This window comes from Gossypium hirsutum, chromosome D13, assembly GCF_007990345.1.
Source record: "Gossypium hirsutum isolate 1008001.06 chromosome D13, Gossypium_hirsutum_v2.1, whole genome shotgun sequence".
Lineage (NCBI taxonomy): Eukaryota > Viridiplantae > Streptophyta > Magnoliopsida > Malvales > Malvaceae > Gossypium > Gossypium hirsutum.
This window is the reverse complement of record NC_053449.1, coordinates 19,212,018-19,284,106: the sequence shown is the minus strand read 5'-3', so window position 1 is coordinate 19,284,106 and position 72,089 is coordinate 19,212,018. Positions and strand designations below refer to the sequence as shown.

General features: G+C 32.6%; 4 protein-coding genes, 2 long non-coding RNA genes and 2 other non-coding genes across 11 annotated transcripts; 3 read left to right on the top strand and 5 right to left on the bottom strand.

Annotated features, from left to right (window-relative positions):
* Positions 1–5,467: 5,467 nt before the first annotated feature.
* On the top strand, positions 5,468–5,576 carry LOC121225884 (small nucleolar RNA R71). The gene has a single exon (XR_005923787.1). It is a non-coding gene; the product is annotated as a small nucleolar RNA R71 (small nucleolar RNA).
* An 11,841-nt stretch (positions 5,577–17,417) lies between these two features.
* Positions 17,418–17,524, top strand: LOC121225864 (small nucleolar RNA R71). Its single transcript, XR_005923768.1, has one exon. It is a non-coding gene; the product is annotated as a small nucleolar RNA R71 (small nucleolar RNA).
* Positions 17,525–26,751: 9,227 nt separating this feature from the next.
* On the bottom strand, positions 26,752–28,337 carry LOC107918292 (peroxidase 3). Its single transcript, XM_016847818.2, has 4 exons — positions 28,062–28,337; positions 27,753–27,941; positions 27,501–27,663; positions 26,752–27,433 (listed from the first exon to the last, which is right to left on the bottom strand). Exons 1-4 carry the CDS (start codon positions 28,278–28,280, stop codon positions 27,018–27,020), a joined length of 987 nt encoding a protein of 328 aa, XP_016703307.2. The 5' UTR covers positions 28,281–28,337; the 3' UTR covers positions 26,752–27,017.
* Positions 28,338–31,690: 3,353 nt separating this feature from the next.
* Positions 31,691–33,846, bottom strand: LOC107918295 (uncharacterized). Of its 2 annotated transcripts, XR_005922810.1 has the most exons (4): positions 33,650–33,846; positions 32,503–32,971; positions 31,955–32,062; positions 31,691–31,877 (listed from the first exon to the last, which is right to left on the bottom strand). It is a non-coding gene; the product is annotated as an uncharacterized lncRNA (long non-coding RNA). The 2 variants fall into 2 exon arrangements; XR_001690016.2 differs by having other exon boundaries at positions 32,503–33,841.
* Positions 33,847–34,627: 781 nt separating this feature from the next.
* On the bottom strand, positions 34,628–38,351 carry LOC107918294 (MADS-box transcription factor 50). Of its 3 annotated transcripts, XM_041108815.1 has the most exons (6): positions 38,054–38,351; positions 37,368–37,420; positions 37,233–37,268; positions 36,403–36,601; positions 35,793–35,859; positions 34,628–35,168 (listed from the first exon to the last, which is right to left on the bottom strand). In XM_041108815.1, the coding sequence occupies exons 2-6, from the start codon at positions 37,393–37,395 to the stop codon at positions 35,085–35,087; spliced, it is 414 nt and encodes a 137-aa protein (XP_040964749.1). In that variant the 5' UTR covers positions 37,396–37,420; positions 38,054–38,351; the 3' UTR covers positions 34,628–35,084. The 3 variants fall into 3 exon arrangements, with proteins under 3 accessions (XP_040964749.1, XP_016703310.1, XP_040964750.1); XM_016847821.2 differs by lacking the exons at positions 37,233–37,268; positions 37,368–37,420; XM_041108816.1 differs by lacking the exons at positions 37,233–37,268; positions 37,368–37,420; positions 38,054–38,351 and adding an exon at positions 36,872–37,184.
* Positions 38,352–42,519: 4,168 nt separating this feature from the next.
* On the top strand, positions 42,520–44,060 carry LOC107918293 (peroxidase 3). Its single transcript, XM_016847819.2, has 4 exons — positions 42,520–42,811; positions 42,932–43,120; positions 43,210–43,372; positions 43,440–44,060. Exons 1-4 carry the CDS (start codon positions 42,593–42,595, stop codon positions 43,853–43,855), a joined length of 987 nt encoding a protein of 328 aa, XP_016703308.2. The 5' UTR covers positions 42,520–42,592; the 3' UTR covers positions 43,856–44,060.
* Positions 44,061–53,460: 9,400 nt separating this feature from the next.
* LOC107919566 (uncharacterized) lies at positions 53,461–54,901 on the bottom strand. Its single transcript, XR_001690387.2, has 4 exons — positions 54,841–54,901; positions 53,897–54,000; positions 53,685–53,783; positions 53,461–53,574 (listed from the first exon to the last, which is right to left on the bottom strand). It is a non-coding gene; the product is annotated as an uncharacterized lncRNA (long non-coding RNA).
* A 5,935-nt stretch (positions 54,902–60,836) lies between these two features.
* Positions 60,837–62,682, bottom strand: LOC107918973 (peroxidase 3). The gene is made up of 4 exons (XM_016848528.2): positions 62,397–62,682; positions 61,832–62,020; positions 61,581–61,743; positions 60,837–61,493 (listed from the first exon to the last, which is right to left on the bottom strand). Exons 1-4 carry the CDS (start codon positions 62,604–62,606, stop codon positions 61,078–61,080), a joined length of 978 nt encoding a protein of 325 aa, XP_016704017.1. The 5' UTR covers positions 62,607–62,682; the 3' UTR covers positions 60,837–61,077.
* Positions 62,683–72,089: the final 9,407 nt, after the last annotated feature.

The following is a 72,089-nucleotide window of genomic DNA, read 5'->3' as shown; positions in this document are numbered from 1 at the left end:
TTATGGATTTGACTTACCTAAAATATATGTTCATCTAGAAAATTTTCATTAATAAGAACATGTGAGTGAGTTACCTCATTTTGTTCCAACCTCAACAAAAGGTCGACTACTTGATTTTAAACTCCCTTTTTGTCTTGGATCTTAAGGTCAAATTCTTGGAGTAAGAGTACCCACTGACTTAACCTCGGTTTAGCATCTTTCTTTGTGAGTAAGTATTTTATGGTTGCATAATCAATAAAGATTGTGACTTTTGTACCTATAAGATATGAATGGAACTTGTAAAAAGCAAAAACTATAGCGAAGAGTTCTTTTTCAGTTACCGTGTACTTAAGTTGGGCTCCTGTCAAACTTTTGATTACATAGTAAATCAGATGAAACACTTTGTTTCTTCTTTAACCCATCATAGCTCTCACAGAAAAATCACTAACGTCTCACATCAACTCAAAATGAGAGTTCCAGTCTAGTGTAATGATTATTAGGGCTGAGATTAACCAAATTTTCAATTCTTCAAAGGCTTTCAAGCATGCTTTGTTAAATTCAAAAGTGGTGTCTTTCTCTAATAAAGTACACAAAGGCTTAAAATTTTTTGAAAAATCTTTGATAAACCTTCGATAAAAACTGACATGGCCTAAGAAACATCTTACTCCTTTCATATTGCTGGAGGTGGTAACTTTTTAATTACATCCACCTTTGCTTTATCAATTTCGATCCCGTTTCTAGATATTTTTTGTCCTAAGACAATTCCCTCATTAACCATAAAATAACATTTCTCCCAGTTAAGGACAATATTTGTCTCCTCACGTCTCTTCAGTACCTTTGCCAAATTACTCAAACACACATCATATGAATTACCAAAAATAGAAAAATCACCTATGAATACCTCAACAAAATTTTTAACCATATCTGTAAATATTGCCATCATGCATTGTTGAAATGTTGCAGGTGCATTACATAAATCGAAAGGCATTCGGCTAAAATCAAATGTACCGTACGGGCAAATAAATTTTGTTTTGTGTTGGTTTTCAAGTGCTACAACTATTTGATTATATCCCGAACATCCATCTAAGAAACATTAATATTTGTTACCTGCCAACCGATCCAACATCTAGTCCATAAAAGGCAACAAAAAATTATCATTTCGAGTTGCATTATTTAATTTTCTATAGTCAATATAGATTCTCTTGCCCATAACTGTTCTCATAGGGATTAACTCATTATGTTCATTCTCCACAATCTTGATTCCAACTTTCTTTGGTATACACTATACCGGACTTACCCATGAACTATCTAAGATGGGGTAGATAATTCCCACATCTAACCATTTAATGACTTCTTTTCAAACTAACTCTTTCATAATAGGACTGAATCTCCTTTGCCCATCAATTCTAGCTCTTTTGCCCTCCTCTAAAATAATCTTGTACATACAATAGGAATGGCTTATTCCTCAATTATCAGCTATGGTCGAACTGATCGCCTTTTTAAATTTCTTTAAGACTTCGATCAGCTACTCCTCTTGGCGTTCTGTTAGTTCTATTGAAATAATCATAGGCAAAGTAGAACAGTTACCTAAATAAGTTTATTTCAAATAAGAGGGAAGTACCGTAAGTTCGAGTTTGGGTGATTCCTCGATTGACAACTTCGGTTGTGTGTATTCTTAAGCTTCCAACTCCGATGGTTCAAATTGTGCTAGTTGAACACAGTCCATCGGATTGGCTTCCATCAAATCCATATTTTCCTTGCCTTGTTCATGGCTCAGACCCTATGGTGTTTTCCAATGGGTCTTTTACATAATTGCTTTCCACTTTTGTAAAAACTAAGGCATCTAATTCCTCTATCATTGAACATTCCTCCACCGGATTAGGAAATTTCATGGCTTTAAGAACATTAAATGTTACCTGACCATCTTGAGCTCTCATTGTGAGTTCACATTTCTACATGTCTATTAGTGTTCTTCTTGTTGCTAGGAAAGGTATCCTCAGGATGATTGGTACTTCCTTATTTGCTTCAAAATCTAAGACAATAAAATCAATAGAAAAAATAAACTTATCTACATGTACCAGAACATCCTCGATCTTTCCTTCTAGGTATGTCAAATATCGATCCGCCAGTTGGAATGTCATAGTCACGGGTCTTCACCTATGCCCAACATCTTAAAAATTGAGTTTTGCATCAAGTTGATGCTCACTCCTAAATTGCATAAAGCTTTACCATAGTAAGATTCTCCAATATTATAGGGAATAGTAAAGCTTCCAGGGTCCTTCATTTTTGGAGGTAGCTTATTCTGTAGGAATGCACTACACTCCTTTGTTAGTGCTACAGTCTCGAACTCGCTAAGTCTTTTCTTCTTAGACAGAATGTCCTTCATGAACTTGACATAGTTAGAAATTTGTTCTAAGGCTTCTACCAATGGGATATTGATGTGAAACTGCTTTAGAACATCCAAAAACTTCTGGAATTGTACCTCCTGTTTTTGTTGCTTGAGTCTTTATGGATACAGAGGTGCTGGAACCTTAACTTGGATCGAACAACTTTTCTGAGGTATTGTATATGCATCTGAAGAAGGTGATAACTTATCAAAATTCACTAGTTGAGATTTTACCCCTTCAGACTTTGTCGAATCTGGCTCTTTTGGTGTAGGAATTTCAAATGTTGGTTGATCTTCCTTTTCCTTGGCAAGTTCATCTTCAACCTCAACTACGTTGGGTTTCAAAGTCTTTCCACTTTGTAAAGCAACTACTTTTTAATGTTCCATACCCAAATTCCTTGGGTTTTGTGTCACTTGGCAAGGCTCCTTGCGGTCCATTATGAAGCTTCGTTGTAACACCCCTAATCTATCTTCGCCGTCAGATTAGGGTTACTGACCATTACAGTACAAGTCGGAACATTTAACTTACAATATAAACAATCATGCAAATTAATTGATAACATTAAATAACTCAATTTAGGTATAGTAAAAATACACTCACGGGCCATAAATCGATCCTACGGGGCCCCAAAAATAGTTTGGAAACATTTAAGGGTCATTTTGAAACAAAACAGAAAAGTTTGAAAAAATTGGAACATAGGGGTCACATGGCGGTGTGACATAGCCCAGACCGTGTGAGAATTCAAAGTATGGACATACAGCCGTGTCCCAGCCCGTGTGTTCACTACCATATGTATACATTTCTTTCCTATTCTAACTACTACACAAAGTTACTAGGTCTATAAGAACATACTAACCATTGAAACATATAACATATCATGATAATGATCTCAATGTATAAACCATTCCTCACATTTTCAATTAACTCTCTTATCAATTTCAAATGCACATCTCACATATTCCATTTCATATTTCCATGACATAGTCCATTGTATATACTTACCTATTCAATTTAAAATTTAATCACCCGTTGAACCAATAGAATAGCATCGGATACTTGAGAATGCTCACACAAAGTGTGCTTGTACATGTAATTGTAACCATATTTGTAATGTTCACACGAGCTGTGAAATAGGCTTGCTCATACGAGCTGTGGGTCGAGATGTTAAGCTAAACGATGCTGCTCGTAGGAGCTGTAGAGAATCCGCAACAAATGCAGTACCTCATCCATCGATAAAACATCCAAGACCAACACCCGAAACCGTATAATCCCTAATAACATGTCATTTGTATCCTAAGTATTCACGAGGTTCAAACAAGACATACTCCTTGTCAATTCCTTAACTTCTTTCCATTACACCATTTCATATATAAATCCAAAAAGTTCACATGTAACCATCAATTATACTAACATTACGATTTACTCCAAAAATACTAATTAACAACTTATAATCAATTAAAGATATACAAAACATAACCTTACTCAATTATTCATCCAAAATACAAATTGACATGTTTAAACATTGAACGAACTTACCTTGACTAACACGGTTGTAAAAGTAAGGCCAATGACTAATACGACACCTTAGCTTTTCCTCGATTCAAGTTTGGTTGATTCGTTTCTTGATCTAAATAATAATAATTTCATTTAAATCATTCTAATAGTTTTAAAAAAAATTAGTTCAAGCTTATAACCGATTTTAATGAGAATTTACAAAATTACCTCTAATATTTTAACTTTTATGCAATTTAGTCCCTAAATCCAAAACTTGCAATTTCATCATTTTTAAAGAAAAACATTACGAATTTCCTAGGGGTTCATAACAACCCATAATTTATACCATTTCACATTATTATCATTGAATTTAACTATTTTCTCAAATAGACCATTAAACCTTAAAATAATAAAAAATCACTTAACAAAATATGGCTATTTAACAATCAAGCTTAATAATCTATCAATTAAATTCACAAACACTACAAACTCATTCATGGCAAGTCCCTATACTTTTAACAAATTTACAAATTGACCCCAAAGCTAGCTAGATTAGGCTAATATGAGCTCAAAAACATAAAAATAGCTAAAAACAAACATCAAACACATACCATGCATGAGATATTCAACTTGGCTGAATGTTCACCTTCAAAATTGGTGTTCTTTGCTCCAAAACTCGATGAAAGGAAAACAAAAAAGGAAGATAACACCATTTCATTTTTTTGTTTATGTTATTTTCTTATCTATTTACCACTTTACCCTTAGGTTTTTAACTTATAAAATAACAAAATCATACCCATAATTGTCCACTATTAATGTATATGACGTAATTACCATCTAAGTCCATTGATATACTTTTTCAAAGCTATTTAAATATTAAAATTTCTAAACTAAATTTAATACGAATCTAATCAAGGCTCATAAATATTAAATAAATGTTAAAATACTAACTCGCATATCAGAATCGGGGTTTCGAAACCACTATTTTTGACAACACTAAAAACGAGTTGTTACATCCATAGCTAACTGACCCATTTGGTTTTCCAAATTTTTCAGTGTTGCTGCTTGGCTTTGGATTAAGGTGTCATTCTTCGCCATGTACGCCTTCAATAAATTCTCCAAACTATTAGATGATTCAACTTGTGGTGGTTAATTCAAGAAAATTTTGGATGGTTAAACCATGAAGGATTATAGAATTTGGACTATGGTCATTGTCCGCTTCTATTATGGTTTTGATTTCCTACATAGTAAACAAACCCAGGATTTGATGGACAATTCTCAAACGAATGACCATCCTCACAATAAACATAGGAAACGTTGTCGAATTGACATGGTGGTTGAGTTGCAACACCATTAAAACAACCAGTAGTAAACTATTTCAACATTGAGGAGATAGAAGATACCTGAGTTGAGAGTGAAGTCATGCACTTTGACTACTCGTATTTTTGAAGCTGCTCGATTTGTCGACCACTAGTAGTTGTTATTGGCTAGTCTCTCGATGATTTCATAAGCCTGATTATAAAACTTAGAAAGGATAGCACCATCTACCACCATCCTAGTGTGTGCATTGAGACCATTATAAAACATCTTCAGCTGAATGCAATACGAAATCTTGTGGTGAGGGCATTTGTGTAGTACCTCTTTGAATCTTTCCCATGCCTTGTATAGGGATTCGTCATCCATTTGCTGAAAAGTGGTGACCTCATTCCGCAATTTAGCATTTTTACTAGGTGGGAAATACTTGCCAAATAGAAATTGAGCTTGGTGGTTGATCTGCAAAAATTTGGTGTAGCAAATTAAACTAGTTTTCATTATGTTTTAGTTAAGTTTCTTTAGTTTTACTTACGTTCAATAAAATGTGTAAATTGAGTCTTTTATTGACCCTAAGGGCCAAATGAGGTCTAAGAGAGAGCTAACGTACTTTGTGAGTGTGCAGGAGATCATCAGAAGGCATTTTAGGATGATATTGGACACTATGTCGCAACATGGGAGGACTGATGTAGCAACATAGTGAATAAAATAAAGAAAACCCAAGTCTGCCTTCGATGTTGCGACACAGATTGGCCTAAGGTTTTGGTCTGTAAAATCAAACTTTTAAGCTCGGGAACGTTAGCTAACCTAGGGTTAAGGACAATGACCACCTGAAGACTATAAATAGGCTTATTCGCCACTTGTTATGGACACATTTTTCATTAACCTAGTTTTTTTTAAGATTTAGCTTCATTTTTTTAGGGTTCTAGTTTTTGTTTATTTTTTTTGTTATTTTCTTTCAAGAGATTTAGATTGTGAAATCATTCAACTTTGTGGATTTGCGCTTAATACCAATACAATCAGGCTCTTTCATTTACTCTAGCTCATCGATTTAATTAGTATGCTTTCTCTTTACCTCAACTATATATTGTTTATGAACGCCATGAGGAACTAATCCTTCTATGGGGGATTAGCGAGTGGAGGTATGATCTATTAACTATTTTGTAGGGTTACTCAATGGATCAGCTGTTTGGGACAGGAACAACATGAAAGAAACCCTAGGCTTGACAACCCCGATAAGTCATCAAGGTGGGAATTAACACAAAATTGTTATTAACCATTTGTGAACACCTTAACCTCAAACTAGTCTAGACTGTGAGGTCGAAAGATAAGTAGTTCTTGCTGACTCATTATGTTAGTGAAAGATCGGAAGATCCAACTAAGGTAGCGGCTAGTTGATTGACGAGGAACTCAAAGTGACAATTGATGGAAATTACTAAAGGGAGCTAATCAGCCATAATCAGATTTGATTTATTCTTCCATTTTAATCTCTTGAATTTTATCTTTTTATGTTGTTTTATTTTTATTATAAAAAAAACCCCCAAAATTTTTTATTTTATATTATTCGTACTATAACTAAATTTAAAAGTATTAATTATATTCTTTAGTGTTTAGGTTAGAATTGATCTAGCACTCGCCTCCCTTGGGTATGATCCTTAGAGTACTTACCCACTCTACTGTAAACTTAAATTACAACTAGACTCGTATACTTGTGGATACCACCTTGTAATTCTATATTTTATTGTAGTATTCACACTTTGGATGTTAGTACATTCAGAGGCAGTCAGTGGTAATGAATTAAGCCATGTCCGTGCTCTATCACAAAACGAGTATGGAAAAAACTTCAACCTCAATGCATCTTCAGTTACATTGGTTATTTTGAAGGAATTGCTAACCTTCATGAACAATCAAAGGTGAAGGTGTGGATCTTTTGTGGGCAGTCCATTAAACTGGCTCACTTTTTGAAGCATCTGAAACATCACATGCTTCAATTTGAATTGTGGTGCCTCAATCTCTAGTATCCTAATTCCCGAATTTAGCTCATTAAAAAGTGGCACAACATACTGCCTTATAGCTTGATCCCTATCATCAGCAATAAGGAATAGAATACGAGTATTAATGGCTCCATTTTTCAATGTACATTTCTTTGGCTTGTCTCTGGGCTAGTCTTTCTCGTCTTCTTTGTCTAAATGTTCACTCAATTTCAGGGTCTACATGGAGTAAATCGATGATTTGATCTATGCTCATAAACACTTGAAAATAAAGTCACAAAAAATAAAAAATAATTACATAAAAATAATAAAACCAAATTGCAAGAAATAATTTCACAAATAATGATTAAATTAACAGTCCCCAGCAACGACGCCTAAAACTTGGTTCATGACGGAATGTGCAAGTGTACATAGTCATTATTAAGTAATAAGTAAGTAAAATAGTTATCGTATCCACAAGGACTATATTTAAATCGATAATTTTAATATTACTATTCATAAGTTGGTAAAGAAACACAATAATTTGGAGTGATATGTTAAATTAAATTAATTAACTAAATGCAAATTAACCTAAATGCAAATGAGTTGAAAAATGAAATGAATGGTTTAGCAACAATTTCACAAGTTTAACAATAATAACAAAAATAAGCTAGAATAATTACAACACTTGACTCAATTCACTCTTCATCATGTTTAACAATGTTTCGAAAAAGAATTCCATGGCAACTCGATTATTCATTAACTTGGATTCTAATATAAGTTCTTTTGAAATCTTATACTTAGAAAAAATAACATGTCTATTTTTATGTTCATATTTAACTAAGGATTCCTTAAAAATTATGTGACGTAACAGGGACGAATTAGGTTTGAAACAATTTAATCACAAAACCCTAAAGTTATGCAAGATAATAGAGCTTTCTCGAGTTATTACAAACCTTTAATTTAATTAGATTAGGATCTAAATTAAGCATGGAGATCCCTTGGATTTCTAAAAATAGCATAGAGATCCCTTGGATTTCTCCCTTGCTTGGTCGGCCATAAATTGTTGAGAGAGGGTGAGTGGATGCTTGATTCATGCTTGATTTTATGCATGAATCATGCAAAGGGTTCAATGGTTTTCAAAGGTTTAGTTGGGGTTGATTTCTAATATTTTTCACACGTGTAAGGATGTTCAATTCAAATATCCCAAAGCTAATTTGGGCTGATTTTCATGCCTTAGCTGATTTGGGCTCTTCTCCCCCTTGTTGGACAATTTAATAATGCAACTAGCTAGCAGACTAGCCCTTCTCAACAACCAAATTTCAACCGAGTTTAATCAATCTTTTCTAGGTCAACTTTGTTGTCTTTTTCGTCCACATGAAGTGGATTTTAGCTCATGTCCATGTGTGTTTTTATTGGCTCCTAGATTTATCAACTCAATGGTCCAACTACAACAAATTGAGCAAAAATTAACATGTAACATAAAATAGTAAAATTATGTAAAATTAATACTCAATTTCATAAAATTACACACTTTACTAAAATTATGCCCAATGTCTTAACATGAACTAAAATGACTCAATTAGTTGTCCATATACTCGAAATTTGCATAGATTGTAGGTAAAAAGGTGCTAAAAAACTATATAATTTAGATGTATAAAGCACCCACACTCCTAGTGTTGGAGAATGAATAGACACTTTCCACCACCACCACCTAGCCCAAAACCCATACCCTTTTGTGATTAAAGCCTTGAATGTGAATCTCCTTTTGTTAGAACTTCTTGAGAACATGCTCAAATATGCTAAGTTCCTTAGGGAAGTAATGTCTCGTCGGAGGAGAATAGGGAGAATAGTGCAAATTGTACTTAATGAAGAATGTAGCGCGGTAGTGTCTAGGAGAGTTCTCCCAAACTAAAAGATCCCGGTAGCTTGACCATCTCCATTGAGATGAGAGGAATGAGTTTTGGGAAGGCATTGTGTGAATTAGGAGCCAGTATCAACCTCATGCCATAGTCAATTTATAGGAGGTTAGGCTTTGGAGAGCTTAAGGAAATAGAATTCACCCTGTAAATAGCCAACTAATCTTTAGTATGCCTCAAGGGAATCCTTGAAGATATGTTATTGAGGGTTAGACAATTCATTTTTCCAGTTGACTTTATCGTGCTTGACTTCAAGGAGGATCTAGAAATTTTGATACTCTGAGGGAGACCTTTCTTAGCCGTATCTAGGGCCACCATAGACATAGGATCGGGAGAATTGACTATGGATATCGAGGGAGAAACTAAAGTTTTCAAATGTGTCAAGCCTGAGTCTACGTCAGAGGAGGAGTTACCATCACAAGAGTATAAGTACGAAGTCATTGAGACGAAAGATTATCATGCTAACGAATTTGTAAATTTCATGGAATCGTGTGATTTTTCAGGTGTTCGTGGACCATGCAAGAGAATCTAGAAAAGAATGAGGATAAGAAAGAAAATACGACTTTCAAGAGGCTCCTATCGCGTGCTGAACAAAAAACGTGTTCGAGTGTCGAGGATGTCGATGAAATACCATTTCGGTGGTGTTACTGACCGCCTAAAGTATGATTTTTAATTCATTGCTTGTGGCGAATGAACAAGGATTTGTAAATAATTAGATTTTTTTTAGCATGGACTCCCTTTGTTTCTACATTTAGATTAGAATTTTAATTTGTGTTAGTTTAATTTTAGACTTGATAGGTTGGATTTTTGAGGATTGAAAGGAAAATTGATGATTTTGTTGTGTTTTCAGGGGTTAGTTTAGTGAAAACGCGATCCCCAATGAGGGATATCACGACTTCCTGGGCAGTTTTGAAAGGGACCAAAAATCTTTAGGGTATTGTGGTATCGAACTCTTGATATCGCGATACCCTTGGAAATTGAAAAGTAATTTTTTTATTTTACCCAGTGGTATCGCGATACCCACCCTCGGATATCGCAACACCAAAGATAGACTTGAAGATCAAGGGGCCAAAATAGGGGATATAGCGATGCTTAAGTTGGGTCACGCGATGCCCGATTTCAAGTGTCACGACCCGCGTGTTTTGGATGCTTTTTCAGCCTCCAAACACCCTAAAACCCCCCAGTCTTCTCATTTTTCCCCAAATTTTTCATTCTAAATCCCTGAAAACTCTTTCTCCTCTTTATTTTTTCTTAATCTTCCTTTTCAAATCCTTTCAAACTTATTTCAAATATTTGGCCTCTTCGCTTTATTATTATTTTTGTTTACTTATATTGTTGCAAGTTTGAATCCTTCATTACTTGGGATCGATCGTGAAATGTTGCCTCAATCACGTTAACTAACAACGAAACAACTCAGTTTAATCTTCCTCGCTCTGAATAGTCTTTTTAATTACTTTTTATTATCATTCATTTTAATTCTCGAATATTACAGTTATTTAATTATTGGTTAGTTGAGTAGTTGAGATTATTTTAAATTTAATTGCTTGTTGTAAGAAAAGAATTTTCAAAATGCCACCAAGATCCCCTAAACGATTTCAAGGTCGAACCCACCCTATCCAGTCAACGAGATATAACGAGGAAAAATTTCTGTCCAAATAGGTGGAAAACTATTTTCAATCAATACAAGGTCGGTAGTTCATCTATGAACATGATTTTGACTTGCCACCTCAGATTGCGAAGAAATTTGGAATTTAGTTCGTCACCATTGGTGGGACCAATTAGCGGTTTTATTAACTGTGTCTATTTTATACCCTTAGTTCTAGAGTCTTATGCCAATTTAAAATTTGTAGAAGATGATCGGGTATACGTAAGGCGTGAGTGGATAGACATTTCCTTGGAAATTATTTTTGAACATTATGATGTCCCTTTTTATCAAAAGAACGATATTTAAAACATGGATATTTATCATTTTTCAAATATGGATATGGATTTTGTTTTGAAATTTTTAACCACAGATCTTACGGTATGGAAACGTGATGGAGGCATTGAATTTCCACTTTCTTTTAAACAAGCAATTATGTTCCCCATAGCTAAGATGTGGATGTGATTCATCTACACATGCATTAGCCCTTTACTCAATACTAACACAGTTATTGTTTTCGAGTTGTGCTTATTTTCTCCATTTTACAGTGCAAGCGTATTTTCATAGAGGATTATATTAATCATGAAATGAAGAAGTATGAGGTAGAAGCTAAAGTGGGAATCTATTTTCCTAACTTGATTACGAATTTATGACATAAAAAGAAGATGAATATTGTAACGAGTGGTTTGTGCAAGTGTACACAGTCATTATCAAGGAATAAGTAAGTATAAGGGTTATCGTCTCCATAGGGATTGTATATGTTAATCAATATTTTGAAAAATTAATATTAACAATTTGGTAAGAAAAACACAATAATTTTTCGTGTTGAAAAAATAAATGACTAGATGCAAAGTGATCCCTAATGCAAGTTAACCTAAATGTAAATGAAATGAATGGTTAAAAATAGATCAAATGGATTTAGCAGTACAATTCACAAGATTTTAACAATGGTAACATGCATAGGCTAGAATAATTACATTATTTAACTTAGTTCATCTTTATCATGCTTACAATGTTCCAGAATAATAATCCAAGGCAACTCGATCTTTCATGAGTTTGAAACCAAAATTATGTCCTTTTGGAATCTTTTAATATCTTTTAATTAGAAAAACATACATTTTATTGATCATATTTAACTAAGGGTTTCTTAGAATTCATGTGAAGTAATGGAGACGGGTTAGGTTTGAAACAATTTAATCAGATAAACCTAAAAAATATGCAAGACAATAGAGCTCTTTCGAGTTATTATGAACCTTCAATTTAGACGAGTTCAGATCTAAACTAAGCATGCAGTTTTCAATTATTGCGTCCTTTAGTCGTCCTCAAGTTAGGATCATTGAACTAATTCTAATGCATCGAATCACGTATGAATGAAATACATACTTGAGTTTAATTGAAAACATGAACAATTGAGGCACAGAACATCATAAACACAATTTAGATAAACATTATTAAGTTAATGTAATCATTCTAGTTAAATAAAATTAAGCTATCATTATTAATGAAAAAACAACAAAGCAATTTGCAAACATAATGAATAATCAAGGAAGAGCAAAAATAAAGAAAAAAAGCTCTTTGATAGTGTGATCACTAGTCTTGGAGGCTTCCTCCAATTCTCACAGTTGCTCCTCCACAAACTACTCCACAAAGTGGCTGACCAAGAGTAAGTTTTTTCTTTAGGAATTGCTTAGCTAAATAAGGAAATGGGATGGGTGGAAAAGAATGAAAGTTAGAGAGAAATTAGAGGATGCATGAATGTGTGTTTTAAAGTATGAAATGAAGAATGATTGAGGGATGATTGAATAGTGGAATGAGAGGGTCTATTTATACTAGAGGGATGGCTAGCAGGTTTGCTAAAAATAGCATTTTGAATCCCATGATATGCTCTCATGCTTTGTCAGCCATATATTGTTAAAGGGAGTGGTTGTTGGTTAATGCTTGAATCAAGCAAGGTGGTGGACTATTTCAAGGGTATTTCTTGAAAGCTAATTTCTTAATTTTTTGCAAGTGTGAGGACCTCCGAATAAATATCCCAAAAGTTAATTTTGAGCTGCCCAAATGTCGTTGCTGAATTGGGCTTCTTTCTCCCTTATTTGGATGGGTTGATGACCCAAATGCTTGCTAGACTTGTTAATCAATTACACCAACTTCAATTGGATCAAATTAATTTCTTCAAGACCCAATTTTCCTTGCCTTTGTTGTCCATATAGAGTGAAATTGGCTCATGTCCATGTAGCTTTAATAAATAAGCTATGCTTAAGTCTTCAGTCCAACTATAAAAAATAAATCAAGATTAGTATGTATCATAAGATAATGAAATTATGCATAAATTTAATGCAAAGTAACACAAAATTGTATTCTTTATTAAATCATGCACATTATCTTAATATGAACAAAATTCATCCAATTAATTATTAAATACTCGGAATTAATATTATTTTTAAGTAAAAAGGTGTCATAAACTACTAAAAAAACCTATACAATTTAGAGTTTACACACCCCCGAGTAATGCAAAGCAAAAATTTTGGTAAAGCAATCTTGCGATAAGTTTAAATAAAATCCATAAGTAGAATCAACTTTTGCACATAAACATACATCAACAAAGTCATGCTCACAAAACTCTTTTTGTTTATAGGTCATTCACATGCAAACATTATTTCATAATTTTATACTAACCAAGGGAAAATTCTAGCAAAGTCATAGAGTGCATGCTTTTCAAGGTCATACATAACATTCATCATTCAATAAAAGTTTCCTTATCAATTAGACAGAACAATCACAAGATTTAATTGATGTTCCTCATATGTTGAACTTAGGAATTCCTCTCCACTAATATAGGGATAAAAAGAAGTGAAATTTTAGGTTCAGTAATCTTAACCCTAACTTTTGTCTTAGATCCATTCTAGGTACATCCTTTCGAGGTACATCCTTCCTACTAATGGGTTTTACCACCCCCAAAATTAATTTGAAGCTTTATGTTCAACAATATTCCCCAATACTTGTATTTATTTTACTCTTTTTTCTTGAGATTTTAACAGAGATTTTAACAGAGATTTTTCTCTCTTTTTTTAAACATACATAGAACATATACATCTTTTTGAATTTTCCCTCGATCTTTGCTCACCAAGACAAGTATAGTTAAGATAGGTGCAAAAATAGGATAAAACTTAAAAAGATGGTAATATGGCTTATGATGTAGATGAATAACAAATAAATAGGCTTAAAGGCTCAAAGTAAGGTTTCAAGGGTTAAATTCATATTGTAGGCTTGAAAGACTCAAATGATCCAAAGAAAATGTTCCGATATCATGTTTAGATTCTTATGCCTCCTAGGATTTCGCCTCAAGAAAGTTACTAAGTAAATTCTAAGGACTTAAACCTTCATGCATATCTATTTCTAAGGAAACTAAATTTTAATGGTAAAAGAATACATAAAACCTAAGAACATACAACCAATTCATAACTCAAGATAACATCAAAAAAACTCAGAAAAAATTGAAAATCATACTTGCATTTGAGCTAACTTATGAACAAACTTTTTTTTTCTGAACATCATTTTATTTTAGCATACTTATGTGTAAACATCGAATCATACTTAAGAAAATTTTAAAATTCATGCACATATTACCTTACACCCTTTAAAAAGAAGCAATGTCCTCATTACAGAAACAAAATAATGAATGAAAACTGAACACCAGGTAGAGTTGCAAGAAAAGAGAGGTGAGTCATGAAGACTGCTTAAGTACCAAGTCTTTCTTAACAATCCAATCCTAGACATGTTCATTCACATTACCACACTACTTTGCTTTTTATTAGAGAAAGGTCATTGAGCTTAATTTATTCATATTTGCAATTTCCTACTTATGGTGTGAAAGTAAAATACTAACTAAAAATATAAAATGTTTAAAAATAAATACTAAAGAAAAATAAATAAAAGAAATTCCTCCCACTTTTTAATAATTTGTGTCATTCTCTTTTTTTTCGAGGTTGCTGCAGCGTGGGGAAGTGATGCTATGGCAAAGCGAATGGGCAATGAATGTTGGATATTTTTCTCCTCATCATTGTCTTGGGGCTCGAGCCCAAAACTAAATAAATTTTATTACCTGCACTAAAATAAAACTTGACAGAAATAAAATGATTAAAACTTAGGCCAACTTGACCCTCTTATTGAACATAAAATAAAAAATTGGAAATGAAAATGAAAATAAAAAATATTCTTTTGGGCTACTTAGAAAATTTTTTCTCAAAAATTTACATCAAATTAAATTCCCAGGAAAGGTTGGACGGGTCACAAATGGTCTCGCTTAAGTTCCAATCTCCTTAGACAGAATTAATTTGAAGTGCTAATTCAAGAAAAATAATGTCTAAACATGCCATTTAATCACATGAGAGAAAAAAATTGAAAATAAATTAACAAAAGAGAGAGTGAAGAGAAATCCCTTAATGTTATTGATGATTGTCACTGACAAAGGCGATGCCAAACAACCATTTATCATACCCATTGTGCCCATCAAGAAAGAAGAGATAATGTTGCCCAGCAATTATATTCAATATTTAATTAAAGAATAGTAACAAGAAATGGTCTTTCTGTTTTGCTTTGCTCAACTTTCTATATAATACAAATCTGCCTACATGTGATGATCCTTAATAAAATCAGCTCATTTTTCGTTATACCTTTTTTATTTGGTACAAATCCCACACACTGACTGTCATAGATGAGATTTATGATCCTTGGTTTTAACCATTAATACTCGAGTTTCCTAGATAAAAAATCGAGATTGAATCAAACTCTTATGTCCCTTGATAGATTCATTTTTAGTATTTGATGACCTTTTCAAAACCGTTAAGTTTAACTCGAGTGAACCGTTAAGTCTAACTCGAGTGACTCTTCTCTTGATGAGTTAGGTTGCTTGTACTCATATGATAATAGCTCTACTGACTCGAATTGAAATTTTAAACTTAATTCTTTCAAGTTAGCTTCCAAACATGTATCATCCCCATCTTGATGTAGAGATTCAGATGAAATACCTTCCAATGGATCATTATATTCTAATTTTGTAGGAACCAGCAAATCTTTCTCTGAGACAGCAGAACAATCTTTAACCTCATCATGAGATCTTAAGACCTTGACTACATTAAAGGTCACTTGCTCATCTTGAACTCGCATGGTGAGTTTACCTTTCTGTACGTCGATTATCATCCTACCTGTTGCAAAGAAAAGTCTTACTAGGATGATTGGTACTCCTTTATCTACTTCAAAATCTAAGATAATAAAGTCGGCAGGAAATATGAATTGATCAACACGTACCAAGACATCCTCGATCTTTCTTTCTAGGTATGCCAAGGATCAATCCGCTGGTTGGAATGTAACTGTAGTTAATTTAGCCTTACCAATACTTAATCATCTAAACACCGACGTAGGCATCAAGTTGATACTCGATTCCAGATCGCATAAAGCCTTACCATAATAGGATTCTCCAATATTGCAACGTATGGTGAAACTTCCTAGATCCTTCAACTTAGGAGGCAACTTGTTCTAAAAAATAGGCTATATTCTGTAGTTAGGGCTACAGTTTCAAAAATTCCTTCATAGCTTTCGCATAATTTGATATTTGTTCCAAAGCTTTCACTAGCGAAATATTGATACGTAGTTGTTTCAACACACCCAATATTCTCTTAAATTGAGTATCCTGTTGTTTACGTTACTGGAGTGTTCGAGGATATGATGGTTGTGGAACTTTGGCTTGGATTGGATAGCTCTTCCGAGGTAATACATCTGCTTCTAACGAAGAGGTTAGCTTATCAGAATTAACTAGTTTAAATTTTACCTCTTCAGAATTTGTAGAATTTGGCTTCTCTGGTGCAAGAATTTTAATTTTTGGTTGATTTTCTTCTTTCTTGGGAGGTTCATCTTTAACCTCAACCTCTTTGGGTTCAAAAGACCTTATGCTTCGCAAATTGACCACTTTGCAATTCTCCTTGCCCAATTTTCTTAGGTTCTCCGTGTCACTGGGCAAAGCTCTTTGTGGCCTTTTTCAAAGTTCATTGGCTAACTACCCCATCTGCTTTTCCAAATTTCTCAAAGTCGCATCATTCTTCGCCATGGATGCTTTTAATAAGTTTTCAAGATTATTAAAAGACTCGGCTGTTGGAAGATTTTTTATGTTGCTTGGTACATCACCTTGGGGTTTGCTTTTAAGCTCATTACCTAATTGTCCCACTTGATTTTCTAGATTCTCCAATGTTGTTGCTTGGCCTAGAATCAAGGCATCATTTTTAGCAATGGATGCCTTCAACAAATTCTCCAAATTTTTAACTTGCGGTGGTTTTTGAACTTGTTGATTGAAACCAAGAGGTTGATTTGCTTTATGCTACATGTAATTGTTGTTCAGTCCACCTCCTTGGTAGTGGATTGGCGATTGAGCTGCAACATGATTTAAATCATTAGTAATAAACTATTTCAACATTGAAGAGATAAACGATACCTAAGCTAAGAGTGAAGTAAGGGTGTCTACTTCATGCATTTCGACTACTCGTCTTCCTAAAGCTGCTTGATTTGTCGGCCATTGATAATTATTTTTGGCTATTCTCTTAATGATCTCGTAAGCCTTATTATAAGACTTCGACAGGAGAAAACCATTCGCAGAAGCATCTACCGCCAACCTTATGTGTGCATTGAGACCATTGTAAAATGTTTCCAACTGGATGCAATGTGAAATCCCGTGGGGAGGGCATTTACGTAGTAGCTCTTTGAATCTTTCTCATGCCTCATATAGGGACTCATCATCCATCTGCTAAAAAGTGGTGATCTTATTTCGCAACTTAGCATTTTTGTTAGGTGGGAAATATTTTACCAAAAATATTTCAACTAATTATTGCCAAGTAAAAATTGAATTTGATGGCAACGAATTAAACCATGCTCATACTCAATCTCGGAACAAGTATGGAAACAACTTCAACCTAAGTGTCTTCAGTTGCACCGACTATCTTGAAGGAATCACTCACCTCCATAAGCAATCGATGGTGAAGATTTGGATCTTCTGTGGGCATTCCACTAAATTTGCTTATTGTTTGAAGCATCTAAAACATCACAAGCGTTAATTTAAACTACGGTGCCTCGACCTCCGGTCTCCTAATTCCAAGATTTAGTTCATTAAAAAATGGCACGACATACTTTCTTATGGGTCGATCCCTATCATCAGCAATAATGATTGGATTTCAAGAATTAGCGGCTCAATTCCCTTGAACATCGTATTGATACTCAAGGTCAATTTCTGTGGCTTATCTCTGGGCTAATCTTTCTCGTCTTCTTTGTCTAAATACCCATTCGATTTTAGGCTCTATAGGGAGTAAATCAACGATTCGATCTATACTCATCAAGACCTTAAAAGAAAATAAAAAAATAAAGAAAAATAATTAAATAATTAATTTGTAAATTTAGAAATTAAAAGAATAAATAAAAACCAGATTACAAAGAATAATTTCACAAAAATGATTAAGGGTATAGTTCCCAGCAATAGCGCCAAAAACTTGTAGCGCGTGGTTTGTGCAAGTGTACACAATCGTTATCAAGTAATAAGTAAGTATAAGAGTTATCATCTCCACGGGGATTGTATATGTTAATCAATAATTTGTAAAATTAATATTAACAACTTGGTAAGAAAAACACAATAATTTTTAGTGTTGAAAAAAATAAATGACTACATGTAAAAGTGATCCCTAATACAAGTTAACCTAAATGAAAATGAAATGAATGGTTAAAAATGGACGACATGGATTTACCAGTAAAATTCACAAGATTTTAACAATGATAACATGTATAGGCTAGAATAATTACATTATTTAACTTAGTTCATTTTCATCATGCTTACAATGTTCCGGAATAATAATCCAAGGCAACTTGATCTTTCATGAGCTTGAAACCAAAATTATGTCCTTTTGGAATCTTTTACTTAGAAAAACATGCACTTTACTGATCATATTCATCTAAGGGTTTCTTAGAATTCATGTGAAGTAATAGGGACGAGTTAGGTTTGAAACAGTTTAATCACATAAACCTAAACACTATGCAAGATAATAGAGCTCTTTCGAGTTATTATGAACCTTCAATTTAGTCGGGTTACGATCTAAATTAAGCATGCACTTTTCAATTACTGTGTCCATTACTCGTCATCTGGTTAGGATCACTCAACTAATTCTAATGCATCAAATCACATATGAATGAAATACATACTTGAGTTTAATTGAAAACATGAACGATTGAGGCATAGAACATCATAAACACAACTTAAATTAACTTTATTAAATTAATGTAATCATTCTAGTTCAACAAAATTAAGCTATCATCATTAATGAATAAATAAAAAAGCAATTTGCAAACATAATGAATAATCAAGGAAGAGCAAAAAGGAAAAAATAACTCTTTGATAGTGTGATCATTAATCGTGCAGGCTTCCTACAATTCTCATAGTTGCTCCTCCACAAACTACTCCTCAAGGTGGTTGGCCAAGAGTAATTTTTTCTCTAGGAATTACTTAGCTAAATAGGGAAATGGGATGGGTGGAAAAGAATGAAAGTTTGAGAGAAATGAGAGAATGGATGAATGGTGTTAAAGGATGAAATGAAGAATTATCCAAGCTTCTCAAGCACTCTAAAATATGCCCAAATACTTAGCCACCAAAGCTACACTTAATTTATGATATTATCTAGCACACATAAACTTTTATGAGTTCCTACGCTCAAGGCCTAGTACTTCTAGGCCCAAATTCTGAGGCGTTACAAGTAACATCTTTCTTATTTCAAGTAGGGTATCCTAAGATTATCAAGCCTCCTGGGTCTATAAATACGACCCTTAATTCTGTGAAATTATTCACTGATTATTCTGCCATCAGTCTTGTTAGGTATGATTGTCCAAGTTCGCATTGCATGAATTTTGTATGTTTTGTTTTTTTAAAGTAAAATGTGTGTTTGCTGCAAACCAGTCAGGCCGTCTACTAGCAAGGATAAAGGCAAAGCTAAACTTGTTTAAGTTTCTCCATTTTTTGATAAGTGGTCTGGAATTATTTGAAGTATGTTAACTGTCATGTTGTTCAATTTATAATGATATGTTTTCTTTTAAGAATTATGTTTTCTAAGAAGGTAAGTTTTCTAAAAAGATATGTTTTAAAGCTATGAACCTTTGTTTTCAAATGTGGATTGGAAATATGATTTTTAAAGCATAGTTTTGTGCAAGCTCCTATACGAGCTACTATGCGAGCTAAAGTTTTAAAGAATGTTTTCAAAAATGATTTTACAAGTTGTGTATTAGCGAAGCTCTCTACGTGAGCTTAAGTGACAAGTTGTGTATTAGCGAAGTTCCTCACGTGAGCTTAAGTGACAAGTTGTGCATCAGCGAAGCTCCCCTCGTGAGCTTAAATGACAAGTTGTGTATTAGTGAAGCTCCCCATGCAAGCTTAAGTGACAAGCTGTGTATCAGCAAAGCTCCCCATGTGAGCTTAAGTGTTTGCGCTTCTCAATGATCCCAACTTTATGCGAGCTAGTGTGATATGTCTGAAAGTGCCTGTTCAAAGAAAATTTTTTTTTTTAAGTGCGAGTTGGCTTAACAATTTTAGGGCGAACCTAGACTCGATTTTTAAAGGTTTTTATACAAAAAAATAACCCTCGTGATTTTAAGGTGAGCCCTACCAAGTATGTTTTAAGAAAATGCTAATAAGTTTTTGAAACTGTTTTCCAAAGTTATGTTTCTTGACAAAATCTGCGAACTAGGTCTCACAACCTCACCTGCGGACCCATCACACAAAACATTTTCAAGACTAAAGTTTCTTTTTTCTATTTCTAAAACATATTCTAATTTTTTTGATTGTTCACTAAGTTCACAATGAACTCACCCAATCCTCTCTTACTTCTTCTCAAGTAAGTAGGTCACAGATAAGCATTGGGCAGGTCGATGATGTGGCGAGGTACACTCCTAAGTAGATTTTGGCGAACTTGGGTTAAAGGAAATAGGATTATTGTTATGGGTTTAGAATTAAATGTTATATTTCTAACTTTATGAATATGACAATATTATTTGAAGTTTAGACTATTTTGATACGTTTAAATTCTCAGTACATTGATTTGTGAACCATGTTTAAAGTACTTGTTATTTCATAAATAAAGTTGATGATGTTCATACATGAGAGTACTATGTTTTATTTACATACAAGATAGGTTTATGATTAAGGTTTATTGCATGTTGCGTGCCATATTTGCATGCATACCCCTGACTCTACGATCCTATAAACAAAAGTGGTCCCGTGTAAGTGATGCAAACCTTAATTTTACGCATACCCCTGTTATGATTATTTATCACATGCAAACCATTAGTAAGATATGCGAACCCATGATTATATGTGAACCCTATTGAAATATGGATGTTCTTTATTATTGCAAAGTCTATCTATTTGCCAAAGCATGATATATCTATGGATTTTTCATATTTAGCGAACTTGTCGCTTTGTATGTAATCTTATTATATCTTGTGTGCTTTGCGAACTTATGTTGATTATTGTTAAGTGAACTCTTGTGTTATGTGACTTCATGCAAAGTCTGATAAGTATGCAAGCATGTGCCTTAAACTAAACTGCAAACTTATATGTTTTCTTGTTATGTGAACTATGTTTTCGCTTGAAAAGTCTAAGTTGTGCTGCGAACACTTACATATGTTGTTATGAGGCATGTAAACGTGCTTATGTTTGTTTGTGAAGCTCGCATGTTTGCTTTCTATTTTCACTATTGTGTTTTAATTTAGTGCAACTTTTGTTAAGAGTTAAGTGGTGTGTTCGAAGTTAGGTTGGGAGTCAACTGAGAGTCACTTCGGTGGCTAATGTAGCTTGCCAAATTCAAGTCAAAACTTCTAAGTCAGGTTTGGGGTGCTACATACACATATTCTTCCTCTTCATGATAATTGTTGTGCTCAACTTGTGTAACAATTGTGGTTATTCTTTGTTGAACTTTTTCACTTAATTCAAGGGTATCATAATTCATATAAAAAATCTTTTACATATTATTAAATTCATTCATAACCTGAAAAAGCAACCAAGTGAAAATAATTTCAAATTTTGTGACATTTTATACAACATAAAGAAACTTGAATAAAAGCTTACCATAAAAAGTATCATACATTAGTTTTACACATAAAAAAAAGTAACATAGTCATATCACACTAATAACCCTAAGGACCTTATGATGAAGGTGGTTGATGTAATGGTTGGAAGGGAAATGAGGATGTTGCTAACAAGGATTAAAATGATGCATTTGGATTTTGTTCAAAATACTCATGTCGAGGCCACCAAACCCTAACATCTGGATCTAAGTTCAAAAACACCTCTCGTTTCACCGACATTTGGAACATTTTAATGGCAAAAAAGTACAGTTCATTTTTTTTGGAATTTCATCTCCCAAAGCACACAAAGAATCCATTGCATCTAAAATTGAGAGAGGGAAAATATTTTCATTCACCTACTTCCTTGGACTAGACATACTCTTAAACAACTTCTCAATCTAAGTAGTTAATGTCTTTCCTGATAATTTTCTACTTGAACTTGATTTTTTGCTACGATTAAAAGTTTCATAATAAGGGTTTGATGATGCCTTCCTAAGAGGAATACCCTCATTCTCATTAGTATGTTCATTTGAATCACCAAATCCTTCATTAGGTGTATCATCACCCATAGGAGCCCTACTTGGAAAAACACCAGACGAAGGTGCTCATGCATGCTCTCCAGTGGCTACAATGTTACCAAACATTTGCCACATTAATTCATTCAACCGTGGCTCAATTATTTTATCTTAAATCCTTCAACATCGGGATTTTCCTACATAATATGTAAAATATTAATTGTTATACTAAGAGTTTTATATTTATAAGTTATTAACTTCAATGAACTTTATGCATTAAAATATTGATAAAGTTAACACTAACTTCTATTTTTTCAGCCCACCATTCTTCAGTAGCATCGATGTCCTTTTAAATGATCACCATCCTAGACCAATAGATTCCTTAAGCAACTCTGCCCATTATTTCCTTTTTTTTAACGTATCTCACTTATTTTTTAATTGAGGCTTTTCATACTTTTTTGTGTTCTTGCTTGAAAAAGAGCAATAATATTTTCCCATCCTTTTAAGTTAAGATGAGTTGTCGATCTATTACTGGCACAGAATGATACAATGGATGCAAGAAACATGCCCAGTCCTTCAACAATTTACACGATGGAACAACATGAGAATACCTAATTACCTATCAGAAATGCTTGGCTCGATGCATACCCATCATGAAGTGGAAGAGTAAGGGAGCAAGGAAAGGGAAAATAAAGAGGATGAGGAAAGTGAAGGGGATGAAATGGATTTTGATGAGGAGGATGATGATTGACTAAAAATTTTATATTTGGGACTGTAATTAACTTAGATAGTTTTTAGTTTATCATTTTAGGAGTAGGATTAACAATAAATCTTTATATATTTGTTTTTTTTTCAGTGTAAGAACCCCACATGATTGAAGCACAACAATTTTGACCTCATAACAAACAAGGAATGAAACACCTACCATTAGACTATTACAATGTCACGAGCAATTGGGTAACTTCTTTCCTTATCTATTCAGGGTTGCACATTAGGGACAATGTGCTATCTAAAGTGTAAGGGGTAACATAGGAAATTTATTTTTGATTTTCATGATTTTCTTTTAATTTTTATTGTCAATTGTGTGCTTGAGGTTGTAGAAATACAAGTGATTGGTTAGGAGCTTATATATAGGTTGATTGTGTTTACTATAAATTTGGCATGATAATGAATGATTTTAAGTTTTTTATCATTAGACTACTAAGTTCTATATATTACACTATAAATAAGTTTTGAGTAATTGAATAAACCAAATGATATATAAAATACAGGGAAACGAGCATGCTCGTATGTATGATAAATAGTTGAAATTGTGATTGATTGATTGCTTAAATTTATGAATATTGAGATGCCTATGTAATTGACTATGTAATTATTCTATGAGCATGCCCTTTTGGTGAAGCCTTCGTTGCATGAACAAGTCAGAAGAAAAATGAAGTGATGTGGTTCTATCCGCCCAACGATGTTTATGGTGGAACCGTAAGGAAAATAGTTCACATGGGAATAATAAAAGATAATGCTTTAGGAAGCTAGGAACCTTGGAAGGCAATATACGCCAAGTTTTTCTGACTAACGATTCTAACTGCACTCCAACAAACAATCAGGAACAAGCCATGTATCGAGTTCAAAATCATCAAAAAGAAGCCTTTGTGGTTGTTTTGTATTACATGTAATCCTTTATGGCAAAATCATCAAAAAGAAGCCTTTGTTGTTGATTATGTTGAAAGCGGCTTTGTGGCAAAGTCAACTGTATGTATATGGACTCCTTTCTGGCTATCTAATGATATGTGGACGCATATATGGCTATTTATGACAAAGGAAGTATTCGCCTCCATGTAGTAATCTGAGTAAAGGCCTATGTAACCACCATCCGGTAACAACGCCAACTGGGTGGACTCTGAAAAAGCTAACTTGAACCTCACAGTGAAGTTCTTACGACTGGCAAGTCAAAGATGTGTATCTACAAAGAAAGCCTTAAATGTGAATTCAGGTAAAAAAGGGGATTCCTCACTAAGTTCTATCGAACTTACCCTTGTGTGTTTTATGTTTCAGGCATGAAGGATGCCGTGAGGGATGACGCCAGGGTTGCACCGAGGAAAGGACGAAGTAGGGCACTTATGCATACAGATTAGAATCGTGCGGTTCTGATCAAGCTATAAGATTTACGAAATTAAATTAAGTTATTGTACGAACCCCCGTTGTATGTATAGAATGAATTAACCACGTAAAAGTAATGGTTGTCTTAGCCCCGACAATTTGAAAAGAGTTAGGTCGATTGGTTATATATATGTATGTATTTCTTTGTAAGAGTCCACCAATTGTAAGGGCGTGATATGCGCTTGTAAGTCATGAAATGCTTAGTTATGAGTCAACTAGTTTTAATATAAGAAGAGGCATTATTCAATAATAAATGTGTTAGTAAGTGTCAAATGGTACAAGTCTGAGTTTGAGTAGTAACACTCGAGATTTGGATCTGGTCAATCGGGTCGAGTCGAGGGCATTACATGATCAAAATAGCATAACAGCAAACCAAAGCAACAAACAATAAAAACCAACAAAATTAGAATAAAATCAGTAGAGAAAAACAAGATCAAAATATAAAAAAAATCATAAACACAACAACAAAATTATCTAAATCATGAATATTATGTAAACAACACCTAAATACATGAAAAACTAACATTTAATGCTTAAATCAAGGGGCAGCCGCAATAATTAATTGAGCAATAGAACAAGGGAAAACCTTCAATAATATGCTAAAGTTTCTCAAACATGAAAATGAATAAGGTTGGGTAGACAATTATTTCAACTTTTAAGGATAAAAAAGGAAAATCATAGATAAAAGTATGAGCATTATTGTCAAACCAAAAACCTTACTTTTTCACTACCCTTTACTAGAGGTTCAAGCTTTAGTCCACAGACTAATCCTTAAGTGAGATTTGAATCGTCCAATTGCACTGCACCAGTGCATCCAAACAGCATTTCAATATGTTTGAAGTGAAAAAGTTACTCCAATCGTGCTTCACTGCAGTTAAACACTGAACGAAAGGAAACCTTAGTTGTTGTTCCATATATACTTTCAAAAAAAAGATATAAGGAAAAAGACTTCTATCTGATCTGTCATGGAAAAAATTGTTGATGTGATATATAATTATCGAATTGGCCGCTCACGATAAAATATAACCAATCTATTAAGGGATAAAATATTCTTTTATTGTTAAATTACGTGTTTAAAATGATTGATATCAACATTAATTCCCAAGCCTACTTTATATACATAATAAACCCTATATAATTCTCATAATTAATTTTCATAATTAATTAAAAATATTTAAATACATTAGTAATATTATTACAAGTTCAAAACTTAAATAACTAACTATTATTTATTAAAATTTATTTTTTTTAAGAAGTAATTATATGTAATAAATTGAATTATAAAAAAAATCGAAAGGGGGGGAGTTACAACTAGTTAAAGGGGAAACAAAAAACAATGAAGCTATGTTTGGCAATGGCAAATCCATCGGTGTTTTGTAATTAACGCAAGTTACGTAGCCAAGAGGAATATTAGGTAGGGGGGACCAAGCAATTATCTCGACGTTGAAAACGTAAGCCTACCCTTATTCAATTATTACCTTGACGTTATTGACTTCATCTCCAATTTCCTTAAGAACCATAGTAAACATTTACCAGAACACTTCATCGTCAATGGCATTAGCCAATTAATAATTTACCATTGTGGGGGTTAAAAGAATGTTATAACCAAATCCACGGATGAACTCCATGACAGTGTAATTAAATTATCCTTAGAAAGAAAACCAGATAATAAAATAAATTTATTATTGGGTACTATATAGTTAGTCACCCGACTCTTATAAATTTTTATTTTGGGCATAAAAATTTAAAAGAAAATTTAAAATTTAGGTACTACCATTAACAATAGTTTTCATTTTGGTCACTCGTTAGTCTGGGGCTACGCAAGGTCATTTTACTCTCATTTTAGTCCCTCAATTTTAATAAATTTTCGTTTTAGTCACTCATTTCTGTTTTTTTTTAGAGTTTCTTTTATGTACTTTTAAAAAAGAAAAAAATAAACCCAGAATTTTATAGGGAATTGAGTTTTTCCGCTACAGAAATGAAAGGCAAGTTTTTTTTTTCTCTAACTCAACTCATTGTAAAAATTCGGGTTTTCTCTTATAAGAATCTAAGTTTTCACTTTTTATTAGAAAAGAACTAAAATTAATTCTGGAAAAAAGGAAATTAAAAAGATAAAATGAATTTTCTTTTTTAACTGTGGGTGACTAAAATAAAAATGATTGTTAACAGTAGTGTCAAAATTCAAATTTTTTATTTAATTACAATGTTCAAAATAAAAACTTATGAAAATTAGGAGACAAAAAATACAGTTTACCCTTTATTATTCACAAGTCCAACTTAATACATAAAGGTCAGAAAGAAAGAAAAAAAGAACAAAAAAACAGTGAGCTGGATTGCGCACGACATCACACCGAAAACTACATGAACAAACCGAAAGAGTCCCATCTCCAAGTAGTTGTCTTCACCTGTTTTATTCCCTTAACCCCGACACTATAAATAAATTAAATCTCAACAACAAAAATAAGGAAACAAAGAAAAGAACAAAAAAAACCCTTTCCATTTTAGTTGTTGACAAGGGCACATTGCTTCCGGATCTGGCCTTCGGATCCAGTCTTAACATTAACCCGACCCATTTTCTCCATGGCTTTGGCAAACTCATCAAAGAAGAACTGTGGGGGACTGGTAAGGAGCTGGTTGATGAAAGCCAAGCTGGTTGAATCAGTGGTTAAAGCAGCATCGGATTGGAAAAGACCCCTTCTTTTGAGCAAGAGTGAGTAGTAGCTAAGATCGAAGGTTTTCCGACTCCCAGGGTCCATCTCAAGTATTGTGGTGTTATCGCTCGCGGTTTTACACTTGTTGGCCTTGAGGTTTTCAGCGTACTCGCTGTCCATGGTTGGGTCGATTCCGCCGGGGCCGGTGGAATTGTACAGTCGGCGCGAAACAGCCGGGCAATGGGATATGCCGATGGTGTGACCACCTGAAAAACAATGATGTCATTACATGTTATGGATGAACGGAACGAGTAGGTTAAGTGTAAATTATACCAGATAGGAGAACTAAGTCGGTCAAGTTAAGTCCTTGGTTACTGAAAAGAGTAAGGAGAGTAGTGAAGTTGTGGAAAGGGCTTGGAATGTTGGTATTTGCTTCGGTGATATTGGATATCACACCGTCTCTTCTTCCTGTTGGAACATTCCAAAATGGACCTCCCTGTGATAAGCAGTGACCATTTTCAGTGCTTGGGATGGTTATGTTTTATGTGGGAAATGGAAAGCATGCAGGTGATTTTTTGTACTTACAGTGGTGACCACAGAGTCTCTGGCAACCAAAGTGAGGATATCGGCACAAGAGACAACGCCAGGGCATTCGGCTTCGAGGAGGCTCTTCACTCTTTCAATGAAATCAAAGCCCCTCAGTGTTAGATTTGGGACTGCATTCTTCTCTGCTTGGCCAGATGTGTTGTTTAGAAGCACTGATGCATCACAGCCCTGCCCGCAGAAAATAAAAATAGTATCATTTTCAATCCTTGTTTCTATGCCACACCATGGTAGTTAAAGCCGAATCAAAGGTCGAATATAAATATAAAAGAGAAAAAGGCAGAAGTTTACCCTGACAATGCAATCATGGAAGTGCATTCTTAAGAAAGAAGCCGCGAGGGATGGGGCATTAGGGATGTGCTGTTTAACATAGTCCAGCACAATCTGCTCGGCTTTAGGACAGCTGCTGGCATAAAAGTTCATCTGCAGTTGAGCCTGTGCGGACCCAATCAATGCTAAAACACCAAACACAACAACTAAAACAATCCTCGCAGAGCTTGTTCCTGCCATCTTCGACAGACTTTGAACTAGCTCCTGTTTCAGATCTCTTTTAAGACAGCAATGTTTGATGTTGTTGTGATTTGGAAAACAAGGGAATGTTTTATAGGCACTGATTTTCAACTACTAGAAGATTAAAACTATACAATTTCAAATAAGATAATCAAGCTTGTGCTGTCCACGTTACCTATCTTTAGATAACACTAAACCTTGATCTGTTTAAAGGTTAATTCATGAATTTGATAACGACACACTAAAAACCAAGTCAGATAAGAACAAAATAACAGAGCTGAATGAAATCAATTGATTGAATTGGTTGAACTGCTCGATGGCTATCATATGTTATATACATTTGTATACATCTACTTTTCGATTCAATAATTTGATGCCACTGTAATTTTTTTTTATAGCCGACAATGAGGCGAGTTTAATACCATAATTTGTGTATTATTTATGCTTTTTTTTTCAGTTTTTTTTTAATTGTGTAAATGTAAAACTTGAATCAGTAAAGTTGATCAAATGTTTGCAATTTGTTATATGAATGTAATCATTTTCATTTATAGGCAAACATAAAGTAAATTACACTAACTCACTAAACTGTTATTAAATTTATGTTTTGGTTACTTAACTTCAAAAAGTTATAAAATGGTCATTAAATTATTCGAAAATTTTTATTTAAGCCATTGGGCTGTTAAGGTTTTTTTTTAAAGTCTGGCTAGCGAGTTCTAAGTGATTATTTGACTATCGGTATGATGAACTGATACCCATTGACGAGTAGAAGAACATATTTTAAACCCAAATCTATCTAACGATCAATGTTAAAGATTAGAAAAGAAAACTGTTTGGATTTTATTTACAGTTTCATAAAGTTCAAAATTATTTCTTGAAAAAAATTGAATTGTAGAAAAGAAAAGGGAAGGAAAACTTTCAATTAATGCGAACAAGAAGGTTAAACAACAACGATTTTAACATTCCAAAGATTTAAATAAAAATTTTCGAATAATTCAATAAATATTTTATAACTTTTAAAATTAAATAGTCAAAACGTAAATTTATTAATAATTTAGTTAGCTTGTATATTACTGCAAATATAATAATGATTTATTTTGATTTTGTATTGGCGAAAATTAAGGATCGCTGTAATAATTGATATTTTTTTTATTCTTTTGTATTTGCTTTGGTGATTATAGCTTTCTGGTAATTTGTAAATAATAGTTTGTAATTTGACATGCGTTTCATATTATTTTATGCATTTAGTTTTTAATTAGTTTTTAGATAATGTATTTTTATTGTTACCTATAGTGAACTCTAATATTAATTTAAAAAAATAAAAAAAATTAGGTAAAATAGCATGAAACAATTATAATAATAGTTCATAATAAATATGAAAAATATTTACACTAAATTAATAAAACACACATAATAATAGTGATTAAAAATAATTGATGAAATTTGACTTTCTTTTCAAAACAAACCCACAAAATATTTTTCATTTACACCAAACAAATAAGAGATATAGATAAAAAAAATGATTTTAAAAGCGTTTTACATAGTATAAACAACTTATGGAATTTTTTAAAAAAAATCATAATATTATATTACCTTATCATCAATTAAAATAATCTTTGGTCACTCACTGATGTCATTGTTATTCGAATATGATTCGGTATTACCTCTTTGAAGAATCATTATTTTAATGCTCCATTATTTTTTATATAACTCTAAATTAATATTAATGCTCTATTAGATGTTACTTGATTAAATAATGCCTAATTGCATGTTATTTATTAAAATTAGATTGGATTTAATTTACTTTTGATTAAATAATACTGTTTTGTATTAATAACAGAAGTTTCTCCATAAATAATAATACAAGTGGCTTAGCAAAATAAATAAATAAAAAACATGCATCAACATCGTAAGAAGCAGAAGAAATAAACTGATCCAATTCACAAGTCTAAGCAACTTCGAGCAACCTACCAATATCGCAGTGTTGACCATTCTACAACTCAATATCATTGTTTCCATCAAAGGATGCCCTCTAACCCATTTCCTATATTGCAGAATCACCTCAATCCACTCGGTCCTAACATGCATTTGTGATAGAATTGACACCTTTTTCATGGTATTTCTTTTTCAATTTCTATTCAAGTTTTGTGATAAATAATCCAAATGAAAATAAATCGTTATTTATATAATTTAATTTTGAACAACAATAATAGAAATCAACTAATAAATAATCATCGTTACAACCAGTTTTATATTTACACTAATACCACAACAAATGCAAAAACAATTATTACATCTAGCCTTAATTTTCCTTAACCCAAAATCAAATTAAATTATAATTACCTATAAATGAAATATTAAATTGTAAACATTTTATGAACTTTACTAATCCAAGTTTTCGTTTACGCAATTAAGATGATAAAAATTTGTGAAAAAATACATAAATTATGCTATTAAACTTGACTCATTATCGATTATAAAAAGGTGAGTGATTGAATCGAAAAATAAATATATACAAGTGTATATAATATATGGTAGCCATCGAGCAGTTGTTTTGTTCTTATCTTACTTAGTTTTCAGTATGTCGGGCTTAACTGCCACCCTTCTACTATTACAATAAGATCACTACACCAAAACAGGCTTTTAGCAGCGTTTTTTTAGGCTTTTTTAAAAATGCCGCTGTTGACAACGTTACTAACGTTTGCAGCGTTTTTAAAAATAAACGCCGCTAAAAGTCATGACCTTTAGCGGCGCTTATCCCATAAACGCCGCTATAGATCATGATCTTTAGCGGCGCTTCTCTCACAAACGCCGCTAAAGAACAAGACCGTTAGCGGCGCTTCTACTACAAACGCCGGTAAAGATCATGACCTTTAGCGGCGCTTCAACAACAAACGCCGCTAAAAATCATAACCTTTAGCAGCGCTTCTACTATAAACGCCGCACCTTTAGGGCGCTTTTATCACAAACGCCGCTAAAGAACATGACCTTTAGCGGCGCTTTTTGACAAACGCTGCTAAAAACATGACTTTTTTAAAAATATTTTAATTAAATAATATTTATTTCTATGATAAATATTATATTATGTTTTTGAAATTTAAACTTTAAATTATATAAAGGATAAAAATATTAATTAAATTAAAATTTCTATTAAAATTTTAACTTTAAAGCTAAATATAAAAATTAATAAATTTAAATTTAGAATTAAAATATTATGTTTAAATAAATGAGCACCTAAAATTCCAATCAATCCTAACAAAAAATAAATTCACATATCTACCATATTTTTTTTAAATTCACGTCAACATTATTAAATTAAAGAAACCAAATTATACTAAATTAAAATCAAATGATAACAGAGGGACTAAAACCATAATCAGACTGTAATAAAAATCAATCATTCTTGCATGAAATGATGAAAATATCCAGAGTCAAACACATTTCTATCCAGTAGGAAATGAGAAAAGTAACTAATTAGAAGGATAATTCAAACAAATCCTAAATCCAAAGATTCAAAGATTCAAAGTTAACATTGCAAACAGGTGCACCATTGTAAGAGGATCATCCAAATCTCTAAGTGCATCAATAAATGTTGGATACCTAAAATACCAAACACATTTAGATGCCTGCACCAAGAAGAATGTGTCCTATGATCAACATTGTGATATTCACCGCACCTGCATTGCTAGCTCCTCCTAGGAAGAAGCTGACTGCACCAACAAGGATGCTGGCTCGACCTCCTTTGTTTCTAGTAACATAGGAGGCTCCAAATGTAGAAACAAGGCCTGCGAAGTAGAGCGAAGACTTAAAAAGTGTGAGGAGCTGGTTGTCATATTTGCAGTAGTCAGTTTTAGCACACACGTTTCTATCATAAGCACACACGTTTTAGCAATTTTACAAACAAGAAAAAAATAGCTTTTCTTCTTAGCTCACACTTGCAGCACTAGAAACTAAGTAAAAGAGCATTGATAATAATTGTCATTAAGACTCCATTCTTATCATTTATAGTTAAAAGAAAACAAAAAAAAAAAACAAATAAGCATTGTTCATCTAAGTAGACCAGAAACATCCTTGGCAAGCAAAAGCATTTGTAAGTGCCGAGATAATTCTACATATGCCAAAAAGCCTGCAATTGGAGCTTATTGCTGCATAGCAGAAAGCCTTTAATGTCCATCACAGTGAGAGACAAAGATGGATCAAAAATTTTAAGAGTACATGGACTTACCTTATATTTTAACCCCAATATATATTTTGGTGGGGGGTTGAATCTTATAAAAAGACCAATACCTTCTTGAAACTTCAAGATCCTCAACTGTCTTCAACATGTTTGCTGATTCAACCTTTAGATGCTGCCATTCTCAGTCAATATGCACCATAAAAACATGAAATTAATAACCTGGGTATATATATAATTTATATTTACATGAAATTAATCCAATAGGACAATAATGTTAAACCTTACCAATTTATACATGACAATTAACAAAAACTAGCGATTCAAATTCATGTGTTTACTAACAAATGGAGGAGAATCTATATAAAGTAAAGAGATGAAAATCATAAATAAATTTATAATTAATTGCTTTAAGACATCAAAAACAAAAGACATTTTAACCTGCAGGTTTTGTTCAAGTGGCTTATTGGTTTCATCATCCTTTGTATGCCGCCTATAACGTTCTATAGTTTGCTGCATGCTAAATAAATGATATATCCAAATAGCAACACAAATCAATGCATGTAAAAGCTTGTAATTAAAAAACCAAACAATGTTTTAATTGGGACAGAAGCTACATGTATATAGGCATAAATGCAATAAAAATCTCAAATGAAAAAAAAAAAAGATTAACTAAACAGTATCATTAAGCATTTCCACAATGAATTTCAAAAGATGAAAGAAAATATCTATGTACATATAAAACATGACATAAACATTTTCAAACAATGATCAGAGTCATATATGAAATCATCTGTAGATCATTAAGACATTAGGTAAACAAAGTTGACTAATGTTGCTGTCTTTTCTCTGAAAAAATTATTGGATTTAAACATGAATAACATCCAATTATATGTACATAGATATTTTGCACTCTCAAAAGTCCTATTTCTTTATTTCTTGCCAAATAATTCCTTCTTCCACAAGCAAGAAGTAATCATTTTCATTCTTAAAGGAGAAATCTTTTTGGCACTTCGGCTATAATAGTTCAGATGCAATTATAATATGAGACACGTAAATGTAAAGTCTTTGTAACATGAGTCAATAACAATAGAAACTCAGCAAATCAAAATACAAAGATGTGACATAAGAAATGCATAAATGATAAAAGAGCACACTATATAAACAAGAGATTCATCATCATTCAGCAAAGGCAAACCTTTCCAAACAGTTTTCTTGCTAAAAGCCACATTAACATAAACCCGCAAAACGCAACCTTCTTGTTGGCCATCATTGTCGCTTTCTACATGATACGAGTCATAAAGGCCCAACTCAAGCTCAAGAACGTGATGGGCTCAAATTACCACAAGGCCCAATAACGAGGTCAAAGGCCAGGCAAATGCGTTCAAAACTAAATGGAACCAGTCAAGAATTTATTAGCAAGGCCTTAGATGCGTATATGAAGGAAAACAAAATCAAGATTCACTTTCTTGTTTTCAAGAAAATCAAGAAACTAAATCTTGGTCCAATTTTGCTATTTTGAGCGATTTCAAGAATCAAGAAAATCAAGATTTCAAATCTTGGAAATCCTGGTCCAAGAAACCGAATCTTGCAGCTAAGGCGCATTGGATCTCAGTTGCGAGCATCAATGAACCAATTTTGGTAGAAAACGGATTACAAGCCCAAGTTCTTGAAGGCAAGACCCAATAAGACGGTCCAAGCCCAATCAAGAAATTTAAATTAGACTTAGTTGAAAATCAGGCCAAATTGTCAAAGTGGCCCAATTTGTAAAATTTTAATTCTTTAAATACCTAGTTTTAATTTTTAGACTTTATGATTTAATTCCTATGTAAAAAATTCAGCCTAAGCAGCCCATTAAAAACCTTGGCCGAATTTCCCCTGGAAATTAGTAATTAGGTATTTTTTAAATTTCCTAATAGGGTTAGAAAAATAGTTAGAAGGCCTATATTAAAGCTTGGCCGGCCACCCTTATGAACACACATTGATTATACATTAAAGTTAGATTTTTTTTTTGAGTGAAAATTCTCTTTGAGTTTCTCCAAGAATTTTCTCTTGAATTTTCTTTAGAAGTAGTTTTAACAATCTTTTTTATTGTGGGAGCCATCTTCAGCTTTCTTCTTGCCATTGTTCCACATTGGAGGGGAGATTAGAGCCGTTTGAAGGGAGTTGTGAAATCTTTATCAATTTCAAGGCTTCTTAGGACTTTTCTTTATTTTTCTTGCTATTTATTTCTTTAAATTTTTCTGCTTGTGCCGATCTATTGATTAACTTGTTTTGATCTCTTTTTTGTGTTTCCAGCCATTATACTCTTCAAGAATCTAATTGGCACCCTTCTTGGCAGCAAGAAACGTTCCTTAGTCATCCTTTTTAATTGATCTTGCCGTCCTATCATCCTAACTCTGGTTCAATTCGTTTTGCTGGACTTTGAATTTAAATTGTTGTTTTTGGTGTTATTCTTTTCAGATTCAGCTGTTTGGAGTCTCTCTTGAATTCAATTTCGTGTTCTTGGCTTCCAAGAATAGTTATTCATAAGTGTTTTTGATTCTTGGCTGATCCTTTATTGTTTGGGTATTTTCATTTCAGATCTAATTGATTCTAAGTTTAATTTTCTGTTTCGTTTCAGATCCAAGCGTTTAGTGTTTTCGTAAGAGTTTCCCGTGACTTGACAACTCGATCTTGGTCCTCGCGCAACCCTCTATCACTACATCGCAAAGCCCCTGGAATACACAGCAACTTCAAGCACATATTAGAAACATTTCGACTGAGTTAAAAGTGTCAAAAAAAAGATTATGCACAAAACAAGGAATATTTCAGAACAACTAAAACATAACTGTTTTTCATGAACTTCCACAATTTAGAAGTATTATTTAGCATCTTCTACTCTCCATGATATATACCTTGATAAGAAGAATACTAGAGGAGATTGATAGTAAAAAAATGCGCATTTAAGTTAGCTCAAAACCTTACATGCCAGTCTATATGCTTAGTTATCAATGATTCTTAAACCAATATTTAATTTTGCACATTGACCAAATCTGGGCAAAAAAATATTTGGCTCAAGAAAATTACCAACCTAAATTTCTTGAAATGCAATGGACAAATTTGTCTCCAATATATATTGCATGAACATACACCAACAAAATGTGGACACAACATCATGCTTTTGTATTTAGTTCTCAACTTGAAGGGCTAAAATACAATTTTCCTCTGTTTCTGAAAATTCTAACACATAATCTTATAGCAGGATAATTTATGCCTAATAGTGGCAAACTAGGGAATAGAGAGCAGAAGAGCACTTTATACGTTAATGCATTTCAAGGGAGCTCAGGCCTAGCTTGTACCTCTACACGAAAATAATCTCCATATGGTACATCACTGATCTCTTGTGATGTCTCTATAACCAAGTGACTGTCCAAAGTAAAAGTGGTACTGTCAGAACATATACAAGAATAAAAATAATATAGAAGATCTAAAGGAGTAAAAAAAATGTAGCCAACTCAAAGAGTTATAAAGTAATGCCTATTCCTAGTTTGAGCATTGTGTTTGAGCATTGTGTTTAAAGGCATGGAATAATAAACTACTTAGTGAAATCTAAGGGTAGAAAACTACTAAGATAAAACTTTGGTTTTAGCATATGACCCAAAAACAAATAATATTTTGATAGCTCAGTGCATCAACAACTGTAACTTCAATAATATTTCCCATTAACCAAAACTATAGACATACGAATGGCTCTGGTTTTATAATGTACTTAGACCTACACATGTTAAATTTCATTTGTCGTTTTGGACTACCAAAGGTATCAAGAGAAAATGGTTCATTCCAATGATGATCCTCTTAAATGAGAAACAACAATAAAAATAAACAGTGCCTTCAACTATATAATAGCATATAAGGCACCATAAAATATAATTGAAAAGTGAGGGGGGTTTAAAGAAAAATATTATTTACCTAGAGCGTGCAAATTCAAAGAGCTTGCCTCTAGAAGAGAAGATGATTAAAGCAACTTCAGCATCACAAAGAACTGATAGGTCAAAAGCTTTCTTTAGTAGCCCATTTCGTCGCTTTGAGAATGTAACTTGCTTGCTCGTATCATTCTCTATGCGCCTCATTTGTGCTTTTCCCCTCACCATGATGAGGATCTTCTTACCTTCAAAGCCAACAAAACATATATATATATGAAATACCAAACAGGCATTAAAACAAACACATGGAAAACATAAGAATATAACTAGTTCTTCTTGTTTGTATGCGGCGTAGTCATTCTACTGCTAAAATTTCCACTTAGCTCAGACTAATTAGTAATTTTCCATAAGTGACTCTAGCCAGGTTGTCAGAAATGAGAAAAAAAACTCATCTTGGACTTCATATGTGCACGCGGTGCTAAGCTAGTTTAAGTAGTCTCCTGTAATAGCTTTACCTAGGCAGTTTTTGCATTCAATCCATTGGCTTCATTCTCTTCATTCGTTTCTACAATAATGTATTTACAAGAAAACAATAGAAAAGACACAAGTAAACTTACTTGTTTTGTACAAAGATAAAAATAGATATTAAGGTTTTGTAATGGACAGTTTCAAATACTTATTTCTCCTATTCCTTAACTCAATTTAAATTAACTTACAATTGATTAATCCTTTACTCACTAAAAATAGAAGTTGAAGATTGTAATTCAATGAAATAACAACACGAAAAAAAAATGTAAATTAAGTAATATTTTAATAAGGAATAGCAAACGGAACCTCAAATATATTAATCGAACTTATATCAGAAATACTCCATACAGGTTGTTAAATCCATATGCTTTGAGTCCTCTTCCACTGAAAGAGGTAGCACAAAACAAATTGTCAAGATCAATCAAATTAGAAAAAAATGAAAAATCTCTGGAAAAGAAAAGCCAAAATTAGAAATAATCTCACATCGTTTTGCTATTTGATATTTCTGCATAAACAATGGTAAAACTGAAAATAACCTGAAAGAATAATAGATTTAAACACTTTAAAAAATATTAATCATCTAATAAATTGCATAGAAAAAGATCAGATTAATCAAATAATTATCTGATTAATGTAATCACTTTTATTTTTTGCTAAGTTCCACGAATAAATTTGGTTACCATAAATCAAATCATAACAAAGACCTAAAACATCTATAATGGATCCACTAAAACCCTAGAGAGAACAAAAAATCGAATAATAAGCTAATTCAAATCTGAACATAAGCAGATTGCAAAAGAAAACAAAAAGGAAAAGGAGATTTGAGAAAGAGGGAGAGATATCGGAGTGCAAACGAGCATGAAACATGTAAGTAGCATGGAAATGAAGCTCAAGAACAATCAACTTACATAAAAAATAATAACCATTAACTAATAAATAGCACAGAAAAAGATCAGATTAAACAAGTAATTATCTAATAAATGCAGCCATTTTTATTTTATATCTTACTGTTATTTTTTATTAACTTAAATCAAATCAGTACATAAAGATCCAAAACATCGATAATCGATCCATTAAAACCCTAGAGAGAACAAAAACCGAATAATATGCTAATTTAAGCAGATTTTTTAAAAAATAAATCGGGAAAGGAGAGATATCAAAGTGCTTACGAGTATGAAACATGTCGGTAGCATGGAAATGAAGCTCAATAAATTCCTCGAAGCAGCTTCCATGGAGGAAGAGAGATTTTTGGATTTTGCTAAAAGTCCAACAGGACTGTGATTGTTATATGTTTATGAATCGCGATCGGTTTTTTTTAAAAGTTCTGCAGAGAAAGAAAAAATAGCTTTCCAAATTTGGGCGTTTAAGAATTGGGCTTGAGGAAGAAAAGTTAGCAATGGGCATGGAGTTAAAAGTTTTAAAGGACGGTATGTTTGTAAAGTTGGGGATTTCAAGGGGGGAATTAGGGATTTTAGGGGGGAAAGTTGGGGATTTCGGGGGGAGAGGATTTTATAAAATTGCGCTATTTTTTAAAGTAAAATTATTTTTTATGGTGTCTTTTATAAAAACGCCGCTATCGTCGTAAAAAATTATTTCATTTGGAATAAAACGACATTGTTTTGCTATATAAAATGATGCTATTTTTTTAAAGTAAAATTATTTTTTGTGGTGTTTTTCATAAAAACGCCGCTATTGCTTACCTTTTGCGGCGTTTTTCATAAAAACGCTGCAAAAAATTATTTCATTTGGAATAAAACGACACTGTTTTGCTATACAAAATGGTGCTATTTTTTTAAAGTAAAATTTTTTTGTGGCATTTTTTATTAAAATGCCGCTATTGCTTACCTTCCACAAAAAAATATTTCATTTGGAATAAAACGACACTGTTTTGCTATGCTAAAAATATTTTATTTTATCTGTTAAAAATTATTAGTTAAGTGATTTTATAAAACATTTATTATTATTTTTTATAATTTGAATTTTTATAAAAAAAATCAAGTACTCTCAAATTAAATATCGTATATTTTAATAAGAAAAAAAATGATTAAATGGCTATAATTAATTATTAAATTAGAATTATCCAATGTAAGCAATTAATCTCTCACATATCAAATTTCTATTAAAGATTGAGACGTTAATCATAATTTTATATTATTCATTTTCGATCTAATCTCTATTTTATTAGAGATATTTCTTCCTAACTAAAATATAATTATTTTTCTAGATGTTCGATGTGAAATGATTTTAGTTTTTGTATTTTATTTTTATTTGTTATAATTTGGTCCTATATATCCAAAATAGATAGTTACCTATCCGTATCAATTTGTTACATTTATTTATTTATTAATTTTTTAAATCTAATATTTAAATATATCAAATGGTTTAGATTAAATATTTTTTAGTCATAAACACTGCTAATGTTACCTTTTACGGCGTTTACAGAAGAAACGCCACTAATAAATTAAATTCTTGTAATGAAACGACACCGTTTTGGAAAATTCTAATACATATTAGCGGCGTTTTTGCTATAAACGCCGTCAAAGCTTGCATATTTTACAATTTTTTTATATTCAATTATTGTATACTGCATATAAATTTTAAATTAATAATCTTTACAATTATATAAGAACTTATTTAATATATAAATTAAAAAATACCAATTAATCTAAACCTTAAACCCTAACCTGACCCTGAATCTCTAAACCCTAAATCACTAACTCTTAACCCCAAACCCTTAAACCTTATTTAATATATAAATTAAAAAACACTAATTAATCTAAACCCTAAACCCTAACCCGACCCCAAATCTCTAACCCCTAGCCCTTAACCCCTAAACATTATTTAATATATAAATTAAAACATGCTAATTAATCTAAACCCTAAACCCTAACCTAACACTAAATCCATAAACCCTAAATCCCTAACTCTTAACCTCTAACCCCTAACCTCTAACCCCTAACCCATAAACCTTAAATCAGAATCCCTAATCCATAATCCCTAATTCCATAATCTATAAACCTTAAAATTGTAACTCTTAAACCGGCCCTAAATCCTAAATTAACCATATATATACCCCAAACCCCTAAACCTTATTTAATATATAAATTAAAAAATACTAATTAATCTAAACCCTAAACCGTAACCCGACCCCAAATCTCTAACCCCTAACCCTTAACCCCTAAACATTATTTAATATATAAATTAAAACATGCTAATTAATCTAAACCCTAAACCCTAACCTAATACTAAATCCATAAACCCTAAATCCCTAACTCTTAACCTCTAACCCCTAACCTCTAACCCCTAACCCATAACCCTTAAATCACAACCCTTAAATCAGAATCCCTAATCCATAATCGCTAATTCCATAATCTATAAACCTTAAAATTGTAACTCTTAAACCGGCCATAAATCCTAAATTAACCATATATATATACCCTAAACCATATATATTAAACCCTAAACTATAATGATAATTAAATTAAATATTTTTAAAATTAATACTATTGTATCTTTTATAATTATTTTGAAATTATTTAATATATAAATTAAAAATCAATCAATCATGTACCCCAAAAATTTTAAAATTATTTTAAATAATAATATTTTAATTTCTCCATTTTTAACAAATATTTTTTCATTTTTTTATTTCAAATTATTTCTACGTGTCATTATTTCAAATTTATCCATTTTTAACAAATATTCAATTAAAAATAAATTGAATTTTAATTAATATAAATAAACAAATTAAATAGTGAATAGACAGATAAAATGCTTTTGCGGCGCTTTTCAAAAACACCGCTAAAGCCCCGAGCATTAGCGACGCTTCTTGGAAAATGCCGTTAAAGCCCCGAGCATTAGCGGCGCTTCTTTAAAAACGCCGTTAAAGACCCGAACATTAGCGGCGCTTCTTGAAAAACGCCGCTAAAGCCCCGAGCATTAGCGGTGCTTTTTCAAAAACGCCGCTAAAGCCTCAAGCATTACCGGCGCTTTTTAAAAACACCGCTAAAGTCCCGAAAGGTAGAAAACGATGACGTTGGGCTTAGGTTTTTTGCGGAATTTTTTCAAAAAACGCCGCTAATGCTCATAAGCGCCGCTAATGCTCGATCTTTAGGGCGATTTACGTAAGGCGCCGCTAATGCTCGAGTTTTAGCGGCGTTTTTTGTCCAAACGCCGCTAAAAGCCTGTTTTGCTGTAGTGGATATACAAGTTGTGTAGGTTAGGTTGATTTTTTGAGTGTTACATTACATAGAATCCATTTGACTTGTAAAATTTTTGGATCCTTTTAAATTGAGTTAATTTTTGATTATTATTTTGAGTGGTTCAAATTTAAGGTTTGGGTTGATTTTAAATTATATAATTTAAATAAAGTTAAATGAATTTTTTAAAATTTTTGTGTCATTTTAAATCGGGACAATTTCTAATTTAAGTGATTTGAGTGTAATGTTCAAATTTTGAGTCAAATTATTATGAATTTGAATATTTTAAGAATTAATTTAAGTTAGAGCTTTTAATTTTTTTTAATCAAGTCAGGTTGAACAACCGATTGTTGAAATTAATTGCAATAGATTTTAAAATTGAGTCATAGTTGACATTTATTTAACCATAGTTAGGCATAATTGTAATTAATAAATTACACAGTAATGTGATCCACATGGAGTAGCTCTTCGCATAACAAATTGTCTATTTGGATGAATTTTGAGCAGCCTTGATGCTACACTTCGAATCCTTTCTGTCATTGTCGGTAGGAGACTGCCATAACTAGTCCATTTTTTTTTCTATGATTTTATTAATAGTGATTGGAGAATGTTATCATTGTCTATTAACGTAACACTTGAGGGGGGAAATTTTAATTAATGGAACTTAAAACGTGTGAAGCTCGGCTCCAGCTTAAACAAGTTTTGTTTCCAACTCTATTCGAGAAAAATATTCGACTTATTCCATTAAATTTCAATTCTAATGCACTACTTTAAATTCAATAATTTAAGTTAAAGTTGGAAATAAAATTTTGTAAACTAATTCAATAGATTAAAATATTTGTATTATTTGTAAAATTGAAATCTAGTGTCCGGCCTATTACTTTTAGCAATTTTACTCTAACTGTAAACACTTTTAAAGTTATTTTTTTAAAATTTAAATTCATTAACACCTCATTTCTTAGTTATATGGCTTTAAGGTGGGTACTTTTTTTATTTCAAAATATCACTCCAACATATTTAACAAAAAAAATGTTAATAATTGGACCATAATTTTAAAATTTGAAAAAGTAAAATGATTAAATTTTTAGAAATAAAAGTATAAAGACTAAATTTTAAATTTATAAAAAGTATAGGTAGTTATAACATATTTTAATCAATTAAATGTATATAATAAAAAAAGAATATTTAGGCATGCAAGTTATTCGAATTTGACTTACTCCATAGTTTCAACGGTTTGAGCTCAACTCAACAATAACCAACTAAAGTTGCTAGGACATATGTGTGATTTACCCATTAAATCCCATCCTCCGTGGTTTAATATTATCTAAAGATAGATACGTGGGCAGCACAGGTTTGATTATCTTATTTGTAGTTGTATAGTTTTAATCTTGTAGCAATTGAAAATCAGTGCCTATAAAACATTCCCTTGTTTTCTAAATCACAACAACATCAAACATTGCTGTCCTTAAAAGAGATCTGAAACAGGAGCTAGTTCAAAGTCTGTCGAAGATGGCAGGAACAAGCTCTGCGAGGATTGTTTTAGTTGTTGTGTTTGGTGTTTTAGCATTGATTGGGTCCGCACAGGCTCAACTGCAGATGAACTTTTATGCCAGCAGCTGTCCTAAAGCCGAGCAGATTGTGCTGGACTATGTTAAACAGCACATCCCTAATGCCCCATCCCTCGCGGCTTCTTTCTTAAGAATGCACTTCCATGATTGCATTGTCAGGGTAAACTTCTGCCTTTTTCTCTTTTATATTTATATTCGACCTTTGATTCGGCTTTAACAACCATGGTGTGGCATAGAAATAAGGAGTGAAAATGATACTATTTTTATTTTCTGCGGGCAGGGCTGTGATGCATCAGTGCTTCTAAACAACACATCTGGCCAAGCAGAGAAGAGTGCAGTCCCAAATCTAACACTGAGGGGCTTTGATTTCATTGAAAGAGTGAAGAGCCTCCTCGAAGCCGAATGCCCTGGCGTTGTCTCTTGTGCCGATATCCTCACTTTGGTTGCCAGAGACTCTGTAGTAACCACTGTAAGTACAAAAAATCACCTGCATGCTTTCCATTTCCCACATAAAACATAACCATCCCAAGCACTGAAAATGGTCACTGCTTATCACAGGGAGGTCCATTTTGGAATGTTCCAACAGGAAGAAGAGACGGTGTGATATCCAATATCACCGAAGCAAATACCAACATTCCAAGCCCTTTCCACAACTTCACTACTCTCCTTACTCTTTTCAGTAACCAAGGACTTAACTTGACCGACTTAGTTCTCCTATCTGGTATAATTTACACTTAACCTACTCGTTCCGTTCATCCATAACATGTAATGACATCATTGTTTTTCAGGTGGTCACACCATCGGCATATCCCATTGCCCGGCTGTTTCGCGCCGACTGTACAATTCCACCGGCCCCGGCGGAATCGACCCAACCATGGACAGCGAGTACGCTGAAAACCTCAAGGCCAACAAGTGTAAAACCGCGAGCGATAACACCACAATACTTGAGATGGACCCTGGGAGTCGGAAAACCTTCGATCTTAGCTACTACTCACTCTTGCTCAAAAGAAGGGGTCTTTTCCAATCCGATGCTGCTTTAACCACTGATTCAACCAGCTTGGCTTTCATCAACCAGCTCCTTACCAGTCCCCCACAGTTCTTCTTTGATGAGTTTGCCAAAGCCATGGAGAAAATGGGTCGGGTTAATGTTAAGACTGGATCCGAAGGCCAGATCCGGAAGCAATGTGCCCTTGTCAACAACTAAAATGGAAAGGGTTTTTTTTGTTCTTTTCTTTGTTTCCTTATTTTTGTTGTTGAGATTTAATTTATTTATAGTGTCGGGGTTAAGGGAATAAAACAGGTGAAGACAACTACTTGGAGATGGGACTCTTTCGGTTTGTTCATGTAGTTTTCGGTGTGATGTCGTGCGCAATCCAGCTCACTGTTTTTTTGTTCATGTAGTTGGACTTGTGAATAATAAAGGGTAAACTGTATTTTTTGTCACCTAATTTTCATAAGTTTTTATTTTGAATATTATAATTAAATAAAATTTTGAATTTTGACACTACTGTTAACAATCATTTTTATTTTAGTCACCCACAGTTAAAAAAGAAAATTCATTTTATCTTTTTAATTTCCTTTTTTCCAGAATTGATTTTAGTTCTTTTCTAATAAAAAGTGAAAACTTAGATTCTTATAAGAGAAAACCCGAATTTTTACAGTGAGTTGAGTTACAGGAAAAAAAAAAACTTGCCTTTCATTTCTGTAGCGGAAAAACTCAATTCCCTATAAAATTCTGGGTTTATTTTTTTCTTTTTTGAAAGTACATAAAAGAAACTCTAAAACAAAATAGAAATGAGTGACTAAAACGAAAATTTATTAAAATTGAGGGACTAAAATGAGAGTAAAATGACCTTGCGTAGCCCCAAACTAACGAGTGGCCAAAATGAAAACTATTGTTAATGGTAGCACCTAAATTTTAAATTTTCTTTTAAATTTTTATGCCCAAAATGAAAATTTATAAGAGTCGGGTGACTAACTATATACTACCCAATAATAAATTTATTTTATTATCTGGTTTTCTTTCTAAGGATAATTTAATTACACTGTCATGGAGTTCATCCGTGGATTTGGTTATAACATTCTTTTAACCCCCACAATGGTAAATTATTAATTGGCTAATGCCATTGACGATGAAGTGTTCTGGTAAATGTTTACTATGGTTCTTAAGGAAATTGGAGATGAAGTCAATAACGTCAAGGTAATAATTGAATAAGGGTAGGCTTACGTTTTCAACGTTGAGATAATTGCTTGGTCCCCCCTAGACCTGTCCATGGGCCTGGTGGCCCGGCCCGGCCCGACGGCCCGCCCGAAATATGGGAGGGTTCGGGTAAAAATATAGACCTGAAATATGGGCTTGGACAAAAAAAATAAGGCCCGTTTAAAAAACGGGCCGGGCCTCGGGCACCACTTTTTTGGCCCAAGCCCGGCCCGACCCGAATATATTAAATATATTTTTTAATTTTAAAATACTTTTAAAATATATATTTTTTTATTTTTTATTTTTAAAATAATTTTTTAATGTTTATTAAAAAATGGGCCGGGCCGGGCTCGGGCCTGGGTAAAATTTTAGGCCCATATTTCAAGCCGGGCCTGGCCCGGGCCTAGGAGGCGGGCCAAAAAATTTTTCCGAGCTCGGCCCGGCCCATGAACAGGTCTAGTCCCCCCTACTTAATATTCCTCTTGGCTACGTAACTTGCGTTAAATTACAAAACACCGATGGATCTGCCATTGCCAAATATAGCTTCATTGTTTTTTGTTTCCCCTTTAACTAGTTGTAACTCCCCCCCTTTCGATTTTTTTATAATTCAATTTATTACATATAATTACTTTTTTTAAAAATTAAATTTTAATAAATAATAGTTAGTTATTTAAGTTTTGAACTTGTAATAATATTACTAATGTATTTAAATATTTTAATTAATTATGAAAATTATTTATGAGAATTATATAGGGTTTATTATGTATATAAAGTAGACCTGTCCATGGGCCGGGTGGCCCTTGCCCGGCCCGACGGCCCGCCCAAAATATGGGAGGATTCGGGTAAAAATATAGGCACGAAATATGAGTTTGGGCAAAAAAATGAGGCCCGTTTAAAAAATGGGCCGGGCTCGGGCTTAACTTTTTTGGCCCAAACCTGGCCCGACCCGGCCCGAATATAATAAATATATATTTTTTATTTTTATTTTTAATTTTAAAATACTTTAAAAATATTTTTTATTTTTTTTATTTTTAAAATATTTTTTGTGTTTATTAAAAATCGGGCCGGGCCGGGCTCGGGCTTATTATTTTTTTCCCGGGCCGAGCCTGGGCAAAATTTTAGGCCCATATTTTGGGCCGGGCCGGGCCCAGGCATAAGATTCGGGCCAAAAATTTTTTCCGAGCCCGGCCCGGCCCATGGACAGGTCTAATATAAAGTAGGCTTGGGAATTAATGTTGATATGAATCATTTTAAACACGTAATTTAACAGTAAAAGAATATTTTATCCTTTAATAGATTGGTTATATTTTATCGTGAGCGGCCAATTCGATAATTATATATCACATCAACAATTTTTTCCATGATAGATCAGATAGAAGTCTTTTTCCTTATATCTTTTTTTTGAAAGTATATATGGAACAACAACTAAGGTTTCCTTTCGTTCAGTGTTTAACTGCAGTGAGGCACGATTGGAGTAACTTTTTCACTTCAAACATATTGAAATGCTGTTTGGATGCACTGGTGCAGTGCAATTGGACGATTCAAATCTCACTTAAGGATTAGTCTGTGGACTAAAGCTTGAACCTCCAGTAAAGGGTAGTGAAAAAGTAAGGTTTTTGGTTTGACAATAATGCTCATACTTTTATCTATGATTTTCCTTTTTTATCCTTAAAAGTTGAAATAATTGTCTACCCAACCTTATTCATTTTCATGTTTGAGAAACTTTAGCATATTATTGTTGAGATTTTATTTTTTTAAGTGTCGAGGTTAAGGGAATAAAACAGGTGAAAACAACTACTTGGAGATGGGACTCTTTCGGTTTTGTTCATGTAGTTTTCGATGTAATGTCGTGCTCAATTCAGCTCACGATTTTTTTTTCCTTTCTGTCCTTCATGTATTATTAAGTTAAGACTTGTGGAATAATAAAGGGTAAACTATACAATTGGGGATCCAATTTTATAAGTTTTCATTTTGGCTAATAATAATAATAAATTGTATTTTCTTTATTGAAGTTGTACACGATTATTACACTTTTGAAGTCATTATACTATGCTTAAATATGAAATCTATATTTTTTTGTAAAAAATAATCGCATAAAACAAAACATCAACCAGTTACATCTTAACCCAACATCGGTTGAGTTAAATCAACTAACAATAAACTTTTCACCATATCTGGGAGATCGTTGTATACTTGCAAACTTGAAACTCTATGAGTATAACATTTAGCCATATGATTGGCAACTTCATTATGAATTCTTGGAATATGATGAATTCGCACTCTCCAACTCTTTCTCAAGATTTGATGTAACAATCGTAACTCTACCAAACTGCTATTTTTCTCCCCCACCAGCCAAAAGTAACTCCACCAATAGTGCATTATCACATTCAATTGTATATGTCTAAAACCCTTCTCCCAGGCCAAAAGTAGGCCTTCCAAGATTGCACTTACTTGTACTTTGAAGACAGAATCCTTGCCAAAGCCATCGAGAAACCACGCAACCAATTAGCATCTAAATCTCTAAACATTTCTCCAATGGATAAAGAAAGATTGGTGGTTGAGACCGCACCATTCGTATTAAGTTTTATCCAACCCCTCTCCAGCCGAGCCTAATGCAACAATGTGCGCATAGGACTTAGCTGAAACAAACTCGAACTAGATTCTGCATAGCTCACCCAAGTATAACATGTAACCAATAGCTTGAACACAACTATGGTTGTTAGAAAAAACAAATGAGTTTCGGTCTTTCCAAAGCAACCAACATATTATAGAAAATAGAGTTTGTCAAACCGTACAATTCCCTATATTTTGCATATTCCAAAGAAATCACTCATCAAACGGAAGAGAGAAAAAAACGCCTTGATCTCACCTTGAAATTACCAATAGCGACACTAATCTAGCAAACGAGCGATCTCAGATCACATGGGATCCCATTTCCAGCACACTACTACATCTATGGCAACTCTCATCGCTTGTCATGTGTTTCCTTACCCGCTTACCATTCGTCAATAATTTGTTTTGCCACAAAAGACAAAGGAAAACACGAACCCTCTGAGGTGTCTTCGCTTTCCAAATCATCTTCCAACTCGTAGTAGGAACCATATCATCAAGAACATGCATATTCATATATATTTCAGTTGTGGAAAATGTTGAGAAATGTGCCCATGTTGTAGTAAACATGTAACTATTTTCTATTTATTTGAACGATGAATAAATAAATAAAGTTAATTTCACATTTCACTATTATGTCTTTTGTATTTATATCTTTTATATTTTGCATGCATAGTGAAATTGTGACAAGCAAATATTAGTTTCTCAATTATCTAATTCAAACTGAAGATAAATTGTAATGTCCCGAAATTTTTAATTCTTTTTTTTTTGTGTTTATGTGACATAAGTACTTCGGCATTCTCCTCTTTTCCCCAATTTTTTTGCTATTCTATTCTTATTTTCTTTGCCGAATTTTTTCTCCCTAATCCACCCTCTCGTTTGATTTTTCTACTAGCCCACTTTCCGGCCAACAATTGTATACACTCATTTTGTAAGTATCTGACTGCCACTATTTTATCGTTTCTTAGCTAGTTCCTAAAAAGGATTGTTTTGGCTCTCTTGGTTTAGGAAAAAATCAGAAATCAGTTGCAGCTTCACAAGCAAATTGAGCATTAGAAATTTCGGTTCGTTGCCGGTAAGTGTTTAGGTTCGCTATCGATTTTGATGTAGACGATTTTCAGTTGTGAGTTTTCATTAGTGATCTAAATTGGGCTCTAATTATTGATTTTTAGGTCTTGGAGTGCTTGGGAGAATATTTGCAGTGAAACGATACCAGGTCTGTACTCGAAACAGAAAAATAAGGGATCAGCGAAAAGTCAAAATTACTTGCTATTTGGACAGCAGCAGTAGGCTAAATTTGAAAAATCACAATAAATTGTGAAAATCAAATTAGAGGATGAAAAAAATATGGGATTAAATATATTTGAGTCTAGTTTCTTATAGAAGAAACAAAGTAAGCAAATGAATTTCATATTATGAGATATTTGAATTTTAGTGAGATAGTGTCAGAATGGTTTTGGAATCCCCTGTCCTAGCTTTGGAAAATTATTAAAAATTGTATAAAAATAATTATTGGTTAGAATTTATATTTTTAAAATCTTGAATGGGTCTATTTTCAAGAGAAATAAACAGTAACATCATCCAAATTCTGTAAGAGAAGATAATTAATTTTTAGTGCAAAAAGGTCAAAACTGTCAGACAGCAGAACAGGGGAAACTTTAAAGAATAAACTGTACTTATTGGCTAAACCAAAAAATCTAAAAATTTTATGGTAAGAAGATATGTGAGTCTAACTTCAGGGAAAATTTGCGGATCTTAATTCAAAATTTTGTAGCTTAAGATACAAATAATTTAGTAACAGTGACTCAAGTAGACAGCTTTAAAGGATCATATAAGTAAATAGTGGAAACACATATGAATAATTAACTAGCACGGGTTACATTAAAATGAATCGCGAGGCCAAGGCCAATTTGGGCCATGTGGGCCACACGGGCGTGTGGACCTACACAGGCGAACATCATGTGCTTGTAGGCCCATTTTCACTGTTTTATTGCTAAGGTTGCACGGGTCGCCCGAGTCGACTGTGGACCTACTGTAGGGTCGGTAAGCTTACCTAGACCCCTAATTGAGTGAAATGACTGTATGACTGATATGATTAAGCCTGATGATGTCCCACTGATTTGATACTGTATGCCTTGTTTACATGCATGATATTATGTTATAGCATGTCATATCTGTATATTGCATTACATTGGGTTGAGGGGATTGCAATGTTCAGAGAAAATGTACTAAAAGGCCTCGAGCCTAATTTACTGGTAGCTTAGCTGCAAACTACTGTCTAGTGCCGCATTCGGTACTACTTGGAGTGTAGGGATAGGTGGGTTGATTATATCCTCACATGGGGTGTAGGGTTGGATGGAGATGGTGTGTAGAGGCTGGATGGGTAGGATTTTTGTGACTACATATCTATTACTACTACTGACATTGTGATGGGCTAAAGCCCTACTTCATGACTATTTTTGTACTGAGATGGGCTAAGGCCCAAACTGGACTGATACTGATCCTGAAAAGGGCTTAAGCCCAGGCTGTGATTATCTGTTTATTGTCTGTACATTTATATGGGGATTACACACTGAGCTTATGTAAACTCACCCCTTCTATTTAATCTGTACAGATAATCCCCAGATATAGGCGGCTCGGTGCGGCGGAGGACTTAGTGGTGGCCACACGACTTTATTTACACTATTTATTACCTATTTATGATTTTACTTTTATTTGGGAGTATTTTGCTGTCATTATGGTCTTTACGAATTTTGGTTTAAAATTTGGATTTTATACGGTTTTATGATTTAAATCTACTAGTGTTGGTAAAACTCGGGTTTTTAATTGAAATTAATGTTTTATCAAAAATACCACGAATAAGAAAACTGTTTAAAAGCTTCTGCAATAAAAATAAAAAACGTTTTGAAATTGAATAACGATTTGTAAATGAATAATATTTTGGAAACGAACGACAGGATTTGAAATTAACATAAGAAAATGAAAAAAATGGCTAAATAGAAAAGGGGATTTAGCAACGACATATTTTTTTGAAAAGCACTACCATGTGGCATCGTCAGATTCGGCCATAACATCTAGGCCGGGTTTGGGGTGTTACATAAGTGGCATTGTAAAGAACATTTACATTGAGAGAAAGATAACTTACTCTAGTAGATAATCTAAATGAGTCAGTAATTCCGTAAAAGAATCAAAGTGAGCATTTGATTCAAACACTGATAATGATTATTATGTCGTCTACAATTCCAATTAGGGAGATGACTAGTCTTGGCTATTAGAGAAATTAACTCCACGAGTAGAGACATAGATGTATTCATTGATAGAATGATACGTTGGACTGGACCCAATATGAATTAATTTTGAATTCGTTTGTGAATTAATTCACTTGTGACATTCATGGTGTGATTTGCCTAAATCCTGAGTTAGTCACTGCCCATACGTATACAACTCATGTGATTTGATATAAGTGGAGGTTTATGCTCTAAAGATAATCGAGCCCATAGCCTATATGTTGGGTACATGACTTGTGTATGGCATGGCTTTACTAGCAACAGTGGAATTCATAGCTCAATTAAAGAGTTGATGATATTCTCTCATTGGCATTATGTGGATTGATAAATATGAAACGTGGCCACGGGTTGCTTATTCTCAAACGAGCAATTTATCACAGTCATTTGTTGATAGTGATCATATTAATCATTAATAAGACACAATGGTGACAATGAGATAAAATAGGATTATACTGAATGAACGGGCTTAACTCAAAAAAATCAAGGATATCATATGAGGGTAACGCAAACATGACAAGGTCATTAGAAAAAGCAGTTGGATGAATTGCTTTCGTAAAGAGTATACAATAAGAAGTTTTCAATCATGGTACTTCTTATGGACTGGCTCCTTGATTAAGTAATTGTAAATTATCGAAATGATGCTTCTAGACATAATTGCAATCATTAGAGCCTAATTGTATATGTTCGATTGGTCCCTCCGCTAGCTCAACAAAAGCTCGATCGGACTGCATTTGAATTAGAAGTAAATTCTATCACTTTGAAAATAATTTAATTGAGTCGATTTATTCAATGTAGAATTAAATTTGGCGGTCATAAGAATTGTTTAACTAGATAATTTAATTAAAGAATTTTCTTGAAAAATTAATTTGAAAAATCTAAGAAATTTTTGGAAAAATTAATTTTAATCAAGTAAAATTTTAAATTAATCAAATCAATTAAAATTAATATGATATTTTTGGAAGTTAATTTTCAAGTCAGACAATTGGCCCAATGAGTAATTGAACTTGAAAATTGGACCTGAGATTGTAAATTAGGCTCGAGAGCCAAAAATTGAGACCAAGACCCAAAAACTGGTCAAACCTATCCCGGTATGTGAAACCGAGTCGACGGTCTAACCAGTGGCTAGATCGGGTCATCATTGACCCGGACCGAACCGGCTCAGGATGCCGTAAGGGTGTCACACCTACATCATCGGACACGGTGATGCCGGTGGCTACAACAGCAGTGTCCTGGTGACCGGTGGCGGTTGGTCATTAGTGATTGAGTAATGGAAGGGTTACAGTCCTACTGGGACTCTACCAGAAAATTTGATTTCAGATTAATTATTCCAAAAATAATATTATTTTAATAATTTAATATTAAATTAAATTTAATACTTATCTTAATAGTATTTTATTTATTTAATATTAAAGTGATTATCTTAATATTTAATTTAATTTAATGTTTATCTGCAAGATAAATATTATATTATTTTAATAAGATTTAATATTAAATTTAATCTAATAAGATAAATATTATATTAATTTAATAATAAAGTGATTAAGTTTAATTATAGTTGAATTCTCTAAACTCTCCCTATATAAAGAGAGCATTGGGTCATTATTTACACACACTTGAATTCAAGAGAAAGTTGTAGAGAGAAAATTCTTTAAGAGCACGTTTGGTTCGCTGTATTGGAATAGAGGCGTAATGGAATAAAGGCGTAATAGCAATTCAATTGTTTGGTTGAATGTAATGGAATAGAGGCGTAATAGTATTCTTGTGTTTGGTTGAATGGAATGGAGGTGTAATAGCATAAGGGAAAAAACTAAAATAACTAGAATACCCTTAATAGAAATCTGCTTAGGTAAATGATTATTGTTATTGTTATTAAATTTTAATAAGATTATTAATATCAATAATAAATAATTTAATCATATTTTAACATAATTATTATTAAAAATATTTTAATTAAAATATATAATTTAATAAAATTCTTAATAATCAATATTCTTATATAAATTTACTAAAATCATAATATATGATACTATAAAATATAATTTAACATAATTATTATTAAATATATTTTAATTAAAATATATAATTTAATAAAATTCTTAATAATCAATATTCTTAATAACCAATATTCTTATAACAAAAATTCAAAGTAATTTTCGACGGCTAAAATGTTAAGACTACAATTGTGATAGAAGCATTACATGTTAGATCAGTAAACCATATAATAAAAGTATTGGCATATCAAACACTGCCTAAACCATGGAAAAATGACAAAAAAAAAGTAATTGATTCCAAAGTATCTTAACAAATAAGCATTTTGGATTCACAACAACTACCACAGGTAAATGCAAAGATGGGAAACCCCCAGTTGGGAATTAGAAGTCATTGCTTGTGCATCCTCCATTTGCAATGTATTGTTTGGAGCTTGTTGATATACTTGAACCAACAATAGGACCATTTCCCATGGCTTTGGTTGAGTCCACGTTCATGTTACATACTTTTTTGACTTTCTTCTATTGTACCTTTACAATTTTGAAATGACATTAGAAATACCCAACAGGATGACAAGGTTAAATTTGTAGATTTGCTATGTTGCTGCTTTTGGGATATTGATATTCCTTGGGAAAAAATAGTGGAGTTATCACAATAATAATTTGTGTATAACTTCATAACTGTAAAATCCGGAATAGAAAATATGCATTTACCTACCTTCTATAACTTGATTGTTCTGTCATTTGTCGACAAAAGAAAAAGAGCACCATTAGATGACTGGCACCACCTAATTTTGTTAATTTTCTCCTCAATTTCCAAGCTCTTCAGATAGTCAAACTGTATTAAACAAGGGAGTACACGTTTTCAATATTCAAGTCTAGAAAGTTTTTAGCATGTACTCCCAATAATCATTATGTTTATGTCTACCACAAACCAAACATAAATACCTCAGGTTCGTGGCTCTAAAACTCTGTTTTATAACGAAACTCAGGATGCCTATTGATTGGATAATCCATCTTCTCTAGATCTCTTCGATGTCCAACATGCTACATATTATAAAACGGTATGATAAAGTGTGAGAACAGAACACCGGAGAATCACAGTAAGTGAAACAAGCAGGTTCAGAAATATTAAAAAGAAAAATGGTCAGAGAACGTACGTCTTGAGTGTCAGTCCTTTCAAACAAAACCACCCGACCCCCACGATCACCGGTAGCAAGGTGATCGCCATTTCTATTGAATTCAATTGCAGATATGATATCAACTGAAAAAGAAACAATGGCATGTAAATGAAGTGAAAAGAGAAGCAGAACATGTAGGACATATAAGTACCAAGTATATCATGCCCGCAACTGTTTTCTTCACACAAGCAGACTCATCAAGCAAAGTGCATTATGGAAAAGCTCTTCAAAATTTTCTATTTAATCACGCTTAGAGTTGAGGCCAATGCAAGGAAGGCATCATGAAGAGCAAAACTAATAACAGCCCATCCCGAGATGGTTCACAAAGAAATTATGGTTCTTACTAGATCAAAACCTCATCGAACTGTCACTTGCATGGCCAGACTCCTAAGTAAGACCATCTGATTAATGCATGAAACTAGTTTTACTTCCATGTTAGTCCATAAATAACACCCTAAAGTCAAAGAGTATCAGTCACGCAGGCAAACTCAGTCTCTTACCACAAAGGACTTGCTTAGTACATTTTTTACATGGTGCACCACCCTCCAAGACCAGGAACCTAGTAATTAGATCAATCTACAGTTCATTGAATTCCTTCTTCAGACTTTCAATAAATAACATCTAATCTCAACTTAATTACTGAACTCAACCGATAATTAGTTAATTCTAGAACACAAAAAATTCTTCATTGCTTCACATCACACTTTGAGAAGCTATACAGTGCATGAAGCTAGACCTAGATCTTAACATTATACACTAATCCAACAATATATATTACCAATTTAAACAATGGAAAAATAAATAGCAAGGGAAAAAAAAGATTATTAGCTATAAGGATAAAACAATAAAATTTGATAATTCTTTAGCACTGAGACAAAATCAACACTAAGAGAAACCAAATCGAATAAATCCAAATAGCACACCTTCCTGAATTTCCTCTCCGGCCGTCCGTTCTTCGAACACCTGAGAGAACTTCCAGTCAAGCGGTATTTCCCACTTTTAAAGAAACAATGGAATACATTTGGAGCTTCTGAGAGATTTGAGAATAGTTTTGTAACCCAAAGTGTATTTCCCACTTTTCATAACGAGAGCCAATCTGTTGTTAATGCTCTCATGGGTCTTCTTCTGCATCAAAATACCATCATCAACAACATAAAAATGAATTAGCATGTTTTCAGAAAATTTAGGTTAAATATTCAAAAAAGAAGAAGAAGAGAAAACAAGTAAAAGGGTCTTTACGGTCTTCTTGGAGGCAACCATTGTCGTCGAAGGACAAGAGATCTTCGGTGAGAAGAGAACTGCGGCAGCTACAAATGGTTTAGTTTCACCACATGCCAAGATGAAATTCGGGACTGGCTGGAGGTTTGGTTCGCTGGCAGCTTCTGTTGATGTTGGGAGGGAGAGGGAGAGGGTGGGGTGGGGTGGGGTGGAGAATTGATTTCTGCTTGGGAGGGTAAAAGGGAGACCGATTAGGCAATCTTTGATTTTGGAACGTAATAGCAAATCGACGCTGAAGAAGAGAAAATTCGAATCCGTCCGCAACGTAATAGGCCCGTATTAGGCCAATGCAGCGAACCAAACAGGGTATTCAGTGAGGCCACGAATTAGGGGTGTAATGGCTAATCCATTACACCCAACCAAACATGGTGTAAAGAGATTATTCCAGAAAATTTCTAAATCTATTTTTCTTATTTATAACTTGACCCAAAAATTTAGAGAAATTACAAAATTACCCCACTGGTAATTTTCTTGAAAACTTTTCTAATTCGAAACGAGCCTACACTCGGCAGACTTGAGCTTAAGGATAGCGAAAAAGACTACTTGGTCGAAGAACTCATCCTAGACGAATCAAAAAGGTACAATATTGATTAAGTGTTTATTAATTTAGATATCAAAATCAAGATCCTATTTTGGAAACAATTTTAAAATTCTGGTTTTTACCTAAATTTATTTTCTACTGCGTTTTCTAAACTTGTTTTTTCTAACAGAAAAATCATATTTCCTCTTCCATTTCCATGCTAAATGATCTTGACCTGTATTAGGAGAAGAAGGTAAGAAAGTTGTGATATGAGAGATAATATGATCTGATACAAGATAACATAGACAAGACCAATCTCAACTTCCACTTTCCGTAACAAACTCACAAACACATAGTATATCATCCGGTTGTCCAGCACCTTTATAAAATATAAGAAGAGGCCCTAATTGTCAGATCCACACATCATTCCAAAAATTTGTAAGCTAACCATCCCCAATAAACCAATAAACATTAGCAAATACTTTAGGCAAGACCTTTATCATCAATCTCCAAAGAAACAAATAGTTACTTTGTAACAACCCTCCTAATGGAGACTTAATATCAAGTTATTGTTTGGTAGACAAGTTGCTTAATCCGAGTAGAATTGAGTAAGTAAGTATTTTTTTTGGCTGAGTAACGTACTATGTGGGATTCGTTGTCTAGCGAACTTCAAGTTTTGGCGAACTCTAGGGTTTGGCAGACTCTTCTGTTAAGTATCCGCCCACCCCAGATTGTTGGCGAATTTGTTAAGTTCGTAGTTTTAATAGATTTATTTCTATATTTAGTGTATATTATGATGACTTAGTTAATCATGTTGGGGTTTAGTTGAGACCTAGTTAGTACTAAACTAAAATATTGTAGATGATTAGACTTAAAACTTATTAAGTGCATTTAATCACAAGAATCAAGGGTGTTAGTGGGATTATATGATTTTCCCATTAAACATTGTCTTCATTGCATAAGTATATAAGGATATCGTTGGTTATCATATGTCACCTTTACATCTTCTTTTTCTCAGAATGACTCTATAAGCTTAGGAAAACCTTAGTGTAGAAAGCTTCAATGAAAAGGGTTCCCAGTGTTTAGTGAGTACCTACGTTTGTACAACAGCTTATTTGTAATTTTTGGTAAACCCTTAAGTTATAATCGAAGAGATTCATGTGTTTATAGTACTGCATACATAGACCTTAGAATTGCTCATGAGGAAGGAAACTTCCTGATTTTGGGTTGTTTGATATTGATTCTTGAATGCATGTTAAGTTTTAATAGTTTAAGAATCTGATAGGGATATTTATCTTTCTTTTAGCTTAAGAAGCTAATGAAGGTCCTAGCAACAAGGGCAAAGAATCTGATGAGTAGATCACTGTACTAGATTTTCTAGTGAGTTCTTTCTTACTTCCATATGATATAAATTCCATTGTTGTATATATATTGTGTAAGGTACGTAATCTCTCTCAATAGCATATAAATGGTGTCTGTTTCATTGGTGGTTATCCAATATCATTAGAGTGAGTATGGTCTATTTGCGTTACAAAGTAAATACCCTCCTTACTGCACAAGCCAATACCATCGATATGTGATATGTAATATGTGATATGTGATATGTGATATGTGAGATGAGATGTTGAAGCAGGAGGATTATGTTTGTGTTGCCTCTAGTTAGGTAGCTATATTGCAAATCGGACTGACAGATCACGAGAAAACATACTTGGTTGAACCGAAATGATATGAGGAGTTAAGGGGGTGTATGTATATGAATATAAATAACTAATATGCTTCTAAATCTAAATTTTGGGTACGAGGCTAGCATAAAGATGGGTTGAGTATTTGTTATGGTTAATTTGGCGGATAGTGATTGCCCCTGTGTAGTGCTAAGTTGATATACCGAGTTTGTCTGTAATTCTATGAAAGGTTTGATATCATCTCAGGTATTATTTTGTATGATCTATATGTGCTTTCTCTGTCATTCGAACTCACTAAGTTTATTTTAACTTACTCTAATACCTTTTCTGTAACACTCCAAACCCGATCCTTAGGGAGGATCCAAGAATGGCACGTCACTGCCTTAAAACCATTATTTTCCAAAATTGTGTCTTCCATAAACCTATTTACGACACAATTTAAATTAATATAAAATGCAAACTGTTAATCATTCAAAAATAAATAAGATAGTGCGCTTTTGAAAACCATAAATACTTTATTGTAATTCCATTAGAACCATATGTTCATAATCAAAGGTTTAGATACAAAATACATTCTTCAAAAGATAAATGTCTTGAGACCACCCCTATGTCATGTACAATACAAAATATAAGAAGCCTCATGACAACAATAGTCCTCTAGCATAGTATTCAGAAATTCCTTTACTTTATCAACAGGCCTGAAAAGGAAAGGTAACTAAGTAAAAAAAACTTAGTGATTTTTGGAGGAAAATATTGCAATATACATATAACTCGTATAAACCTTTCTAATTCAACACAGACACACAATTCGACAGTTGGTGGATTCCAAATATAGACAGACTATACGCCAGACACTATTCCTTTTGCGTGTACACTACGCCCATCCAATCATACAAACCACTTTCTTCGTGTTAGCCACAAACCCTAGTCCCTATTTAGAGCCATATCGTTCGCTCATTCATTTTCCTTTGTCATGATTTGCCAGTCTGGTTTGCAATAACACTTGTCCTACTAGAAGCTACACGACCATTTTCATGTATCGCGATCTGCTAGTTCAATGCTCATTTTATTGAAGGCAATGCCATGAATCCATGTTCATACTTTAGATCACATTATTCATTTTAGAAGCAAGAGGGTAGTGGCATAAACATGAAGAACAGTTCTTACATTTTTAACACGGATAGACCAAACCAAACTAATACAAAAATCACCCATCATACTTGCACAAACATTTCATCTTCACAAAATATATATACTTACCTTAAACCAAACATAAAAAAAAGGCATTACACACACATGGAGTAAGAAGGAACTCACTAGAAAACATAACAAGATTGAACTGCAAGATCTTTGCCCTTATCATGAAAACCTTCAAGAGTGTCTTGAGTTATAATATAAATAGTTAAACTTATCAAACTATATACCAGAAAACTAAACAACTTATTAGTAACATCATCATAAAACCCAGATTCAGGAAATTTCCTTCCATACACTCAAAATTGACGCTAAAGCGCGCAGCTCAAAGGTCATGTAAATAACCACGAGATAACCTAAGGTTCATCGACATTTACCATGTGCTAAAACAACGAAAGATTTGGTTGAATACAACCAACCCAAATCTTCAAGCAGGCTTTTAATCTAAGGTTTTATTGAGAGAAAAGTGCAGAGAAAGTTTGAGAAGAAAATATGGGCACCAGGGAAAACATAAAACTTGTTCAATAAGCCAATACCAACCTTATACAACTATACGCAAAAGTTGGGTTTAGTGGATAAGTCTGATTAGCCCACTAAAGACCCTCGATTCCTATGATTAAGTACTTTCTCTCTCATCATAAATTAGTTCTATTCTAATCAATTCCCATTTGTCTAACTAAACTGTTCAACTAATAAAATAATAAAATAATACATAGTTCTTCAACTAAAGACTTAACATAATTGTCTAACAACTGGGGTGGCATATACTCTACAAGGGAGTCCACCAAACCACTAAGCTCGCTCAACATAGACTTCACCCAAATGCGCACACATAGACTTACATGCTTAGTCACATTTAATACTTTACCCACTCAGATCTTGCCCTAAACACCATACTTCAATAAACAATATTCAAACACTAGGACTTTGCAGGGTGGAATGTTACATTTTTCTTTTCAAGAGTGTCTATTGAAGGAAGAGAATTCTGAAAGGACTATGCTAGAGCACTGTTGATTGTGAGCCTTTTGTTAATTTTTGTATCATGCATATCGTGGGTTGGGTGGCATGTACAAACATTTTGTATTACCTTTTTTTAATGATTTGCAGTTTTTGTTAAACTTTGTTTTATGAAATCTTTTGTAAACTCCAATAGTATATGTGTGTGTGTGTGTGTGTGTGTGTTTGATCCAATGATCTATGGTTTTTGAGATAATATTTTAGTCGTGTACACCAAACTGTTTTGAATGATAATTAACTGCCAATGATGCACTTGAAACTTTTCTAAAGGAATAACTCTATCGACTTTTATAAGGCTTTCGCTAAATGTTCTGTCTAAAATACTTTTCTTGGCGTATATTTAAATTGATTGTTTTGTTCTTGTCGTATTGAGGATTACACCAATATCTTAAGTTTTTGTAAATTTTAAATACTTTTACTAAACTCGTATGATTTTAAGTTGTGGCATACCAGACTTGGATCCAATTATTCAGGTTGGGTAACGTGTGTTACATACTTCTTACAATGAACATTTATATTTATTCCTCAACACTTTGACTCAAAGAGCATCTACTTTCGAGAGAAGCTAAATTTAAACTTTAACAGGAAAAAATTATTTTGACCAGCTAACCTCCTCAATCTTAGTCCTCCAACATCGAGAGGACGACAACAATCATCTTCTGTATTTGGTCAAACGCTTATATGAATTTTAAAAATTTAATACCTTAACTTTTATAATTAGTCCATCTACATACTTTATTTGGTCAAAAACTTAAATGAATTTTAAAAATTTACTGATAAATTTAAATTCATTACAATATTATTTATTATTATATCAATAAATTTAATAGAATAACTGGGACTTTAAAATTTTAGATTTAAAAAAAATCTATAAAATAAGACAAAAACTTATAATATATTAGTCAGTAATTTAATCCCAAAATAACTAATCCATCAAAATGATATTAGTAACATTTATTGCTTGCTCCCCCCTTATGCCTAATGTGCCTGTTGGGTGCATAGCTTGCGTTAATAAAAAGCACCGATGGCCTGCTTTATTTCCTTTAATTTATCATAAACATACCTTCAAACTTGATTTTTCGTTCTTTTGAATCTCGGGAAACCAGCTGCTCGTTAACACTGTTATGCACTACAAGATTTTCAGGCCAAAAAAACTGCTTTAAATTTCAATAAATCCGTAGCTTCATACCAAATGAACTCAGCGCAAGAGAGAGTCGAAAGAGATGTATGATTTAAAATTATAATTTATTATTCCATGAATCCAACTTAATACATGAAGATATTGCTTACAAAATCACACCGATTGAATGAACAACAAATACAGTTCCAGCCCCATGAATTTCACTACAGTTTTGAGTAGACAACGAAGTTCATTTCACCCGCTCCATTCCCTTTATTCACATAACCCCATTCCTATAAATAAATAATATTTTAAACCAAAGAAAAAGAAAAGACAAAATTCTCTTTTCTTAGCTGTTAACAAGTGCACATTGCTTCCTGATCTCGCCTTCGGATCCAGTCTTAACATTAATCCGACCCATTTTCTCCATAGCTTTGCCAAACTCATCAAAGAAGAACTGTGTGGGGCTGGAAAGGAGCTGGTTGATGAAAGCCAAGCTAGTTGAATCAGTGGTTAAAGCAGCATCGGACTGGAAAAGACCCCTTCTTTTGAGCAAGAGTGAGTAGTAGCTAAGATCGAAGGTTTTCCGACTCCCAGGGTCCATCTCAAGTATTGTGGTGTTATCGCTCGCGGTTTTACACTTGTTGGCCTTGAGGTTTTCAGCGTACTCGCTGTCCATGGTTGGGTCGATTCCGCCGGGGCCAGTGGAATTGTACAATCGGGGCGAAACAGCCGGGCAATGGGATATGCCGATGGTGTGACCACCTGAAAAACAATTCATTAACACATATGATATGACACAGAAACGGAAGGAGCCGAAACCGTAAAATAACGATAGTAATTATGTTATACCGGATAGGAGAACCATGTCAGTTGTGTTAAGTCCTAGGTTATTGAACTGTGAAAGGAGAGTAGTGAAGTTGCTGAGAGCGCTTGGAATGTTGGCAAGTGCTTCGGTGATATTGGATATTACACCATCTCTTCTTCCTGTTGGAACGTTCCAAAATGGTCCTCCCTGTGATAAACAGTGAGGATTTTCATTTTTGGATGGTTATGTTTTTATGTTGAAAATGGAATAGAGGTGATTTTTTTGGTTTACTTACGATGGTTACTACAGAGTCCCTGGCAGCCAAAGCGATGATATCAGCACAAGAGACGACGCCAGGGCATTCAGCTTCGAGGAGGCTCTTCACTCTATCAATGAAATCGAAGCCTCTCAGTGATAGATTTGGAGTTGCATTCTTTTCTGCTTGGCCGGTCGTGGAGTTTAGAAGCAGAGATGCATCACAGCCCTGGAAAAAAAACACATCGTTCTCATTCCTTGTGTTCATGTTTTTTTATTCATAGAGAGTGATTAAACGGAGTGATTTTATCATTTTTTAAAACATTAATTAACAATAATTTAAAATTTCTTAAAAGAGTTTGAAATATATATATATAATTAGAAAAGCTTTTGTTTACGAAAAAAGTCGAAAGATGAAAAATGAACAAAAACATAATAATAATAATAATAATACTTAATTTGCTGTTAAAAAATTCCAAATCAACCAATTAAATGTATGGCAACATATTCAAAGATGTCAAAAACAAATATCGGACATAAATATTATAAGAAAAATGAAGAATCCCATAGTGGAAAAAAGTAGGGAAAAATGGGTACAAGTTTACCCTAACAAAGCAATCATGGAAGTGCATTCTTAAGAGAGCGGCAGCGAGTGATGGGGCGTTAGGGATATGCTGTTTAACATAGTCCTTCACAATATGCTCAGCTTTAGGACAGCTCATGCCATAGAAGTACATCTGCAATTGAGCCTGTGTTGACCCAATCAATGCTAAAACAACAACAACAACAATCCCTAGAGAACTTGTTCCTGCCATCTTTGACAGAATTTGAACTAACTTCTGTTTCTAGACAGCCAAGTTTGATGTTGTTATGGTATGGAAAACAAGGGACGTTTATATAGGCGTTGAGTTTAGCTACTAAGACATTAAAAAAAAAACAAATAAGATAATGAAGCCTGTGTTATCCATGTTACCTTTTATATTAAGATATACTGTATTAAGTACTGGATTTAATGGGTAAAATGAGTTTGTATTGAGTTAGTGCTGAACAATCTCAAATTGGATTTGAATACAAGCTTGAGTTCCAGAATAAATAATTAAATTTGCAGTGAAACATGAAAATTGAACTTATATTTTATTACCTTGAATCGAGTTTGAAGTATTGAAATAAATTTTAATTAAGCTAAAAAAATCGAATTTTAAATCTCAAAAAGATTAATTATGCCAGTCTCTTACGGACAATGACAGAAAGGATTCCAAGTGTCACATCAAGGGTAGGTACAATTTATCCAAATAAACAATTTGTTATGCGGATATTAAGCTTTGCTTTCCATCTCAATCAAATTAGTTGATTAAATTATAAGTAACCTTAATTATCATTGTAATTATACCTCATACTTTTTGATTCAAATTTAAAATTTTAATACCATCAACCCCATTCCAAACTCATTTTTGTCAATTTGATTATTTATTTAAACTCGAAACAATTCGATTTTTAAATAATCTTAATAAATAAATCTAAACACCAAATGACTTGATCCAAAACATCGAGTTTCAAACTCAAAATTTAATTTAATTCGAATGAATTAATAATTTTAGAACTCAAATTGACCCGATTCAAATTAACCAACCTTAAAATAAACATAAGCCTCAAATTCAATTTATCTCAAACTCAAAATAGCCTAAACTAATAATAACTCAACTTTTGATTTAAAATTTTTAAAACTTATATTAATCAAATACAACTTAACCTACCTAAAATTAACTCGATTCACCTAATTAATAGATCTAGTTTTAATAGTGGTTGGCAGCTAAGCTAAGCATGTTAAACACTGAGATTTAATGGATTAATTCATGAATTTATCCATGTGAGATAAGAACGATATAATAGAGTTGAATAAAATCAATTGGTTGGCCTGCTCGATTGCTATTGTATATTATATACTTTTCAATTCAATAATTTGATATCAGTGTCACTTTTCTATAACTAACAGTGAATCAAGTTTAATATATGATAGTTTGTGTATTATTTGTGTCCTGTCGTGTTAATTTTGTAAACGTAAAATTTGGATTAGTGTTTTTCAGTTTGGCATATGAATGTAATTATTTTCTTTTATAGGCAAATATAAAAATATAACTTGATTTAGTGTTGATGAAAATTAAGGATGGATTTAATATGTGATACAAGGGGCGAACACAGAAATTTTTTAGGGGAGTCGAAATGAAAATTTAATTTTTAATAGTCTATATATATATTTATAATTTTTAAAGGATTAAATAAGATTTTTATAATTTTAAGAGGGTCAAAGTATAATTTTACCTTTATTAATTTAAAATTTTAAAATTTTTAAAAAGTCTAAATAGTAATTTTTTATTTTAGAGAGATCGGGCCTTTGTCAGCCCCTAAATTCGCCTATAATGTAATGCATTGGAATAATTATTATAAAAATTTACATTATAAATATATTTAAATTTAAATTAATAGAATAAATTAAAATAGCACCCAATGATAAAACTAGAATTAGAAATAAATATAAATTTTAAAAAAAAACTTTTACGTTCTTATATAATAGTTTAACTATCATTAAATAATATTGATAAACATCGAAAGCCAAAATCTTTTTAAAATACTATTAATTAAGTTTCATATAATTTGAGCTTGGAAAATAATTTTTCTGGGTCAACTTTGACATCATTAATTAGTTAATGATTGTTCCATTTTATATCATCTTATAATATGCATATGGGAAAGGCATGTGCTGCTTGCCTTGTAAGGTTAAAATTAGTTGTATAAAATACCTTGAAGATGGACTGATTTTTAGTAGGTTCATTAATTAAAACTCACTATGTGGCACGATAATTACAATTTAATAATGCATAAACAATACTCCCATAAATTTGTAAGGAGAGAGTAGTATTTGGTTAACTCAATGCAGTTTTTTATGCCTTACGTTTCGGCTGTTTATCTTTTTAATCTATCTTATTTGCTAAACTTTCGGTTTTTTTTTATATATATAATTCTTTCAATTATTTTATCTCTGAACTATTTTATATTGAAGAGTTGAATTTATTTTCATTTTTCAAATAAAAAAATATTAGTGCTGTCTATCCATTAGCTAGATTAGGCTTGCTCGAAAAGTGAAAGAACTTGAATAAAAATATAAGCCTAAAAAATGAGATTCAGCAAAAAAGTAAAACCTATTTAAAAATGGATAGAGTCTCAGGTAAGGATTTTTGGTCCGGGCCCGACCCAAATTAACAAAACGAAAAAAAATTGTGTTGTTTTCTTGTTGTTTTGCTGCTACTTTTTTTCTCGTTGTTTTGCTAACATTTCACTATTATGTTACTATTATTTTGTTGTTATTGTTTAGATATAGTATAAATATTGTTTTATTGTTAATTTTGTTACTATTTTATACGCATTTGCTTGTTAAGTTACACATATCTTAGTGTTATTTAAGTATAAATATTTTTAATCTATTTTTAATTTGTTGAGAAATATTTATTTTAATATTTTTAGTATTTTTGATGTATTATATTTAAAAAAATTATATAAAAAATTAATTCGAACTGGTCGGACTATGGTTTTAACATTTTTATCTAAGTCAAGTTTGGACAAAATCTTAAACCCATTTTTCGGGTCGAGTCGAACCCTAACCTAGCAAACAAGCCTAGAATTTTGACAAAACTCAGCTTAACCCATGAACAGGTCTAACCATCCTTTTTAGTGATTTTATTTATTTATTTATAATTTTAGATATTCATCATTATATATATAATTGAAGTTATTATGATATTATTTCAATAGGAAAAAAATATAAAGGAATAGCAAGTAAACGCTGTAAAGAAGATTAGGCAACCTTTTTGATGAATAATATGGATATTCCATGCAGGTCCAATTTTGACTTTCATCCCTTTACGAAAATTGAGAATCTAGTCTGTATATTTTATTTTATCAAAATTTAATCTTTATATTTTATGAAAATTAAAAGGTTATTCTAATTCAGTTACATTGTCAATTTTTTGCTAATTTGAAAATAATTAGTTTAACCATTTATATTTATATGCATAGAATTAACAAAAATCAGCATTGTATCAATTTATATGCGATAAATTAGCAAAAAATCAATAATTTAAGTTTATGTGTTTACAACCAATTAGATTAATTTCTTAGTTTTTGTATGATAGTCACTAAATTCTAACAAATTAATGTAGAAGAATTAACTTCTCATACTTCAGAAAGTAAAGAGATGAGTTTCATAATTAAACCATTTATAATTTATATATATTATCAGGTAGCTCAAGTAATCCTATAGTGGTTGATCGAGTCGTAGGCTTAGTTTAGGAATGCTTCTCAAAAGTAATTTAAAAAAAAACACTTTTGGGGAGAAGCTAAAATTTTCAACTTTTAAAAAGAGTGCTTTTGGGCCATTTTTTTGCTTGAGAGAACTATTTTTTCCCTCAAAAAATAATTTGTTTAGGAATGCTTTTATCCCAAAAGTGCTTCTTATAAGCAATACTAAACTGTCCCTTAGTTTGATTGGCATGGGAATTATTTCCAAAGTAGGAATACGTGAGTTTGAATGCACTGAATGCATTATCCTCCTATTTATGGGTTGGGGAGGGGTTCTGGGTAGTCTTAGATATTGTGTCAAAAAAGATCAAATATGATCAGAACCTATAATGAGATTATTTAAAAAAAAAAAGAAGTAATCCTATAGTGCCTAATTATGCTCTCAGTTCAAGTACTTTTTGCACATTTAAAATTTAGTCCTTTTACTTTTAACCCAAAATTTTAATCCCCTCTACCTTTTTGATTTAATAATTAAACTCCACTTGATAATACCAATGGAGTTTAGCTAAATTGGATTATATGTCTTTCTTTTTTCTTTTTTTTTAAATCTCATGTGGGTAATAATACATGCATGAAAAGCCAAATAACCAAATAAAATGGTTACATATCAGGTTGTAAGATTTCCGATTGCAAATGCATGGTTGTAAGGTTCTTTAGCACCCTTTCAGAGTGAGTTTTTTTTTTTTTGTTTACATTGTTTACACACACTTTATATTGGTTTTGTGGGTTTTTTTTAAATATATATATATTAACAAAAATTATTTTGACTGTGTTCTCAATTGTGCTTCAAATATTAAATAAAAAAATTTTAAGAATTAAAAATAGAAATACTAAATTTTAAATGTAAAAACATATAAAAATTGGAAGCATAATTAAACCTCTTATAATGTTTTATTGGAAAGTACCCTCTTATAAATTAATAGTTGAAGTTGCTTACATGAATTTATAATGCATGTCTCAAACTTAAATTTTAACATCAAGCAACAGAGATATGGTCAGGACAATGGAGATTATTAACGACATATATTCATATAATGACAGCTTCACAAATTAAAAAGTGAGAAATAATGTACAAATTGTCATTTAAAAAAGAAAAACAAAAATGAGGAGAATACGCGTCCGTCTTTGAACCATGTGTTTGTTGGCATACTTCACTTTTCCTCGGCTATCCTGAGGAGTTGTTTAATCATTGTCAATTAACTGAAATTATTAAGATAAACAAAAGAAAATTTCAGACAAAGTATATGATCAAGAATAATTTTAAGCATTTTCATGCACATCCTTTTAGGATTAGATCGCAAAATTCTATCAATTATTGACCAAACCAGCACGGGTCACATGCGCTGTTAAGAACTTGTTTTGTGCAATTATTTGTTGGATTGACTAAAGCTATGAGACGCTAAGCTATGCAAATTAAAATTTTACATTTCACAAAATTTTTAAAAATAATATGATTTTATAGTAATAAAGTTACTTGATTGGAACTGAAATCCATCTAGGAAAATTGTAAAAGGTAACGAGTTTTTCTTCGATTATTGTAATTTTTAAATTTTATTTTTCAAAATACTTATGTTTTGATATTGTTTCACTGAACATACTTTTTTTTAGGGTTACTTTGACATTTTTAAGTGTGAAGATTATTGAGTGAGCAAAATTCGATTCGATTCGAAAAATTCAAATTTTGAATTAAATATTCGAGTAATTTGAGTTAATCAAGTTATTCGAATCAACTTGAATTAAAAATTAGGTTTTTTGGTTTAACTCAAATATGAATTACACAATTACGTCATTTTGATAAATGTTTACATTTTCTAAAGTTAAAAGTCAAAACCGTTAAGTTAAAAGGTAAAATTACGTCGTTTTGATAAATGTTTACTCATTAAGTTAAAAGGTGTTGAGACAGCCGATGGCCGCCGTTGAGCCGTGATAGACCGTTGGTGATCTCTGCACGATTTGGTTTGAGACCCAAAACAATTAGGGCACGAAATAGAAAAGGGGAAAAGTAATCTCAAAACAACTTCTATTAATTGGGAAACCACTTTTTATACAACTTCAATTCAATCCCTAACTAATTAACCAACTAACAATTTCTAGTTTAAGCTACCAACTAAACACTAACCAACTAACAACTAACTAACCCTTCAACACTCCCCCTCAAGTTGGAGGGTGATAAAGATCTTTAACCCCCCAACTTGGATATCAAATACTCATGTTGTTGGACACCAAATGCCTTTGTCATGATATCCGCAAGTTGCTCATTAGTGCGCACATGTTGTGTCTTAATTAACCCATCTCGTATTTTTTCTCTAACAAAGTGACAATCTATTTCGATATGCTTTGTCCATTCATGAAACACAGGATTTGCTACGATTTGAAGTGCTGCTTGGCTATCAGAAAGCAGTAAAGCTGGACCAAATTTGTCAAAACAAATTTCTTTTAACAAACCGTCCAACCAAACTATCTCAGTAGTTGTCGATGCCATACTCATATATTCAACTTCGGTTGATGAACGGGAAATTGTACTTTGCTTCTTCGATTTCCAAGAAACAAGTGAACTCCCAAGTTTAATACAAAACCCCGTGATAGACCTTCTTGACATAGGGCACACGGCCCAATCAGAATCACAATAAGCAATAATGTGTGCTTTGTTTTCAGCTGCTAATGAAATCCCTTGCCTCAGGCTCTTTTTTATGTACCGAACAATACGAAACGCAACTTCATAATGGGATTTCTTGGGTTTTTGCATAAACTAATTCAAATGTTGAATCGCATATGAGATATCTGGCCGAGTGTTTGTTAGATACAACAACCTACCCATAAGCCTCTAATACATCAATACATCTAATAGTAACTCACCATCACTATCTACCAAATGCACAAGCTCATTGTACTCGGCTGTGGTGAATTTCTTATTTTGCTCAAGTGGTGTGCCAGCTGATTTTGCTTCTCCAAGCCCAGCATCTGATATCAACACCAATGTATACTTTCGCTGACTTAAAATGATGCCCTTGCTTGACCGTGCTATCTCAATACCAAGGAAATATTTTAGTTCTCCCAAGTATTTCATTTTGAAACTCTTATAAAGAACATTCTTTAACTCATCAATCAACCTAATATCATTTCTTGTAATTAGCAAGTCATTTACATAAACTAGCAGCACAACAATTCTATCACCTTATTCTTTTGTGAACAAAGAATAATCATGCTTGCTCTGAATATATCCATTATGTATGAGGGCCTTAGTTAACTTCAAATTCCATTGCCAAGACACTTGTTTCAAACCATAAAGAGACTTGAGTAAACGACAAACCTGATGCTCCCCCTATCTACGAAAACCTTCCTAAAGACCCATGTAAACTTCTTTATACAAATCACCTTGAAGAAATGCATTATAGACATCCATTTGAAAGAGCGGTCAATTACGTATGGCAGTAATGCTAATGACAGCTCGAACAGTTACTTGTTTCACAACCGGGGAAAAAGTCTCTTGAAAATTTACCCTATTTTTGTAACAGTCTGATTTTCAGTGGTGACAAAATAGTGGTTTCAAGATCACAAATTTCTATCGTGTCAACTCGTAAATATTGTTTATAGAATATTTATGGAGTCATTAGTTCCGTATTAAAATTTGGCCAAGAAATTTTAACGTTTAGACAGTTAATTAAAGAAAAAGAACTAAATTGTAAAAGGTGCAAAACTTATTAATTAAAGCACTAAGATGATTTAATAGCTTAACTAATAAATGAGGAAGGACTTAAGTAGCAATTATACCTTAGTCATTATGGTGGGATGACAACTTGGTTAAAATTGTTAAAATATAATATGATTAATGGCAAATTTGTAATTTAGACAAAATTAAAACAAAATTAAAGAATGAATAAAATAATTTTTACTTTCATTTTCTTTTGCAAGTGACAAAAATCCATTTCTATGGAGAGGAAGAGTTTTAGTTTGCTTAATTCCTTTGCATGTAAGTGATTTTTGTGCCCATTTCTTATAATTTTTATGTTTTTGAGATCGTTGCAACTAGGTCCACGTAGCTTGTGTAACACCCCTAACTCGTATCTGTCGCCAGATTAGGGTTACGAAGCACTACCTAACTCATGTCTACTAATCATATTTCATATAAAAACTATATTATTATTATTTTTCCAAACCAACTAAATCATTACTCAAGCCGAATCTTATAACCAAACATTATCATACATATATACTTCGAAACATACTTCCCAAAAGAGCTTATAACATGACCGAATATACATAATAATTAGTATCTCTAGCAAGCTATTTCGCATGGCCACCTATATACAACTCAAAATTAACTAGAGTCTATACATGCCATATGCCATAATATCAAGCTTTCAAAAATACCAAATTGTCGATTGATAGTGTGATGATAATCCTTAACGATCCCTGAGCTCGAGCTAGCTTTATATATCTATAAAACAATAGAAGAATGCACAAAGTAAACTTTGGAAGCTTAGTAAGCCATAAGCAAATAAATCATCTCAATGATATTTATAATTCAATTCAACTAGGTTGAATTAAAATAAATCTCAAACACATAAACATTTAACTAACTCATATAATTGCATATTATCACATTAAGTACTAAACTTACCTTAATATTTATGAACATATAACTTCACACGTTCAGAATTGTTAAGATCATACGGAAATCATATAAAACTCGTACAATGACATATCCCGAATATGGTCTTACATGTTAACGCATATCGGTGCCACTGTCCTAGACAGGGTCTTATACAAATATATATACGATGCCAATGTTTCAGACATTGTCTTACACATTTTCTCATTTCGATGCCAATGTCCCAGACATGGTCTTACACGAAATCACACATCAGAAGTCCTAATATCATGACATCAATATCCAATACATTTACTAAGTTTCATTTGGAGCTTTCGACTTCGTAATTAAATCAATTCATGCATGAAACTAGTCATCCAATGCTCAAATCAATTCGGCAATATATATCCATATACGAACTGAATTCGGCAATATATATCTATATACAAATCAATTCGGAAATGAATATCCATATACAAATGTAAGCTAATAATTGAAGAATTTTATATTTTAGATCAAGACCCAGTTGATATTGTGGAAAATGAAAAATTATGGAATAGTCCTTGAACTTCTACAATTACTACAATTCAGTCTAGGTAAGTTCGTACAGTTTATAATTTAACTTCTACATGGAATGTTTGATGATATTATGTAATATGATATATATATATATTTGATTATAGATGATGTAAAGTTATTTGAGGAAAAATTGTTGAAATTCTATACTTGGATTGGATTGAACGCGGGATAGAGTACAGTTGATATATGGTGTGTTATGGGGGATTGGAGTGGAGATTGTTGAGGAGTGATATATATGTTTTCTGAGTAGACCGAGGTTTAGCATTTGTTGCAAACTCTTGTATTACACTCTCTGTTTTGGTATGTTTCGGATCGATTAGCTTTTATGAGCATCTGGTATGTTTTGGTTGGATTATGGATCACAAAAGTTTAAAGTATTTGATGACTAAAAAAGAACTAAATTTGAGATAGAGATGTTGGTTAAAGCTACTGAAAGATTATGATCTAGTTATTGATTATCATCCGGGAAAGGCTAATGTGGTTGCAGATGCACTGAGTCGAAAATCGTCATTATTTGGACTTCGAGCATTGAACGCTCGTTTAGCTCTGAATGAAGATGGTTCTCTACTGGCAAAATTGAGAACTAAAAACTGTTTCTACAATGAATTCGAGACTTACAAAACAACGATTCAAATTTGTTATTGAAATGAAAATATTTTCAAGATAATTTGACTACTGAATAAAATATTAATGATGATGGTATGTTACGTTATCGTGATAGGATTTGTGTTCCGAATGATTTAGTTTTGAAACGTGATATTCAGTCTGAAGCTCA

Coding starts and splice junctions, on each gene's coding strand:
- LOC107918293 (XM_016847819.2), top strand. CDS start 42,593: ATGGCAGGAACAAGCTCTGCGAGGATTGTTTTAGTTGTTGTGTTTGGT. Junction 42,812..42,931: donor TCCATGATTGCATTGTCAGG/GTAAACTTCTGC, acceptor TTCTGCGGGCAG/GGCTGTGATGCATCAGTGCT. Junction 43,121..43,209: donor GAGACTCTGTAGTAACCACT/GTAAGTACAAAA, acceptor TGCTTATCACAG/GGAGGTCCATTTTGGAATGT.
- LOC107918973 (XM_016848528.2), bottom strand. CDS start 62,606: ATGGCAGGAACAAGTTCTCTAGGGATTGTTGTTGTTGTTGTTTTAGCA. Junction 61,744..61,831: donor GGGACTCTGTAGTAACCATC/GTAAGTAAACCA, acceptor TGTTTATCACAG/GGAGGACCATTTTGGAACGT. Junction 61,494..61,580: donor TGACATGGTTCTCCTATCCG/GTATAACATAAT, acceptor ATTGTTTTTCAG/GTGGTCACACCATCGGCATA.
- LOC107918292 (XM_016847818.2), bottom strand. CDS start 28,280: ATGGCAGGAACAAGCTCTGCGAGGATTGTTTTAGTTGTTGTGTTTGGT. Junction 27,664..27,752: donor GAGACTCTGTGGTCACCACT/GTAAGTACAAAA, acceptor TGCTTATCACAG/GGAGGTCCATTTTGGAATGT. Junction 27,434..27,500: donor CGACTTAGTTCTCCTATCTG/GTATAATTTACA, acceptor ATTGTTTTTCAG/GTGGTCACACCATCGGCATA.
- LOC107918294 (XM_041108815.1), bottom strand. CDS start 37,395: ATGCAGAAATATCAAATAGCAAAACGAT. Junction 36,602..37,232: donor GCATATGGATTTAACAACCT/GTATGGAGTATT, acceptor TTGGCTTTGAAG/GTAAGAAGATCCTCATCATG. Junction 35,169..35,792: donor GAGATTATTTTCGTGTAGAG/GTACAAGCTAGG, acceptor TGTGTATTCCAG/GGGCTTTGCGATGTAGTGAT.